Raw genomic sequence first — 72,089 nt, 5'->3', positions numbered from 1 at the left:
GGCTTCAGTCCTATCACTTGAAAAGCACTTGAATGATAAGTGAATATTCACTGGCGGAGGGCAATCAGCGTGGCTGTTGAGACTTGGAACCTTTTAATTGCCGAGACATTTGCGAAAACTGCCAGCAGCCTCTCCACTCCAGTAACAAACTCTAGGATTCCACTGAGAAGAACCATGCACGCAAAAAAAAATCATGATAGCTCCATGATACCACCAATAGGTATAGCCAGTGTTGAGGACGAATTAACGACACTATTAGTGGGGGCAGATAATTGTGCCTTGAAAGAAGAACCTTCGGAGACTTATACTGCATGAAAACGCCTGGAGGGGCTTTCTGAACATACACTTCGTCATGCATGCGGCAGGCTTTCTAAATTTGAAAATGGGCTTTGTTGGTCAGGTCATCTAGGCCGACGGCATCAAGTCTGGTTTTGAAGTACTTCAAGTCGTTCGTCTCTTTCATGTCAGCTGGTAGACGATTCCATTCCGGTATGTTGTATGGGTAGAGTGAGAACCTGTAGCAATCTTTGTTAACTGTTATTCTTTTAAAGTTGTTTGGATGATTATTTCTGGATTTTCTGTTTTGGGTTGTTTCCTCCTTTGTGAACTTGAGGTGGTCAATGTTAGATGGAGCTAGATGGTTCAGTTCTTTTGATGATACAAATCTTTGACGACACGGTTCTTTGATGATACAAGCACGGTATTTGGCACACAGACTGACACAGTCAGATGGTGTCTTGATAAAGATACTATTTGGCTATAGGCCCATCGCAGATTTGTCCTTTGAAAAAATATACGTAGAATAACAAGCAATTTTCAAAATTTTCAAAACGGCTCTGCCTTTGCTTGTTATTCTACCTATACTTTTTCAAAGGACAAATCTGCGATGGACCTATAGCCAAATATCTTTCTCGTGACATACTCTGACTGTGTGCTAAATGCCATGCTTGTATCGTCAAAGGCACAATCCCATCACCTATCTGCCGTATTATGACATAAGCATGTTGCACTTGCTTTATTTTTATTTCCTGGAAGAATGCTTGCCATTAGATTAGGTCCAGACGTGATCTAGATCAGTACATATGCAGATGTTTTGTTGCGCTGTATGTATTGTAAATGTAAATATATGTACATGTACACTTTCGGAGTTGTGTCAAAACCTGTCTAAATACCTCTCAATTTGCCCAGCGAGGCGCCAACGGATGCATCTACACGGTTCAGACTACGCTTGGTTAGGCAGACCGTGCGCGCCGTTGTGAGATGAGTAAAGGAGACATCTTGTGGGGGAGTAACCCACAGCGGTGGCAGTGGACATGAAGGGTCCAGCCCACTCATTCCCAGGGGGCGTTGACATCAGATATGTGTTTCATCAGCTGCACCGTTTCTATCGTCTGAGGCGAAAATGTGTTTAGTTAAAAAAAATCGGGCTGGTTAATATAGGTGTTCGAAGATTCAGGTAGCCCCAAGAATTAACCGCCGCCTATCGTAAATATGCAGAAAAGAGAACAAGATTGATATCTTTGACCTCCCACATGGCTGTAAGACTCCAAGCGAAGTTCCTGAATTCATTTCTTCTCTTGAAAAACATATTTCATTACTTCTCGTTGCTTTTATTATAGTTGGCCTTCAGAGCAATTTTGGAAACGTGCTCCTATAGCACCTATCATTTTTGTTTAGTTAGTCATTCATGAATAAAAAATGTGATCCTCTCATGCTTCTCTTCAGTCTATAGTCATAGGTTATGCGTGCAGTCTACTCCAGACATGTCTCGAAGGCAAATTCTGAATTCCAGCAAACATAATTTCCCTGTTCACTCAATAGAAATTCTCCCAGGACAAAAAAACTCCACACAATTCAATGGAAAACGCAACCAAATTAAATTATCAGCAATTAACCACGCATGGGCACTTAATATGACACGACAAGTATTTTTCTTGCTTCTATTTTGGTCGTCAATGTAATTGCAAAGGAATTTGACGGTACGTGCAATTTTGCATTAATACACACTGGACGCATTTTTACAGCTGTTTTATATACGCATGCGCAAGTGAGTCGCTGGCGCGCGAGGGAATCTTTGATGGTATCAAGCATCCAGCTTTATCTGATGTGCATTATGGACATTTCTGGATATTACGCAGTAGTAAATCCGAAAAAAATCTGTTTACTTATTAGCAAGCTCGCAACTTAATGGGCTAAGCAAAAGGGAAATGAGTCTCAGGTATGACCGGCCTGATTTTTTTTCTGTATCCTAAGCGAATTTCTGTGTTCATGGAATTGACCTCCAGGTCAGTTGAAGCTAGTCTCAAAGGAATTGGGATTTTATCGCCTAATCTTCATGCCTACTGGGTTGCTCACCCGATTACACACTGACTGGCGAAGGCTTTAATTTAGGGAGACAGGTTCTGTAATAAGTCCAGACCGTGGTCCAGATACGCGAACTCTGCAGTCTGCGAATCAAGGATGCGTTGGCACTTAGATTGATGACTAAATTTTGGGATGAGAGAGTGGGATGACGATGCCGCTATACCCGCATCTCACAAGATTGCAGTAACCCACACCACCCGCAGGCTGGCACTGATACATAATAGAAGATCCTTCCAATAGCTCTTATGTTCCAACCAACTTGCACGGGGAAAGAAAACTAGCCTCTGGCCACTAAGGTGTTTGTTACTATTCACGTGCATATTTTTTTGGGCGAGATCCACTGCTTATTGCGCTGCCGATCTTACATTGCCCCCGAGCTCGTCATTAAGTACCTTTATGCTGGACGGCGAGAGTTAAGGCAAAACATAACGCCCCCGCTGAGGTCGCGTGTTAATATGCTACCTGAATGAGCTATAGGTACGCGTGTACTGTTTGGTATGCCGCATTGAGTTGTTTCCGTATGCCGCACCAAGTGCTTGTGTTTCGGCAGAGTATTTCAATGGTCTACGACATTTTCAATGGGTTATGGGGGTCTGTTTGGTGCAGTTTGGTCGGTGTGCTCTAGGCATATTACTACCGTACAATTAGACATTCTTCAGCGATACTATAATGCAATACGTGTACTCTTTATGCTATTTATAGTACAGTCATGTGGTCATCCTCCGTGCTATCTGGCGCTAAATTGAACTTGTATCAGTTATCGGCTACACAAACTGAATTTCATGACCTATCGATTTTTCCCCGTTAATTTTGTCCATACGTCTCAGGCCTAATATTTAAGGGACCACATCAATGCAACGATGCGTTCTTGGAATGTCTATTACGAATGTATGTTAAGCCATCCTTCCTCCATGGTTAAGCAGGCCAGTCAATTCTTCAACCAGCGGAAACGCTGGATTAGATGTAAAACGGTAAGCTATAGCGGAAACGCTGGATTAGATGTAAAACCGTAAGCTAAGACGCTTGGCATATTAACCAGAGTGATTGGTCACCACCGTGCGATTTTAAATGATGCAGAAAGTGTGTTTACCTATTAAAAGAACACACGTCAAAAGACCAACAAGGGCATCAAGACGATCTTTGTCTGCGGCATTGAGCATATGATTGTGCCGCACTTTCTGCTTGTCTCTTTTTGTCATTACAAGTGATCGTGAGCCCGTTCCTACACTTTCTGGAACTGTCAACTGGAACAGAAAAGAAATACAGCGGCTCTATTTTGGAAGTAAGAGGACTAATTGTTTCTGACAGCGATGGCAAAACGTGCCTGTTGTCTCTAGTGGGAATTGCATTGAGCAGCTAACCAGTTCTCGCCTGGGATGGCTTCTATTTATACGGTATCTCATTAGGCGCGGCTTGTTATGGTAAAAAGGGGGCATGGAAGCTCTGAAGCCTTTCCTCGCGCAGATCTAGAGCAAAGATCTGTTTCTTCTGAGGGCCAGGGCGCCGGTGGGGAATGTTTTCATTGGAGCGGTGTTTTCTCTCTTTGGGCTCAGGTTGTAATTAGGGCTAGACACCTGGCTTTTAAAAACATGGCTTGGGTGTTCCACATCCGTCTGCAATATTTCTTTTCAAAATCAGATTCTTCAAGTTAAGCTTGACACCGTCTGATTTTTTAGTGATTTACACCGGTGATTTACACTGAACTTGAAGTGATTTACATGCACACTGATCCAGAAACTAATGGCTTTCAATAAATATATAGCTTTACATAGATTCGTGTCATTGTGATATCCAGCAGCTCATTTCTACCAAATCCTGATCAATGCCGAAGAGCATCGATATCCCAGATTTGATAATTTTCCCCTGACACCTAGAATTTGTCAAAAGTTCGCTGGCACTGCAGCTCCGAATCCGAAAAAAACCCTGGAGAGTGAAGACAAAGAATTCTAGTTTCAGAGGTGGGAAGAAAAACCCCTCGGGACTGGTAGTCACGGAAAGTGTGGAAACCTCACGGAATCAGCAAGGACCGAAATCCAAATCCACACAGCGGTCTGCATGCATGGGAGCCGAACCCGGGCCGCTGAGGCGAAGCGTGAGAGACAGTAACGGTGCACCAAGCAGACTCCCCTTTATAGTCGATGTTTTATTGATTTTAAGAAAACAATACTCCAAGCACCTCATCCTCATCACGGTGACCAGCATGGCCCTAAGGAAAAGAACTGATTTTATATAGGTTCATTACCATGCATTTCCTGACTGAGACCCAATGTCTACATTTTTTTTTGTCTGTGCGCCAGGGATCATTGACCAACGCAATGCCCGTTTTACAACGGAAGGCAGCAGGAGAGGATATCTGACAGACCCGTCGTATCATGTAACTGTTATCCGGACGTAACTGTAGAAATTTGCTTTCTGTGATATAATTAGCACGATCAAAACTCGGAATGTGTCTCGGACTGTTGTCTGAGAGTTTTGAGTCGTCTCCGCGCTTTCATCCGTTATACGCGTTCAGGGGAGGGGGCACGCTGGGGCGCCACGGCCGGAGGCGGGCTTTTAGCGAACAGGGAGACCGCGCCTAGGAAGTAATTCTGTCGCTACAAATTCAACCCATAGGGGCGCAGATGCATTAGGACATATCCGAGAGCCCAATTAGAAGTTACCCTCGGTTTCTGTCGCAATCTGATTGATCACAAAACTTTTGTTTGGCTCAACTGAAATGAATGACCGAAGCTACGTCTAGAATGTTAATACATGTAGATTGTTATTTTAACTTGAACGCGCGGCTGTACCGAACGACCAATCAGCAGAACAGACGACATGTTTTTAGCAGAAACATGTGTTGCATAAACCGTTGTAAATATAGAAGGGTGCTGTTTGGTTTTGTAAATTCTGTTTTATACTTCCGGAGTATTTGTACTATTTTCAGATCCTTTCAGTGACTACGCAGACTGCATTATGACAGGATGTCTAGGAACTTTTTGTAAAACTAAAAGACCTAAATTTAATGAGCAAGACGCCTTCCATTTGAAAATATCGTGACTTATAATCCCATTGTTATACAATTACAAGGATTACGAACTTCCAGCTTTAGGACTATCTCGAATTCATAAGTTGAACGAACTGATGCGAAGCTTTAAAGGGAAAATACAACATTTGCAAACATCAAAAAATAAAACTACCAAATCATTTTGAAATACCTTGCTGGACTGTTAGTGAATGACAGTGTAAAGCGTCCTGTAAAATCATGGCACCTGGTATACTGTCATTTTCAAGAAAAGTGGTATTTTTGTATCAATTTCCAACGCTGGTCGGCCGACCAGCGTTGGAAAAAAACTGGCTTTTTTCAAATACTGGTCCCAATTGACCATCGCACTTGTTTGCAATCGATTACACACCTATGAACGGGTACAAGCCAGCTAGACTGGTTCCCTGACCTTACAATTCCCCAATGTATGTAAACTGCTCTGTTTCTTCTTATATGGAGTCAGGGAACCAGACTACAGGAAAATGATTGTTTTTCTTGGTTTTTATAGCTTTTTTGAACCCAAAACCTCAAAAAAGTCAGTGTAACTATATTTGCTATATATTTCCAACCCCCCAATTCCATCCATTTCTGAAAATTACAGCAAAAGCAAATGATGTATATTCCCTTTAATCCCAGCGCGGCGGTGCGGTAAGGGATGGTTCATTAAATTAAAAACACTCCAGGAAAGATTCGTTTTTTTATTAGCGCTCAGAAAATCGTCCACCGTTAACGAAATTTTAAGGTATACTTCTCAAAGAAACGAGGGGACATATTGCTCAGCTGCCATCAAATTTTCATTACATACTGCGTAGAACATAAATCGTATACACACTCTCAAGTTACACGTATGCAGGGCCAAAATCAGTTCCTGAAATAACCACATCGGCTTGAAAATGCCTAAAAGCTCTGACGGTTTTTTTTGGGGGGGGGGGGGCGTAGTGTTACCTATTGCACAGCGTATTGTATCACCACACTATACTCTTTGGGTACTCGGGCTTTAAGTATCTGTACCATTAAGCTCCGATTGGAAATCAGCAGGGCTATATTGAATTATTTCCCCAGCCCTGTAAAATGGCTCGGAGCATAATAGCTTTACCGAGTGTCAAGGGTGAATCTGGATTCCTGTTCACAGGGGGAATGATATCGATCGAGGGGCTCAAATAAAAAAGATGCTATACCGCCAATTTCTTGCAGCAATATTGCAGAAACCGGGGCCCGAATCACTCTACGGTCGAGTGAGAGCAATTTTCTCAGCACGATCGACCCTTGTGACCGTTTTTTTCTCTGCAGTCTACTCAACCAGCTTGCTACATGTAGCGCAGTGCTGAAGTCAATACAACCTCTGTCGAGATTACAATATAGAGTACATCCTGATGATTGCTTGTATATTTACGTGGGGCTTTACGAAAAAAGTGAAAAAAAGTGTAAGTCATAACTTAAAGTTGGGGCTTACACGTTGAATACGTGAACTTGAAGAAAACCGTTTTCTCTAAACTAGGTATGCTAAATAGAATCCGCGACTGTTCCACAAAGCAGCCTGCACACTCTTTTTGTCAGCTTAGTTATGCCATCATTAGATTATTGAAGTGCTGTATGGGGAGGAAAGTATACAGGGTGAGTTAAAAAAAAAAAAAGCGAAAACCAAATGTCGGGACCATTGTTTTAGTGAAGTTCTGCATGTAGCACTTTCTAAATCTCGGATATGAAAGCCCATTTCATAAGCTTTCTTTTAGTACAAGAATCATTCAAATCACTAAAGTTTTGTCCACGGATCACAAGAAGTTAGTGTTCTTTCAGCAAAACGAAATAAATCACATCGGGATGTGTGTGAATTGTGTTCGTTTTGCTGAAAGAACGCACACCTTTTTTGTGTGATCCGTGGACAGAACTTTAAACGTACGTGAGTGATTTGAATGATTCTTGTACTAAAAGAAAGCTTATGATTTGGCTTTTATATCCTAGATGTAGAAAGTGCTGTATGCAGAAATTCACTTAAACAATAGTCCCGACATTTGGGTTTCCTTTTTTTGACTGACCCTGTATATTGCGTGTACCATAATGCTGAGCCAGTTTTCGCGCTGGTCGTCATTAGAAGCCATATAGCCTAGCCTACGCCAACACAAGTACGATCTGTGTCCTTATGGAGGACATGCCCGGGTTTTTTCCAGTCCGGTCTTGATGAGTTTCTTACAGCGAAGCGAAAATCTACCCATGCATGCTTCGAAAAATACTCCCTTGACAGCTAGCACGGCGGTGTAGGCCTATAAGTTCCCACTGCATGGCATCCTAATCATCTCCCGTCAACATCGCAACCTCCCCGCTAGCATCTAATAATAAGCCGGCCCGTCACTAGATTGCACCCGTGTGTATCCCTCGCTGCTCACTGCTCAGTTGGCCGTTCATTGATCATAAAGGAACATCACCATAGACTGCACCCGGGGTTATTTCTCAAATCAAGAAATTCGATATGAAATGAAATATACATTGTGATATTGCACATTGGTGGATTATGCCAAAAGCACCTGCGCCGTATATACAAAAGCATATGGTATCCGAGACGGACATTGTACACACCGTCATGTGCCGTTCTGTCAGTGAATGCATCTATTTGTTTTAATTATCTTTCACAATTAACATATGAAACTGCCAAATTGAATGAAGCTCTACTAAAAAAAATAACAGTGCTCAAGACTTAAAGCTGTGCACAGAGTGTTTAACATTTATTAATTCTCCCTCTTAGAATTGTTGCGTGCAAAAAATGCGAGGTTGAACTGAACCGATAATCGTTATTAAAATGATGTTCCTGAGATTTTGTGTGGACTTATTTTTTTAAATTGTGAAATAATGGGATTGTGAGGTGTCAATATAATGTATAAAATTATGGATCGGAGCGACATCGTACGATGATTTTTTTTTTACCACCGCGTGCAGGATCGAGTTCATTGCAAGAAATCAAGGCTTTGTTGAATTGCAAAAGGTTACTCTAAAATGTTGCGGAAAATTCTTTCCTTGCAATTTTGAAATGAGATATAGAGAGATTATGTACATTGGTGTTTTAGCGAGGTTTTTTTTTATCAAGGACGTGGTTCGTGGAGAATATATCCTGATTTTCTGTCAGTTATTTTCGGTTTGGTTTCAGAAGAGAAAAAAAAAGTTTTCAAATGTCAACTCCTCAATATAGGTCCACCTCCAGCGAGGATAACATCGAGGGGATAATAACTGTTTTATTTTCCATTATACGGTCGAATATTATTATGCCGTTATTTTTACCACCTCAAATGCAAAACGCTTCCAGTACCACTTGGTTTCTGCTTCATCTTTTGCGGATGGCTTGATCAGATATCAACGTCGGTTTATACCGGTATATACTGGGATTGAATTAAGCCGGCGGCAGGTTGCAATTTAGGGTGAAACCATTCGTTCATAACACAAGAAGCAACCTATAGACTAACATATTAATTTCATGTGTGTGTTTTCAATTTGCTTACATTTGAGCGGGATTTGTTTTTTACTGGATTGCCTGAGGAATTTCACAGAGGTGTGAAAACGACCGTCTGTCTAATCTTGACTAGAACAAAAGACTGATTACATACGCGAAGACCCTGGACATTGATTGGTCGACACCGGTTTAAAAGCGTGCATGGCCCGCACTGATCGGTCAGAAAAGGCGCAAGAATACAAGTTTTGTCCAATAAATGTTGCACACAGCACTCCTGTTTTGCAGGGGAGCTATTTTTGTCCCTTCCTGCCTACGGCCTGCTGTTTTGCTCAGCGCCATGTTATTATAAAACAATGACAAATAAATAGGAAGAGCCATGTTTAGTTCACTCAATGTTTACATCGCGTTAATAGAAAGGGTGTGTGTGGACAAAAAATGAAAAATGTAGGCTGGGTTAGTTAAAAAAATTATTGTTACTTGGCCAAAGGCTACGGATTGAGACCTTTTATTCATTGAAATGAGCGGTAGATGGAGGTTGCTGCCTGAAGCAGGTGGCAAGGACTTCCGGGATGCATTGTGTTAGGCACAGAACCTCACCTTCATTATTCCGTGTCTCGCAACAAATTGGAAATGTCGCCTTAGCAACGATAGCATTGTGCTCATTAGGCTGCAATTTATTAACAACAACAACAAAAACAGTGAGCACGATTTTCTAGTAGCCAGCGTGATAGAATCGAGTTTTTAGGCCGTCTTTAATTCCTGTACATTGCATCAGCTTGGTATATACACGGCAAATGGCAGTCGACAGCGTAATGCACAGTGCTCTTCCAATTAAATAGCAGCAGGGCCGACTGTGTATAATATCCTCAAGTTAGCAGTCGTTGCAGAAAAACGGTAAAGCTTTTATCTGCTATACGCCGTGTTTGATAACAACTGGTTTGTTACACCTTGCGAAAACGTCTTTTCAAAGACTTTTATTAACGTGGACCCATTTCCCAAGAACCCTGCTGTTTAGTGAGCATGTATTTCCAAGTGGGTAGGGAGTGGGACCAGACTACTGAGAGATCACTTCGCCCGTAATTCGAGACGCTATTCCATTTCGTGTGTCCGCCGCGATATACAAACGGACAATCCTCAGATTTCCCCGGGTTTCGATTTACTGTTTAATATAAAGAGGGTTATTTTTCACAGAGCGTGTTCGCTTGGTATACTTACACATGTGTATGCATGCTCCTTTTCATAAAAGTACGGTCCGTTTTGCAAAGCTAATGCTGTATATACAAGCTCTGAGCTGGTTAGGTTTTGTTCCAACTTGACACGTTCGGGAGAAATTGAAAGGTGGCATGAACAATTTATTCGTTCTACTATGGAATCAATTGTGCCTGCCCTGCCACTTTGAAGACGTCGGCATTGCGTTCGCTTTTGCCTAAGCACGAAGTGCAAACAACGTTGCACTTCACGCGAAGTGCATGCAAAGTTTCAGATAAAGGAACGGCATTTCAATAGTCATATCAACCTGCTGTCTACCATCGATTGCCTTGAAATTTGCCGCGTGAAGGGAAGGGGTGTACATGTATATGCTAATCCAGTATTCGAGGCCAGAAGGATATAGAATTATTCATGTGTGAAATACAAAAACATATATGGATATATAATTGATGGTAAGATGTATGAGTCCGTCTATCTCCGCCCCTCCCCAAGGGACTAGGCATAAAGACGGACTGGGTGCCGATGATGAGAAGCGTGCGTGGGGCAATTTTTTTTCTTTCTATAACCAAGTATACTATTAATCACTGATCATAATGCGCATGCGTCAGTTGTTATGGGAATGAGACTTAACGCCCCTTACAAAATTACGCCAGAGCCATCACTTAGAAGAAAGAGATGGAATTTATCTCCTTGATACGTAAGCTATGATTAAAAACGTTTAAAGAAAGAAGAATCACATTTTTTTCGTTTGAAAAAAAAAGAGAAGAGAAAAACATCTTTTGGTTTCAAACGTATGGCATCTAGTTTAGGCCTATTTAAACTTTAAAAAAAAAATCGTCACAAGCCGCTAGTCAAAAAAGGTATAAAGGAAGCTGGGTCTTTGGTAATGGACATACGTTTACAACCTAATATCGAAAAAAAACCCTGAGAAATCTTCCGGACGACGCTAGATGATATTATTCTAATGCGTTCATATTTTATTGTACCAATTTAACATGCCAATAAAATGATAATGGGAGGTAAGGGATGTTGTTTATGATGCTGCTATACACAATGGTTTAAATTAACGATATGCAGTTAATCTCATCTCAGCAGGCACGATGCAGCATCATCGGGGAGCTGCCTCCCATTGAATGAGGACAGAAAATGAATCATAACTGTCCAGTGGGCACTGAAGTAACCATTCGTGACCAAATATAGCTGGCAGTATGCATAAGGCCAAAAAAAAAAGTCTCCGGTTTCTGGTATGCGCGCGCGTCGCCGTAGCCATGCGCGTCGGCAAAATGAAAAAGGTTTTTTTTCAATGAAAGATGATGTCTCAAAACCGCCAAATTCACTGGTTTGACTGGAATCCTGCTGCTGCACAATTTTAACGTGTTTTTAGATGGGGTAATGATCGAGAATAAGCTTTACGTGGATTCCCTGGACTCCCATGTATTTGCACTAAGTCTAGTCGGGCACCATTTGCAGTCATCAGCCGACATTTGAGGCAAAAAAAATCCGGTAAAAAAATTTAAAAAAAGCCGCGTCGCCGCACCACTTTTTGGGCAAGCTCCATACCAGAAACCGGAGACTTATTTTTTTGGGCCTAATGTGTGCCCAGTGAAGTTGCATACAGAGTGTCAAGATGTTACACCGCCAAGACACATTTTTTGTTGCTTTTTGTTCAACCCTGGATGATATACACGCTCATATACTCGGGGTTGAACGACATCAATACATTGGGTATGTAGAAGGCTTGCGGCAGCTTGACATTTAAGAAGTGTGTATATAGGCACGACCTACATGTGCTTGTAATTTCGTTGTGCTGCATTAATGTGCTCCACTCTCGGGGGTTGCTCACCGTGATACCTTGGGCTCACCATGGGCGCTTGCATCGGTCTTCCGAAGCCAAGGCATGTTGCAGCATACTGCCAATCAATGCTAACTTGGTACAATAACATATAAACTCATTGGAATATTATCATCTGGCGTCCGGCGAAAATTGTATAATGGTGATGCATCGCCATTATACAATTTATATACATGTATATGCTGTGCTATAGCCACTTGCCGATGCATAAGTGCGGCCTCGGGAGGGCGCCCTACATGTTAAAAGATTTACGTCATCGTAGAACAAACAAAAAAACTTTGGGGAGAAAGTAGTAACAAGTGAATATTAAAACCACGTGCTTGGCCCGGATTTCAAGCAAAATTTTGAATACATCACTGATATAGAGGTTGGAATTTCACAAAAATGCTTCATACTCATCATCGTTCTGAAAGCCGGCTGCTTCTTTCCCTACGCTCAGCTGTTCGTGCCAAGTATAGAGAGCTGGGGAATTATCCTCTGCCCATTCCAGAGGACGAAATTGCAAAGAGTTGGGTAATTATGACCGATATGAAAGGGTAAAGGAAATCCGCTGATAGGTACATGACTTGCAATTGTGCTGGCGAAACGTGTTTGAAAACAATTTACAATGTATACATGTATGCCTTTACTTTCTACAGAAAAGCTTCTTGTTTAATGTAGTGAGCGTTTTCGCTTTGGGGGTAATGCATGTATTTTTTTGCTTTGTGAGTGCACTCACACTCGTGAAGTCCTTTTTTTGACGGGTGAAAATTCTTCATCTGCTACGCCATGCCACGGAGTAACGTTCAGCTGTACCAAACATGGCATTTCAATAGCAGAATTGCCGCAGGGTTTTCGCCTATATGAAACTCATGATCATTGAGGACCTGGCCCGAGACGATACAATGGCGATTCGTCTGCCTGGCTAAACGGCGTCGGAATTACACACAATTGAATTAGTCCGAGTATAAAGCACGCAGGCGCCCCTGGGGAATTGGCTTGAACAGACTGCACTTTTTGGGCTGCCTGATGAACCTGAAGTGAATTTACTTTTCATTCACCGACGAGTTAGCCTATAAGCATCCATTTTGTGCGCAGACACTTGCGGTGTCGAACCGATTATTGCGCCTTGTACTAGCTGAAACATTTACAAAATGGTATTTAGCAAATTGAATGCATAATGTATGCAATATAATTTAGATGGTGGTGGTGGTGGCGGTAGTGGTGGTCTGATGTGGAAAGTGATATGACTGTGATGTTATACGATTACTTTGAAGATGCTATAATGACTTTAATGATGGACATTAAATAATAAGTATTGATTAGAACATTGACGATCATCAAGTTGGCAGTCATCATCATCATCATGATATGTGGTCCTTAGACGGAATGGTAGAAGCAGCAATTACAAAGTTGGTAGTGGTGTTCTCTTAGTTATGAGGGCCCCAGTGCGTTGGTTTAGAAGGATCTTGATGATGATGACGGTTATTACGGGATACTACGGGAAATGGTATCTTAGGACAACATTCCCATAGGATTGTGCACAACTTGTTTCCAACTTTAATTACCCCTAACCCCGAATTATCCTTACCCTACCACACGAATTATGGTTATTTATGTCTTGCACCACGAGCAATCGATCTAGCCTTTTTGCGACATTAAAATATTGCCTCTGAAAATACAGAAGTTGTGACATTAGGGAGACACTAAAATGTCTCCTTAATGTCAGGTGTCTCCGTAAGGTATAACTTATGACGAAACAAATGCCTCCTTAATGTCAGGTGTCTCCCTAAGGCATAACTTATGACGAAACAAATGTCTCCCTAAAGGGTACATTAACAGGAATTTGGTATACCTTATAGGGAGACACTCTAGTATTTTTTTTTACATTGGGAGAAATTGCTAATTAGTCTTTCCCTTTTAATTACCATTTCTAGAATGTTATCGTCACAAGTTACTTAAAGTGATTCTTGAGGTTGAGCATAAAAAGTTTGGAGTGGGGGAGTGTTAAGGTAATTTCTGGGCCTTAAAAGCAAGAGACATTATTGATCAATAGAGACTGCTGATGGCTTGCCGCCCAGATAGCGAGATTCACTTCCCTACTGAAGCTGGCCAGTTTCCTGATGGTAGGTATATGGGCAGGAAGAGAGTTTGTGCACAAGTCCATTGGAATGTCTCCTTAAGGTACCAATTTTTGGTAGGGGTACCTCAGGGAGATATTCCCATAGACCTGTGCACAAATAAAAACCAACAAAATCCTTCCAAAAGCCCAATTTATATATACTTTTCCCAATTTTTTCAATTATATTACTCTTAACCTAATCTTTTAAAGCAACTTTCGACCGTGAAAATTCCTTCTGTGTATAGGGTAGTTCAAGCATTTGGGATGCATTCAAAATGTCCCCCTTAATGCCCGGCGTCTCTCTAATGTCAACTAATTTACTACACTAAGGTACACCCTAAGGTACTATTGCTGTTTTAGTTACAATAACAATAACAAGGAGGACGATGTTGATAAATGACCAGACAATTCGGGCGAGAATGACGATGATAATTGTTATGGTTTATATTTTAATAAATATCGGATTAGTCGGACAAGCAGAGCAATCTACTTTTTCCTGCTGACCTCAAAATCAAAACACGACATATTTACATTATTGATACAACCCAGACAACATTTCCCCGAAGCGTTTATATATATTGTCTCTAAATTAAAAACGACACAGTGGGTGGTTTTCCCCGGAAAAAATATATGATCAACATGGAGCTAAATATAAAACCAAAGTAAACCGACCGCGAAGCCGGCACGAGGAGCATTTCTGGCCGGCGTAGGCTTGACTGAGTGATGAGTTGCGTCATTTGCACGCGTCGTTGACGATCGCGTGCCTTAGCATCGACATCCCGCTAAGGCAGGGTTGGAATCATCCTCTCTTCGTATTCGTTTCCCCTGTCGGTTGTCATTGTGGGCATAATTGAGAGACGTGGATACTTTCAACTTGTGTTTCAAAGACGTATGTGAATACCAAGCGTTTCTCTCAGGGTGAACGCTATATAAACCTACAGCTATAGGGCGCATCTTATACGGGCAGTGGAAATGGACTTTTAGGTATAGCATATTTCTTCGTTCGGAAAAAGAACAACTTGAACGACAAAAATCCATGTATCGGTGTTTCCCCTACCAATAATTGGAGACAATCGTTTTTTAAAATGCTAACAAACACTTAATGTATTTTGCATTCAATATTTCATTTTAAAAGAATGTAATAGTTTGAAATAGACGTTCAATAATACTGTTGTAATTGGGGGTGGGCGCTGCTGATTCAACATTTCAAACGTTCTAAATTCTACAAATCCCGGCCGGATATTTGTATATTTGGTGGTTCTTGTGATCGTGATGGCACAATTACAACAACTTGGCAGTTCGATTTTAGAGTTTATTTTATAGCGGTGTCAAACCATTGTGAAAGTGTCCAATATACAAGAAAAACTGTGGACAAGCAAGCTAGAACGTGATGGATGAATGATTGATGGCGTGAATCACAAGAGTTGAATTGATTTACATAAGAGTGCAGTGCAATCTCACGGTAACACGAATCCTCTCCAACATCAGAATTTGGTACTGATATTTGAGCGGTGCCGTTTGCTCTTTTGAAATGGCGCGTACGACTAACGTCCATTTACGCCGGAGCTCGGTCTCGTTTGAACAGTAGGCAATTTATCAGACTGTAATCGGGAGCGCCTGACAAACAATATTGAGTAATGCAACGCCGAATTCGTGTCTGTGGCACTCGTTGTGCTCATATGTACATGTACTCGCCATCGTTCTTGGCGGCCCGCGCGCGTGAGCTCAAAGAAAGGCAGACACAAAAATTATGGTATCGGCGTCTCGGTGCCATCAACGGTGTAATCTGGCGTCGCATCGGACAGATTGGGCCCCCTGATATCCAGCTCCGATTTCCGGTTCTCCGTGGTGCGATTTTTCATTCATCTCCTGGTGATTTCTCTTCAAGTTTCATATCCGAATGCCTACGAGCACTAACGTTGATATCCAACCTATTTTCACCCCCCCCCCCCCACGCACTCGGTTCTCCAAGCCGCCCTCGGTATTGTGTAAGAAATATGGACTGCCGAGACTTCTCCTTATCGCCGCCTGATGCGTTTCCATAGCAACGGCTATAGTTGCCTCTTCCGTTTCCCTGTAAATCTCCTGTGCATGGGTTGACTTTAAGTGAGCCGTATAAGCCCGTAGGCCGTACTGCAATAATAATTCTTACATGCTAAGAAGTTTTTTAGGTAGGGAGAAGGAAGAGTTTATTTGAGACTGCTGTGGATCCGTGTTACCTCGTTGAATAGCCAAGCATTCCTTTGAGGTGTAAGGTGGATACTTTCAGCGACCTTTTCATTACCAGATTGATGGTTTTTATGTGACTTCAGCGGGCCCGTGTCTCGTTTGTCACCAGGGATGATTGCTTAGATAAAAATTTGCTGCGGCATCCGATACCGAATTTCACTGGATATGTTTATTATGGCGCAGAACATCTCAAAGAATGTGGTAAAGAACGGCGTTCGTTACGCGTCAAATCCCAAAGTCACGAAGAGGACGATATGAACACTTTGGAGGGGCTTTGTGAGAGTATTTAACCCAATCAATTCAAACAATATGTGAACAACAAAGATAAATGGAACCAGAGCAAAATTTAATATTTAATAGTGCTTGTGTCATTCACTGACATAATTTTGGAATGGCCATATTACTCGCTGCTGTCTTGAGAACGTCCGGGGAATAAAATGTTCGAAAGGGACTCGAACCCAGGATCTCCTGCTTGGTAGTATACAGGCTCCTCACCACTCGACCAACGAACGTGCCATCAAAAGTCAGCTCTGTACAATAAAATAGCAAGAAAGCAAAGCAACAAACAAACCAACAAAACAATTCTCACACACCGGGTAACTTGCAAATCAACCGACTTGAAGCAATCGATCAAGCATGTTGTTGACTCAAGAAGAACATGCTGCCTACTGAGGGGGAAAAAGCGATACAATCAGCAAGAACAACTCCACTAAAAACTCGGTGGAGATAGGTCTAGGTTAATTGGGCAAGCACTTAGGCGGAGGATGTTTGTGTGAAGGTGCTGCATCTTGAGACGAGATATCATCGTGCACATCCGATGCTTTGTCCTTGGCCGACTCTCGGCAGTACCCATTTCCACCGTATTCCGCGGGCAACGAGGCAATTTCACTGACACCTAGCTAGACCTATTTTTAGTGCCAACTGAATTTCTCGCCGGAAGGAGAAATACGACACGGTTTTTAAATGTTGCAGGAATGAGCCATCTGTCGAAATATATGCAGGCATTCCAACCTGGTTTGATTCGATGACTGCTGGCTGTCCTAAATAGTGACTGATATTTTTGTTGGAGACGAACCGGCCAGCAACGTGTACTCCCTCCGTCATCAAAGCGGGCTCATCTTGAACGGCAGTTGAAAGAAAAGTTTAAAGATACTATCTAGAAGATTTTCTTTTCGCTGCAACGCTCGCCTGTGCGCCATACTCAATTCACTGCCGACTCAATTCAAACTTGCAGGAGCCTAATGAGAGAATTCTCCAAAGCATTCACAAGGGTACCTCGTAAATCCGCGTTCGTCGTACTTTTATTAGGTCCTAGGCCTTAGTGGTTCCATTTGCCAGCTAAAAGTCTTGACGACAGATATTCTCTTTAAGGGGATAGGTCTCGTGGCCTGAGATTAACAGTGCGCCAGGCAGGGAACCGCTTCCTCTTGAAATTGCAATCCGTTGAGTAATGTTGCTCAAGAATAATATGATCTAGATAAAAGTGTCTACCGTGTCTAATAATAGAATGGAGCAAGACCCGTTGTGAAAATGAAAAAAAGCAGATACTTTTAAGGTTATTAACCACAAGTTAGTACTTAGTGTACTGCAGGATAAATACTAATAGATGTAACCAGTCTTCAAATATAGTAGATGCCACCGGACATATTCGACACCTTCGATTTCGTAGTAGTGATTTGAGATTAAATTAACCTTATACCAAAAGGGTAAACTAAGACCACATCCATCATGTCATAATCAGAAGAATGTGCAAGGAGCACCAGGACGCCCGAGAGCGAACCCAATGATGCTTGATAAATACAGTTGAAGGGACAACGTGCTTTCGATTTGTTGTTCTGCTTATTATTCTTTCCCAGTTCCAACTGAAGTGTGCTTGAGGTATCTTTAGCCTCAGACTTTAAAATTGCTCTGTCACCGGGCGAATAGCGTTCGTGCAGATGGCCGTCGACTGTTTGCACTGTGAGCATGACATGAGAAGAGAGAAAGTGCTGCAGGGATGGTTCATCCCTTGGGGTTATCCTAACATTCAAGACATTTTTTGCACGAGATGACCTTAATAATCCGCCACACATCTGATCTGATGACATGTGGAAGAGGGGACTCATGCTGAAGCATGTAGGCCACGACCTTACACTGCTCGTTTTACCTGGAACATATCAATTCTCTTTCTTTTTTTGATAGAGTCGGTCTGGAATCCGGCTTCGAATGGTTGTGACGGGTGTTTGGATCAAGGTCGTTGGGAAGACATTCCTATTGGTGATAACATTGCAACCGCAATGGGCAATTTCATACATGGGCCTATAGCATTGGTAATGTTCTCCATATACTTTCAGCTGATGCTGATGCTAGATACTAAATCATAGGTGCCCATCTGGTCATGCATGACGTGAAAGGAGCCTTTTCGTCTGGAATGGAATGCATCTTTCTAAGCCTGTTTCCCGCGAAATGGAAATTGTCGAAGAGATCGCTGAAAAGTAGATTTTTTTATTAGCTAGATATATTTCCTTTCTTTTAAATTCAGAGTTAAAGACTAAACGTTTGAGATTCGCCTTTAAAGATGTCAAAGGGAAAACTGCGGGGAATTGACAAGCTAATAATCATGTTGGGCACAGGAGGTTGGTCGGCTGCCATAAAATGGAGTAGATTCACCTGGGGGAGAGCATGTACGCAGATAACACAGGGACAGACAACAAGGATGTTGATACAAACCGTGCACGAGTTTGCGATCAAGTCTGTCTGTGTCTATTGTTTGATCATGTGCCAATGTGGTATTTTGTTAAATATGCTCCGTATGCTTGAATTACTCAGGTAAATGCATACATGTATGTGTGTTGACTCTATATACACAAAACGAGCGAGACCGGAGCTCGTGTCGCCAATCCGTCTGTTTCAATCAACGAGTTTCTTGCGCTGTCACTAATAACTGACTGTCGGCCGAATGTGATTGATGGCCGTCAATTACTGGCCTGCAGCATTATTATGATTGCAGAGCGGATGATATCGATACTTAGCAAACTTGATCTCTTACGTAAATCGATGTTTCGTGGTTTACCACTAATCACAGCGGTCAGAGACCTCGTGTTCTTCGCTCTAAAAGTTGAGGTTTTCTGAAACATCGGCTTTACTTCGCTAGGCTTCGACTCAGCTCCATAATCATCAATCAAAAATGAATCCATGTAATATAAACTTGTCCAAATGTATAATTTGATGTTTCTCAGGTAGAACGTGAATTCAACCTGAGCCGTACAAATCGCTTGCAATCCATTCAGATTCGGGTTGTGGTGTAGCGTTTTCTGTTGAAAACACAAGCAAGATGAGAAAGACAAGTACATTGAGTGACAAACGATCGGACGGATGTTCCGATGACTGCTTCAATTACTTAGACCTATCACAGTCACTGTCTCCGAGCGATTTCACGGGGCATCTTCTGAAAATGTCCATCCAATCTGTATTCCCTCAGCTGCCCTCAAGAGCAGGATTCACATGCCAATCAACCTGAGATTGTAGCTTGGATTTGTTATGTTGTGTGTTGTAGCATTTTTTTGGCAGAGATAGCGCTTCTCATAATCCACCCGGAATGTGGCTAAATCGGCGTCGTGACAGGCATTTAGGGGATGATAATGGTAATCCGCACGTGCCAATCAAAGCGAGAACTAATTATCAGCTAAGGACATTGCAACCGCAATCTAGTATTACCCGGGTGCACATATATTTCTGTCACATCAGCATTCGTTGCCATTCGGCCTGCATGAAATTGCCTTTTGCAAGTTGCAAATATTTTTCTTCAATATTTCACTATTTGTATCTAGGCGTAACAGGATGTGACTCTGAAAGCTACAATTTGAATCTTAAGGAATAATTTTTTTTTAAATTGATGAATAAACTAGATAAATAAAGTAAGAAGACCGTGTTGCAAATTTGTAAAACAAAAAAAATGAAAGAAAAGAATAGGTTCATGATGAGAATCACGCGACAGTTGGATGCAACTAAAGACAGGAATTTGTGCACGGAAGGAATTTGGAATAAGTCTGCATACTTGCAAACACTTTTACTTTTTACACTTCCGTGCAGGAAAAAACTCTTTAATATAAAAAGCAAGCCGATGGGACAGTTTCAATAAGCAGTTTGGCTGAAATGTATCTTTAATTCCATAGCCGATAGAAACGCTATAATGCACAAAGCAAGTTTTGTTGTGAAAGGGGTTGCGTGAATGCTCAGGGCTATAGCGTTGGAAGGACGCGTATCGAGGAGATCTCGCCAATGAAAATATTTTAGAATCGTCCTCAGGGTTTAAAAGCAAAATTACTGTCTTTGTATGCAATGACGCGAGCTTCGTAACGTCAACTAGCGTAAATATAAAATATAAAATCTTCGTTGAAAGAAGTATACTCGGAAAACACTTCACAACTTGTTTCTCTCTAAACTCGCTGAAAGCTTTACGCCCGGAAATGAAAAACACTTACATTATTTGGGGCCTGTGGATCGCTTCCTTGAAAGCAAAAATCAAATCTTGATTAAGGAAAAAAATCTCGCAGCCTCGTAATGGCCTCGCTTCCGGGCAACAGCACGATTTTGGCGCGAAGAAAAATCACTCTCTATACCGGTCGTTATACGCCGTTGCTGTGGGAGATCATAACGATCTTCGTTCGCTGGAAATTAAGGTCGATGGTACAATTATGGCCTTCCTTGCGCTCACACTGATCAAAAGTTAATAAGATAAATCAAGGCTTCGATAGAAGGTTCTTAATTTCACCATTGATTTTATGACTCGATGACAGTAAAGCGGTGATGAAAATGCTGTATAGGTAATAATCGATGTATTCAGCGGTAGTCGTTGGTACATATATGATTTTCTCTTTTATCGCTTCATAATGTGGGAAATAGCCTCAATGCTGTTTAGCCAATAACCTGAAGCAAAGTAGAAACTTAAAATAGATTAGAATACCGGTGTGAATATAAAAATAATAACATCACGATACTGGCCCTTTAAAGGGAGGACTAAGCACGGTGCGTTTTGATGTCATTGTCCTTGATAATTGCATGGCGTATACATTTTGGATGCGTTTATTGCAAATTAAAGAATGCACTGCGCGCCATGCATTGCTGCAGTCGGGAGAAAGTTGGTCTGCTGATTTATATAGTCCGATCAATCTTGTGTCATTTTTTTTTTTTAATATTCAAGTATTTATTAAACTACCGGGTGACGTTTACGTAGCCGCGTCCGAAGGAGCCTCCGGTTTTCTGCGCGAGAGGATACAGACATCACACCTATCACGTATGTACGGCAAATTGGTATGACAAAAATAGTACACGTGCTGCAAAGTATGCTTAGCATTGTAAACCATTTATTTTGTACTTGAAATATGACATGTATGCCGTCGTGCAAGGTCACCATAAGACCCTCTAAGGTGGTGGGAAAATATTAGCGACAAAAAAATTCACCACATCAATTGCATGTCGTGAATTTGATGTCGCGAAATATTTTGCGATGTCGTGAAAAAAATTGTGATATGGCGAAACATTTTGCGATGTCGTTAAATAATTTATTTACGTCTTTGATGTCCCTTTAGGGCCACCATAGTACAGTGCACTGCACTTCCTAACATAAATACTGTGTAGTTATACAACTTCAGGAAGAGAAACGATTCCTTGATGGAGACAAACAATTTAACAGGTTGAAATATGCTAACCCAGATAATGCCAAACCAGGAATCTGTCAGATTAATCTTCCTGGTCAAAATTCAGGTCATTCGAAGCTGAACTAGGAAAACAATTATATACATACGAAGGAAATGATTAAACTGACTCACTTCACTTCAATAGTATAGGGTGACCAATCATTTTTCAAACTTCTTTACTTAAGCCTTTTATGCAGACGTATACTTCGGGGGTTTGTTTGGGGGGAAAATAAGAAACTGTAGAATATATCGGGGCTGCATGGTGATGGATGGCTATTATACTAGGCTACACCCCGCTAACTGAAGTATTCAATCCAAATTGCGAACAGGTGATCCTGCGGTTCGTCCCGTCGTGGTTCGGACCCAACGTGTGGACAAATAATAGTCCATCAATTTCGCCTGAAATTGATTGGACTGGAATATAAAATATTTGTCAGTCTAGTAGAACCTGTTGTGAAGTTTGTCTGATGCGCATGCTGTGAAAATCACTCTAGCCTCGAAATCACAGGCCAACGACCGGTAGATACAATAGTGATTGTAAACAACATTTCAGTTCAGTATACAGACTGTAATATGAAGATATTTTTTAGTTAGTTCTCGTTGGCCAGCAAATGCCACGAAGACATTAAAATCAGAAAATTTTGCTTTAAAAACGATTTTAACGGAAACCAACTCTATCAGTAACCTCGAACTCTGTCCATTATTGCGTTTGTACGGATCTGAGTGCTGGATCATGTAGAACAAGCACTACCACTTAGTTTGATTTGTTCGAGGTCAGGGGCGGATCCAGGAATTTTTGCAAGGGGGGGGGGCGTTCCATCAGCAAAAAAAATCTGAAATGTAGACAGGTTTTTTCTCCGGACACTTGGCCTCCGTAAAATCAAGCAATTTAAATCTTGTTGCCAATAATTGTGAAAGGACTACGTTGTCTTCTTGAAATAAATGCCGACTTGTCCCCATTATACTCTGCGGCTTAAATCATGGGTTTTTTTTGTCTTAACCGGTATAGGCCTACATGTGACGCGTGTAAATCGCTCGATGTGTAGTCCCTAGAATCAAATGACTATGACTGTAGGTCATTGCTCTAAAAAGGAATACTTTTCACCCTGTTCCAGTTTGTTTTGTACTTTTTTCTGGTATGCATTGAACGATAGGGCGCCTTGCTTGTTCAAAACTAGGTCGACTGTGCAGTTAGACTGTTTCCCGCCCCCACCCCCTATTAAACGTTCAAGCATTTCAACTGCATATATCGCCTATCTGCCCGAAACGGGTTTCAACATAGATTCTTTCTTCATGTGCCCTCTGGCTCTTTTCTTCTTGTTTTGCTGAAGTCTTTTGTCATTTATACTTTGACATGTATTGAACAGCAATATTTCTCTCTTAATTGATATTTGCCAAAATCAAAGCTCATTACCTCAAAAATTACAAATTCGTGGCCGGGCTATTGCCATTTTGCAATAGGCTGGTTGCAGGCAAACATTACCGTTGTGATTTTGAATTAAAGAGGCCGGATTCAGACCTATGGACGTCATGCATATAATTTGCATACATTACACGGATTTCCGTGTACTATGGAAGATCACCGCTAGTTACTGGACCCCATATTTTGAGTTCGAAGGACAATGGGGGCATGGAACCAGGCTACTGTACAGTTTCGAGATTACTTTGACTAGCGTTACGGTAAGGAAAATAATATAGCATAGGCATACAAGGAGCCAAAAATGTCCTTCAATCCTAAACACGGAAATATAGGCCCTGTCAGATTGTAAAGACTTGTGCACACAGAACTCCACTGTTTTTATAACCTGAAACCTTTTATAAAATATTTTGAATTTATGGAACACTAAAGCCTCCCCCCCCCCCAAAAAAAACCCCCACAGTTCTTGACAATAGTACTACAAGGCCGGTGCAGTCATTACGGGTAGAGATTTGTTGTTAGCGGAATGTAAATCGGGTCTAATATCAATATACATCAATCACTTGGAATTATTGGGACTTGCGGGCATTTGTGTTGTTCAATCTCATATACAGGTGTCCCTATTGAATGTCGGGAAAATGGCATTGTCGACGGGCAGCTCAAACAAGTTATGTTTGTCCTCGATGATTTATGGCGTTTGGCGATTTGTGAAAAGATAACCAGATTTTTGTTTCCCCTCCGGTGCGGTATGCACAAGGCCACGTGTTATGAACGGAGAAAAATTGCCGAAGTCAGTGGGGTTCTTGCGTCGCTTTGTTCGAGGCGGTTGTTGACTGCAATAAGGATGATAGCTGGCAATGGATATTATTTGGTGCAAGTGCTTCAGCTCAAGAAATGGTGTCAAAATATAATCGGGGCGCCACGGGGGCGGGAAGAAGAAAATAAACACCCTGGAGGTATATAGTTGCATATTTTCAAATCGAATAAGAATGACACACTGTTTTTTTCTTTAGTAAATTTTAATAGATTTGGTCGGTTTGTTCTTCTCGTTCACAAAGGTCAAAGCATACCAGGGGCGGATCCTGGTTTGGCTCATTCAAGAAAGGGGAGGGGTTAATAGCTTTCAAGAAGGTTAAGCAGGCATGTGATGTTATTTTCCAATTGTTATTTCCCTGTTTTGCGGCCTGGGATAGGTTAAACCACCAGGCCTCTCCGGTCGTAGCTGCGCCGCCAGTCCCGAAATAGTCTGTTTCTTATTCTTAGTTAGGGATACATTATTCTCAGGGATGCATTGTTGTAAATGCATATGAATAAAGCTGGAATTTGATTTTTGAATCCGTGTTTAATGTGTTTGTGTCAACATTTGTTTTTTTAGCTTGGAATTAGAACGGTGAACAAATAATTAAAACAAGAGAGGGATTCGTTTATGTGGTTCTGACCTAGAATTGTAAGTGAATATGTATGTGTGCCCACTCTTATGATAACCCTCGGGCATTTTACAAGGTTTAGAAGGTACTTCAAAGGCGTGCTAAGATTTTATACCTGTCTGAAAACTTAAGGCAACTTGGAAACCTTTTAGCGATCACATGCTTTGGCTGCGAGTGTTGTTTCTGAAAACTTAGCGAAAGAGTTAGCTGATTGATTTGCCTCAAAGGTATCGCTCCATTAAAGTACCGAACACGATATGTTGTTTTCCACGCTAAACCGTCTTTTAATGGCTAAACAGTTTCAGAAAGTCAGTCTGGTCAACAATTCCCGTGGTCAAAATCGGCAGATTAATATAAAGGTTAACCATGCAACTAGAAATATTTAACGGGACGGAGTTCGGTTAGAAAAACATGAACTGTTTCTGTCGGGAGATAATGTCGACTTTGTTGGATGGGCTTTACAGTATGACCGCCTTATTAATCATTGTTGTAACGTATGAGCACCACAGTTTCAGAGGCTATCCTTTTTCTTTTCCAGTCTGTTGTCTCTCTCTTTGACTGGGCAGACTTCAGCGGCTGTTTTCTGCAATAATTATCACAGACAGTTACAATCCAATGGCATTTGGATGTTGACTTTGTGAACGTTGGATGCTGTCCTAGGCAGATGGGTTAAGTCGTGGAGCATGCACGCGTACCTGGCCGCTGTTGATAGATGGAGTCCAACTGGTAAAAAAGTAAAAACACACAAACTCGTTTGTGAATCACTACGATTTCGGCCTTCCTGTGCGAAGGCGTAAAGGTTAACGGGGGTAGCAGGCGGATCGGATAAAGACTCGTGATTTTGGCCCGCGGGGACTTGATTTGGCCTTCTGTGAACATAAAAATCTTCCCAAATTGAGAAGGACTGTATGTAATATCTAAAATTTTGGGGACATGCATAGTAGTCGGCGATGACATTATTACTGCTGTCAAAACAAGCCCACGTGTTGGACGTGGGAGGTAGGTGGGTGGCGGCACGGTCAGAACATGGTGGGAGCATGGAGCCATAGCTCCACCAGGGTATATTATGGTATAAACATGGGCAGATCATTGGAGGATGCATCGTTGGCCCACTTGCTTGCTCTAGCATCAGGCAGCTCGGTATAAAAACGGAGGAAGGAATAGACCCAATTTTGAAATTACGGCGACGGTTCTGGTAGCCATTACTGGGACGCTTCCATGCTTGAGGGCCCATCACACGCGTTCTGCATATAGCTCTGAAGTCTGAACACGTCACTACGGGGGGGGGGTGCCATTGTGAGAAATACCAAAAAGCGAGCTGTGGAGCGTCCCAGTACTGGTGGAAAACAAGCCCAAAGTTATCACAAAAAGTGGGGTCTCGCAATGGTCTGTAGAAGTTAAATCCCTCTGGAAACTGTCCTGATTTCCTACATCATATTTGTTCTTCCTCCGACTTCCCGGCGGCGGCAGGTTCGTAAACCTAGCATCGCCGGAAACCCTCTGCCGTGCCCAGCTCCCTGCGGCCCCCGCTGGCCGAGTTCTTGCAGACCGTGAAAATGCAATTGTAGGTCTGCCTGCCACGGGGGAGACTTTGCTTGTTTTTGTTCACCGGAGGAGCGATGACATGAAATCATTAATCTCCAAATCGGTACAAGAAACCCCATCCATTTAAATAGCCTCAGACTTTCGTGTAGCCTTGATTCGAGGTTTTGATCTGAGCCCGAAGCCATCGCAAACGTCCAATTTGGCACATAAACATGGACCATTGAATTTATCCTTGAATACGCGATTTTTTTTGCAAGTACCTGTTATAGCTTTATACTTTCTCTCTTCAATTCCAAATCCAGCAAGGTTTTTTAGCACAGGCAATTTGCTTTCCTCCTGTTTTGCTCTCGATGAACCAAATTCTAGGTATAGTACTAGTCACTACGTTTCCTACCACTACTGCGGCGCGAATGGTCTGCGTGTCCGACTGATACAATGACCACAGGGTCAGACTCGATCCGAGTCTAATTTGCTTTCAAGTCCCTTTACATACCCTCGATCGTCGCACAGCCCGAAGGGGCAATAAATCTCGGCTTGCCAGGATATTATCCGTCACTACCTCAAAACCCATGTCTGGAGGACAGCCAGTGGCCCCGTTAGGTATAAATCAAAATGCACCTGGGTTGGAGAGTCGACACCAAGGCGGCCTAGTTACAATCTAATCAAGGGCAGCGTGGATATCATTGAGCTTCGAATTCACGTTTATTGTGGGAAAACAGGCCCATTTTAATGCAGGGAAAGGAACGTGACGGGGATTTATATAATTATTCCTACATTTGGATTTTGTTCACAGAGAAGTTAACGGGGTCAAAAATAAGTGTATGTATCTTTCCTTACTTTATAGAACTGTCCTTGATAATACGGATTACTACTATGGACTTCGAGATAATGGCTGATGGCTTTAGGCAGCTCCTAGTTTCCTGGACTTTATTAAAACCAAGAGCAGTATTCTTGCATTGTTAAGAGTATTTGCTGGCAGTAGACACCTGGTAACATGTAATACCATGCGTGATTTCGAGAAGGCCTCGGAACTCTTCTCTTATAAATACAAACAGTCCAAGCACCCTTCCTCCATGGTCCAAGGCAGTGCATATACCACCGTACCAACGTGCGACGTGTGTACCAAACAAGACACTTCACATGAAGTAAACACTATCTCCCAAATCATGTCAGAGAAAATACAAAGGCGCTAGCTGCTCTTCTCCCAACTAATCGTCTTTAATGCCACTTTGTTGGTAACAACATGGATCTATAGCTTTATGGTTCCATGGTAACAATCATGGATCAACGCAGCTCATTATACGCCGTGAATTCACGGAAATACACAGGCGGGTTTATTTATGGAGAACGAAGTCTTTGATCTTTCCGGCAACAAGGTTTGGAATGTTGATCCGTCAAAAGAAGAGATTATAACATAATTGATCCGACAATTGATGACAATTGTGCCTGTTGGTGCGACTGTGTTTCTCTTCAACTTTTACCAATTGTGGAAGATTTTAAAAGTCGTTCCAGGACAACAATAAGAATGATGAAGATTTGCGGTAGCACCGTGTGACAAATCTCTTTTGTGAGTTTTTGAGGTTCTGAATAGAACCGGGGAAACCATGGAGGTGTGGGAAACTCAGCGTTTCGGACGGTATACATGTACTACCCGTCGTCAGGAGACAATCCAGTGGCATATGAATGGATAAGATACAAATGCTGAGGCAGGTCGGGCATATTAGTTTTAGCTGAAATTGGAGATTTAAGGGGAACGAATGACAAGTATCATCGCAGCTGTTCATATTTCGAATGCAAACTTAAAGCTAATGTTTGTAGAAAGGAATGGTTACAGTTTAATTGAAGATAATGTATGGCGAAGCCTCGCAGTATGGAACGCCAAAACTGCCCTCCGTAGTTCATGTCATTCAAAACAATCATTTCATTCAGTAGATTCATCGTTTCGTTAGACAGATTCATCATTCCGTTCGACAAATTCATGATTCCGTTCGGCAAATTCATCATTCCGTTAGGCAAGGCATTCCATATCGCAAAATCACCATTCGGAAAATTCATCATTCCATTTATTTGGCAAATTCTAATAGGATTGGAATGGTGTTTTCGCCGAAGGTAGCAATAAATTTGCCGAATGGAAGACTTAGCCGAATGGAATGATGTGTCTGACGAAGAAAGTGATATGAATTATTGAATGCATGAGCTTTGGCGTTCCACATTTCGCAGACACCGGAATTGTTTTGAGTCGCTAACAAGCTTGACATCGTTGGGCTGGGCTCTCTGGTTAGGTTTAATTGGTCAATGGAGCTTTTACACTTGTTTGTATTAAGAATATTGTTTATTTATCTGAACCTTTGCCCAAGCAGATCCGACCTCTCTTGTGGCGAAAGCGTAGAAACGTGTTGTAAAAAAGTGAAATTAAATCGCACCAAGCATGCAGCTGGAATAAGTCAGCGATAGGCAACGTATATACGAGTATAGTTATCATCTTCTCCCAAGCGATTTTCATAATAAAAAAATATGTACCATCTGTTTTCTCGCGGACTCTTGGGGAGCTTCGTTTAATTAATTTCGTTGAGACTGTCGTATATACGTTTCAGCCTTGCAGCACAAAAGTGCGCCTTCGCACCGATGCATCAAAATGATTTGACAGACGGTTTATCCGCACTCACACATTATATTGAATATAATTTCAGTATTGTCGACAAAAATTAATACGCATGCAATTAAGCGGGTGCTTCCTTTGGATCTGGTGTGTCGCCGGACTGTCTCAGTTTGGTAAGAATGCATGTCATACAAGACCAAGAAGCTAAAGCAGAGGGTCTTGTGTAATGTCTTGAAAAAAAATAGAATGCATATCCATGTGCACCTTACGGCGAACCTCACAGGAACAGCAGTCAACATGAAAAATACCCGAGGGTGGATGTGGCGCCATTGTTTTTATGCTCCGCGCGTGCCATCAGGTCGACATCGCACATGATGGCTGTACATTTTGCTTCGTGTTCAGCCGCTTCGCTTTTACCAATCAGACAATTTGTTTTTATTGAATTTCAGAGGGGTTTGAACCAAACGGAATCCGTCTGTTGGGACTGTTGGCGGAGTTTTGAAGTCAAACATTCCGCGGGGACCTTTTCAGAGGATGGGATGTGTTTATTATTCCACTCCACGTATAGGTCGTGCTGTAGTTATGACTGTTCTGGTTTGTGTTTGCCGGATGTAAAATGTGATTTTTGAAGGTGTGGGAAGGTTATGGCCTTGATTTGCCCTCGGGCAATTATTATAGTGTCCTCGATAACAAAATCTCAGATCTGAACTTCAAAACAACTGGATGGAAATATTATTGTGTCCATTCAGGTTAATAAGACATTTTTGAGTGACGATGAGCCACTCTTTGACAATTTTAAAAGCTGAATAAAACACAGGTAAATTGATCTGATGTATCGAATTCCGGCAACATTTTGCGGCGACTTGTCAGCAGTTTTGTTTGTCACAGTCAGTATTCCGACCCTAAATCCTAAGGACAACAGGAAAGAAGCCTTGGGCTCTTCTGTGAACACGAGTAGAGGGGAGAAAAATGCTGAATATGATGCAACCTCCGAACGAAAGCCCGAAGTGAGGGGGGGGGGGGGAAGTGTTTATGGAATATGTCACTGTAACCGAAGACGCGCATTCGTGTTCCGCGTAAGCGTTAAAAGCCGTCGCCCACTGACCAAAAAAAAAAAAGTGAGAAAAAGTCTCATGATTATTTCAGACAGACAATGCGAACAATATGAAGCGTAAATATTAACCGACGCTTGGGTTACATGCCACGGTTGCACTGGACACTGTGTGACGTCAATGTGAAGAAAAAACTGTAAACCTTTCTCTTTTGGTAAGACCCAAAAGTTTAAAATCTAACCGATGGGACTGCTTCATTTTATTTAAAGAACAACCCATGAGTTATAAAAAGTCGTTGCTATAACAGTGACGTCAATGAAAAAAAAAACCTGAAAATAAACCTTCCCCCTCCTTGGTTGAATCTTCATAAATAATGTCCTGCTTAAAATTTGGTCTACCTTTTGTGTAAAAGAGCATCTCTTTCGTGGGAATTCCCCTTGAGAACTTCTGAGAAGAGTTTTACCGGGTATTGATGAGCAACAAAGAGAGGATGTGAGTGGGGGAAGGAGGCTATATAGTTGCTCGCAGCGACTTGAGAGTCAAAGGATGTCGCGCCACTTAAAGAAATCTCAGAGGACGCTGCTTGTGAGACCCTTTGAACGCTTTCTTCATACTGGAAAAGTAACTGTATTGAGACAGGCAAACAATGCATACGAGCATGGACGTAGATTTGGGTCCTGAATTTATGAAAGTTCAGATTTATGATTAATGTTAAGAGGACAGCAACATACCTTTAGTCTGAGGTTCTCAAAAGAGTACGCTTGATACCTTTTTTTTTGTTTTTACAATTAAATTATGTATTTTTTGTGCATTTAAAATACCTGATCATCTTCAAAGAAAATCTGAACTTTAGGGCAATTAAGAGGTGCGCATCTTTGAAGCCGCAGCTAGCTCGTGGTCGTTAACCTATTCCCAGCGCGGATTCGACCTTTCTTAGTGTTTGATCTCGAGAGCGCGACGCGAGCACGTTACGGAAATGTTGTTCACAGCCTTAAAAAGGCGGGAGAAACCCGACGCGGGAAATTTCAACGGAAACGCCGCCACCGTGGTCGCACTCGCCGCGCGCTCGGAGTCTAATATTCTATTGCAAATAAAAAGCCACCTGACGAGGGGGGGGGGGAAAGCTTCGATCGATTTTATTTGCAGAGGGTTAGAGGAGGAAGCCAGAAGAAATCCCCTGTTTCTCGCTGCTCCTTGAGGTGATAAGAGAACACGAGAGGGGTTTGGATTGCCTTACATCCTAGTCACGATTGGATGTGATTCCCCGTTCCGACTTGGTACATACAGACTGCTTATACAAAGTAAATCCCCACATCCGTTGCTCTTTTCTTCTCATTGGGAAGGAGCAGAAATTTCAATATCAACATCAAGTTGTGACTTGAATACGGAATAAACATTGAATGACCTACTTTTTTTACTATAGGCCTATTTTTTAATTTTTCGATTTTGCCTGATCGTCCATGGTTATTTGTTTTTCATGGGAGGGTTTTTGTATTGTCGATTTTTCAGCTGCCTAAAAGTCAAACCACCTGGATTTCGAAAATACCTCCCAACATTATAGTCTATAGAGTCACTGCTGATTTTTTATTATTAAACAGGCATTTGCTTGTCGTAAAAGTAGGGTTGTTAATGTGATACTGCAAAATTTATTCTACCAAACCACTCCATACACCTACGTCGTGCTTGTAAAGATTATTCTGGGCACGTACATTACATAAACGTAATTCTTTTAGCCGCATGCACATACTGTGCGATGTCACACCCAAAGTATAAAGTCTATTCATATAAAAATTCCACACTCGTTCAGAAGTGCTTTGGGTACATTTATATAGCCCTAGTTTCCCGATGGAAATAAATACACAACTTCCACATGCGGTTAGTAATGGCACCTGGTTCTGGATTTCAGTCAGGCATTCTTATATTGACTCGTTCAATTTAAACGCATTTATTTCAACACGGACCGCCTGGTCGCACCATTTCTGTCAGAATCCTTTCTGGTGTCACGTTTCTGCTATAGGCCTGGAGCGCATTTTTGATATCAAGTGACCGATCAAACTGAGTTGTACAATTCACTCTTAATGTTTTTCATTTCCACATCTTGATCACGGGAGCAAATGAAACATACTTAATTCAGAGACCCATGTATACACGAACTTTGGTTATTCGTCAGTATTTACGGTTTTTGGCAAATATTGCCGAGCATTACATTCAAGGGCCGCACTGTTATGCATTCCGGACGAAAGTAGTGTCCCTTAAATAAAGCATTACATTAAAGGTGTCACACTTTTATTCTGGACGAAAGTAGTGCCTCCCTTAAAGGGGTATTACGGCCTGAATTCCTGGAAAATGTCATGTTTTGGATTGTTTACTTATAATATGTTAAAGATCTGGTTGAAAGGAAACCAACCTAATACTCTCACAGTTCCCGAGAATAGACGAAAAACCCGGTTGTTTACATCGGACGCGATGGAGTACACATACGTATTTCCTGTCGTTTTCATTCACTGTACGATACACGTTGTGTGTGTCACACAACTTACACACAGCACTAGTACACAAATGTTGTTTCTTACATGTCCGCAGAATGCGACCACTGTGCGGCTGGTATCACAATAATTATAGCACAGACTGAACAGCTCGATTTTTCGAAGACAAAATTATGACCCCTGAAATTCATTCTCGCAAGTTTCTCGCAAGAATAACACAAAAACGCCCAATTTTAAAGGATGGTTGTGTGAACGTTTATATTCTACTTTTAAATGCTCTTTCCATTTAATATCATTTCGTTTAAAACGTGTTTTGTAGTTGGGTGCATTCCAGGCCGTATTTTCCCTTTAGATAAAGCGGATTAGAACGACGACCGGATCGGGCTACCGGACCATGTAGGAATGAAAAGCAATTTCCCGCCCAAATGTCGCCGGTTCCAACACGCGATTTTTCCCCGACGACCCACAGGCTGTGATTGACCCCACAAAAAAATCTCCGCTTAAATTAATTTACCGATTTGCACATTTTGGATGAACACTAAAGAGATTTATTTGAGGTTAACAAGATCCGGTTTAACCTCATAAAACGTGACCCCAATCTCGTAAAAAAAGAAAAGACAATGAACCACAATTTGCATCCGCGAAACATCCTGGTAAATCCAGTGGGTGACAATCGTGCAGGGGGTTGTAAAAAATGCCCTTATGCAGATAACACGAGTGTGCGACCACGCAAATATCACGTATGCCACAATATTATGCAAACAGATCCAATTTAGACGAGCGGCTGCAACGTGAAGGTTTTACTTTAATTGAAGCAATGGTTATTTTTGTCAAAATGATGATAGTGTTACTACGATTCTCAAGAATTCAGGGAACAATATACACACAAGCAACAACACACAAGTGCCTCTACTCGGAAAGAAAGAGTTTAGGACATGCGGCGTGGGTTTATTTATTTCGGTCGAAAACATAAAAAAATACACCAGGAACAATATTATTTTGTGGCTGGGTTGATTATTATGGTGGTTCAGAGATCCCACAAAATGGAAAAAAACGCACAAAATTATGGTCTATTGTCCCCAAATTACTAATTTTCGTCAATCTTGTTCAAGTTGCAAAAAAAATAGTGGGATTTAACAATGACCTTTTTTTTAAGTCAGATGTTAAAGAGAATATACAACATTTGCTTTTTCTGTAATTTTTAGAAATGTTTGGATTTGGGGATGAGTATTTTATAGCAAATATTGTTACACTGACAAGTTGGAAGTTTTGTGTTTGGAGTTTCTGGAAAAACCAGGAAAAACAATCATGTTTTTGCAGTCTGGTTCTCTGACCCCACTTAAATTGCGATGGAGCAATTTATAGACGTCGGGGAATTGTAAGGTTAGGGACCCAGTCTAGAAGGCTTGTACCCCTTCATGGATGTGTAATTGATTGCAAAAAAATATTAAGTCTAACTGAATGTGATTTGGGAGCAGTATTTGAAAAAAGCCGGCTTCTTTCCAACGCTGGTCGGCCGACCAGCGTTGGAAATTGATACAAAAATACCACTTTTCTTGAAAATGACAGCACACCAGGTGCCATGATTTTACAGGATGCTTTAGACTGTCATTCACTAACAGTAGTTTTGTTTTTTGATGTTTGCAAATGTTGTAAATTCCCTGTGATCTGACGATTCAATACATGTAGTTAACAATAAAAATGATTATGTTTTTATTTTTGCCCTTCTTCTCAAAACAGCCGTCACTGTGCGATTCCTTACAAAGAGGTACATCGGAGAATACGAATCGAATATTGGTAAGTAAATAATGGGCATACGTGACAAAATCCCGATATTTTCCCTCTCCTAACTTATTTTCGTCGGCAGTGTCTTCACCAACCGTACCGATAAACGTGTGTGGGTGTTTTTTGTTGTTGTAAAATCCGTTTTTACAGCCGGAACACTGGCGTGTCACGAGTTTCATTGAAATACACCCTCACGGATATTTGCATAGAGTTAATAGTGGGTTGTTGATATAGCAGTTATTTAAGTGTCGGTCTTTTGATAGTAGGCGCGCGGAGTGGGCCCGCTGCTAGCAAGTTGAAGTAAGTTCTGGAAATCAACAGAAGGAAGCCGCTAACTGTTCAGGAATTGCGATTCAATAGCCTTAATCCCCGCACTGAAGGATTAATAGCTATGATACCCGAGGCGTGTAATGGTACACTAGTCTCTATACCTAAACTTTGTTCTCGCTTGGTGCGATATTATTGTGGGGATTAAATTGTCCCAGCTGGGCTGGCGGCAATGGTTTTCTGCCTGACTTGCTTCTCATTTTTTTTTTCCTTTTAGAATACCTACCAACAATATCTTATAACAAAACGCTATTAGGCTTTCAGATCGATGAACCTTGAACTTTGATTGTATAGAAACACAGTTTTTATACACGGCATATTTTCACGAGGAAAAGGTGTTGTAGGAAATACGTATGTAGTGTTGTGCCACCGGCTTTTTCTACTTTAACACATGTTTCAGTGGGAACACAAACAATGGATGGGAGAAGTGAGAGATTTAACCACTTCTTCCAATCAATAAACAAAAAACTGTCTCGACGAATTCCGCTGAAAGGCTTTCTTAAAAATCCCAATTTTGAATTTCCGCCTTAAATTATAGGACTAGTGCACTGCAACTTGAACTGCAGTGTAAATCCTACACGGTGTTGATTTTGTTATGTATGTTCCAGTATACTTGAAGTATACTTAGTATACATAACACAATAATTCCCAGTTCCCAATTATCCGAAGCAGAATTTGTGAAAAACAACAATACTTTTCAACCCGGGAAATATTCCGAGCTATAGCTTTCGGTGAAGGCTAAGCCCCAGGGTCGCCACATCCGGGCTCGTGTTGCCGGGAAAGTTTTTTAGTTTTCCTGGAGCGACGCGAAGGCAAGACGGTAAACCTTCTGGTGAAACTTTCATGACATTATGCACCACACGTGTTGGGTGTGTATACATTTTGTGTTTTGAAATACCGCAGACATTACCGTACCCTTGACAATTGAGGCATGAATTTGTGACCATGCATGGTTTCCTATTGTGAACTTCATAGTAGACACAGAAATATAGTCGCGGCTTGAACCGAACAGTATCCATCGGCTGGTATATGATTCACGCACATGCTGATTCCAGGCCGTTGGATTATGCAATATAGGTCACTGATTCTGCAACTGTAATCAGACTCTTTTTTTATTATCGTGACCGAGCCGCCATTGGAATATCAATGTCACAAATTCATTTCCCGTTCCCGAAACTTGAACCGTGTGTGACGGAAAGTGAAAGAGAAAAAAAAGGCGCATTGCAATTTGCCGATGAAGTCACCGTGCTTATTTTGACTCTGCGCGATTACGCACGCGCGTTTATTTTGTTTTCCCAATACTACCGGTTGCTCTATCAATTAGCGAATTCATACACGAACCATGCCATCTAATTAGAGTTTTTCCCCCGTAGTTTTGAAGACCTTGCCCAAAACGGAAAGGCTGTTGACTGTGTCGACCTCATAGGATGTTTGTAACTAAATTATAATATCAAAGAATAACCTCTGAGACACATGCAACACATACGGTCTATTGAACGCGGTACGGTGAGACGAAATAAAGAAAAATATGTCTAATTATCCGTCCTGTGTATTATTTAGATGCCGTTAATTTTACCGTTAATAACTTAATAAGCTTCAGAGTTTGTGACACAAAAGAACTGAACAAACTAATAAAATATGATCGATAGGTAGCTGGGAGGACCTTAACGAAAGATAATTAAAAACAAAATACTGCTGGGGCGTTATATGTTCACATTATTTTGCAAGTTATTTGTCAAATTTCGACTTCGAGCCTTTTATTTTAGCAAAATGATAGTGTTAACAAGCCAAAATGTATCTGTTTAAAACGTCGAATGGAGTGTTCATCTTCATCCACGAAACCATTGTATTTCTTAATACTCGTTTACTTTCTCGCGCATTCAATGCGGACGCGCTTCGCGACTGTACACCTTATGCATGCACTCGTCATTATGTTTGTGATATCTGGTTCTCTTTTCGCAAAATCCCATTAAAAAAGTCTCAGCAAACCGGGGATTCTCGGTAAACCAGTGAAGCGAAATAGTAAAGCGACCCCGGCGGGGATTTGAGCGTATTACCGGTGGGATCTAGCGGACCTAATTCGCTGCGATTACGGGTGGATCAGCGCGTTCGGGCCGGTCACTGTATACGCTCGGGGCCAGGATTTGGTCCTTTTCTTGCGATGATCTTGAAAGACAGACAAATGCTGAGGGTGAATTGACGTGGGCCTAAAGGAAGCATATGAAGCGTTTCTGTGAGGCCAACAAAATAAGATCAAGGCAAACGAATCACTTTTAAGACGTTAACGTTGCCTTGCTCGTGTGTCGCTCGAAGCGCTGTGACTGACTGGTGCGACTGTATGGCGCCCTCTTTTGTTGAGCTCGGAACTAATGAAAGGCTTCATGTTGGCCCTATTATCTGAAAGATAATTCAAGGGTTTAGGGAATTGGCAATAATTTGTTCTTCGGTGATCAGTCATCTCACATAATGAACGGTTGTTACCTTTCATTACCCGTAATAACGGGGTAGTTTAGACTGCCGCCACAGACGTCAAATATCGGCGCATTTATTTCGGATCAACATGCCCTTTGTGAATTCGGTATTCTGGCCGAGTGGCAAACGTAAATCGCACGCCGTGGGCTATTCAGGAGACAGCAACCTTAAAACAATAAAACATTGACTTCAAAGAGAGTCTGTCTCGGAAAATTGGTTCCAAAGATTGATCGGGTCCATTGAGGTAGAAGTTTTTACTCTCTGAAAAGCGCTATTTAATTCCGCGGTCACGCCGTTCGTTATGCTTCCCGCCATAGTTTTTTTTTCGGACAACACATTATCCGCCATTACCCGTGTCGTCGCTCCGTCGACAAGTTTGTTTTGGATTACCAACCTGTACTAGTAATTCCGATGCCAGAAAATTAATGACTATCCCAAAGGCATGTTGTTAAAATAAAAGGAGCACGAGGAACTAACGTTAGCGTTTTTAATGACCAGCTCTCTTTTCCTCTGTTTAACAGAACTTTACGAACCCCTGCCTGAAGGCGTAAAGTCTATAAGAGAATAAGCCCTCCCCAACGCCCCACCCCCCCCCGCCCCCAGATATCTGTGCTGATCATATCAAAAACAAATTCCGATAATGATGTACTCCCTCTCCCCGCTTTTCGAATTTTATTTATTTATTTATTTTTTATTTATTTATGGTAATGAAACCAAGGATTCCTCAAAAGTACCCTATAATAAGCACTGTAGCTCGAAAGCCCATGAAGAAACCTGTAGAGAGAAGACAATGAGAAAAAAATTACAGTTTTAGAGGTGGGAGGAAAAGCCCAGAAGAGTATTCTGAGGAAAACCCACGGAATCAGGTAGGAACTGAAAACCCCGGATGATGGCCCGGGCGGGATTCGAACCCGGGTCACAACGGTGGAAGGCAAGGAAAGTACCGCTACGCCAACCTGACTCCCCAAAAAATCCGGGAAATGGCAAGATATTTCCATTCTACATCATCCCTCACATGTCTACATGCAATAACGCCCTCTATACCCCTTCCCATATTCCCTAATTTAAAACCCTCTGTTGAATATACACATGTACAGTATCTTGACCAAACTTAAATTATATCAGTATCAAAAAATGATTTCGAGTCCATAAACTTGACCCTTGTGACGGAAAGACAAAAAGAAGTAGTCTAACCTTAATAAAGTCGGAGATTAATTTCACGGTGACTGTTTTACTTTGCGCAGTGACGTGACCCGGGGATATTTATATATTCACCCCTCTTTTTCTCAGATATATTTATTCACCCCTCTTTTCTCATATAATGACTTCAAACTCGCCACGTTAATACACAAGCGTTGCTCGACCACTTTGAATGTGGGGGGGGGGGGGACACATTAAATTTGCCGATGATCATCCGTGCTAAAAGGCGAACAAAATGTTTGTTTACGATCCCCCGGCCTCCGTAAAAATGGGGGGGGGGGGGCGGGCGGGCTGGACACCATCTTCCTTAATGGTGCGCTGTCCAAAGCACACGGTTATGGACACTTTCAGACAGTAGGTGGCGCTCTTCAACCCGGCACAAGTTGCCGACCGGGGCACAAGATTTTGTCGGCACCGGCAGCAAGCAGCTTTGGCGAAGAAAAAGATAATGGGGGTCAACCCCCCCCCCCCCCATCCCCTCTACCTTCGCCCGTGCGTAAAAAAAGGTCTCCACACTTAACGTTGTCGGAAATGCGCATCGACACATAACGTACGTGAGTCTTTCTATTTACGGAGCGGGTTCGTCAAACTGCGTGTAGGCCTAATCCAAGATCACTATTCTTTTCATCACCAGGGGCCGAATTCACCGGTTGGATGATTAGGACTGGTTGGGTAACTAGGACTGGTTGGATAACTAGACAACTATGTGTTAACGGACATAAAAGATCATAAGTTATGACACACCCGTGTTTGACTTTGTATTTTTTTTGTGTGATCTTATCTGCAGATCTCCTATATCGACAAACTGTGGTGCATAATGAGGTACCGGTGTACATGGAAGTATTGGACACCTGTCCTAAGGTTTGTGTTGGATAATAAAATTTAAGAATCATCAAAGAGCACATTATAACCAATAACACACTACAGAAATTAAAACCATGTCAAAATCTAACGGCAGAGTTGCTAGTTCGATAAAATGAAGGACCATACATTTCTTTTATTTTGATATTTTTTTTTATATTTCGATTATTTAGCCCCCCCCCCCTTCCAAGAAGGGGATCTAGAAATATGAAACAACTAGGGGCTGGAAATCATGGTAAACAACTCAGGTAACGCATGCAGGTCTTTTAAGTTCTCATGCAGGTCTTCGCGCTGTTGACTGATTTAATCGCCTAGGATCACTGCAGCGCTGAACAATGTTTTTCGCAACTTTCTAAGCTCTGGAAGGAGCTTCTGCATGTCACTTCGTGGTCGGTCGGTCGGTCGGTCTGTCGGTCGGTCTGTCCCCAGAAATTGACAAAAACGAGCCTACTAAGTTTCCTATACAATATAACTACCAAATTTGAACTACAAAAAAGCAAACAAAATAACTTAAATACTTAACAAAAATGTTGTTTATGAAAAGTGTGCAAATGGAAGCAAAAAATAATCATGTGCAGTCATGTTATAGTCACGTGGTATATATATATAGCCTACCCCGCTATATAGCATGCTATATTTTATGGGAGACTAAATGAGCTTATTTTGGTGAATTGCGTGATTTTCGCGTGGGGCGGCCACCTGGGCTTGTACGCACAATCTCCGGTCAACGTTACGCAAGACTTTCATGCAAGACGGCCAGATCTTATTGTGCACTCGCACTTGTTAAAAAGAAAATCCAGACTATTTCAAATCGAATGTTTTTTTTTATCCTGTCAGGGTGAGCAACTGTCTGAGCGTGATTCCCACCTGCGATGGGCCAACGCTTTCGTCATCGTCTACAGCGTGTGCAACCGGACTACTTTCAGGGATGTCGAGACGCAAGTCAAGCACATTCAGCTCGCCAAGTCACCGTGTTCTGTGCCCATCGTCATCATCGGCAACAAGGCCGATCTGGAACACCGTCGGGAAGTCATGCTGGACGAGGGCCGGGACCTGGCCGAGGAGTACGGCTGCTACTTCTTCGAGGTCTCGGCCGCGGACGGATACACCGAGGTGCGCGAGGCGTTCCTTGCCCTGCTGAAGGAGGTGTACGATGCCACCAAGAACAAGCTACAGGTCAAACGGCGGAGGAGTAGTGTCACGCGTAACGTGGCCAACAAGGTCATGCAAGCCATGTTCGGCTCGCCCAGGAGATCTCGTAAAATATCGCTGCCTTGACGACGGGAACTCGAACAGGATCTGAACTCAGTAATAACGTACTTGCCACTGTACTTCGCCCCAAAGAAATTGATATAATTTTGTAAACATTCAAATCAAAGTATTTCTGCAAATTGCTAATAAATAGGTTAGGCCTAAGTGCATAATTACGGTGAGAGTGAAAAATCACAGTTGACAGTTTTTGAAACAATATCACCTCTAAGCAACACTCGTGATGTAGCTATTGTGCGATGTGAAGTAGACCCAGACAAGTTCCCGCCAAAATTGTCTAGTTACAACTTTGCGACGAGAGCAGGTCTTAGGGTGATGTTGACTATCGTTTCCATGCAGGAATTGTGTCGATCACTCACCAGAGCCTGTGAAGGACTCATCTCGTGCGCACACTGGTTCGTTTTTAGTGCACAACCAATTCCCAAACTAATGTGATGTGCCCAACCCCGGATGATGATTGCACATTGAGACTAATGCACTCGAGGGCGGGCACTCGACGACAGTGGCGCTTAGATACAGGCGTTCTATGCCTAGGCTATGCCATTTCACCGTTGAGGTGTCCGTAGCCAAATCTGTACGATAAACTGGTTCAATGCACTACAATCACCATTTTGAAATTCAGTCAAAATCACACAATATTCATAATGTCTGAGAATGGAAAAGGCTGGACATTCATGCACGAAGGAATTTTACAAACGAGCATTTCTGATGAACTTCTGAACACATGATAATCTGAGAAAACTGTATCTCAGAATCAAGTCTTTGAGTCGGCCATTTGATCTTGTCCACCCTGAAAAGGGCCCTGGCGCCCTCATCGGCGCACTGTACTCCTATGAGCCATAGTAGTTCTTCGAGACACTCTCCATGAATTTTAATGAAGAATATGCTGCAGCTAACACACATCTCGCAGTAATGTCATAGTGACAACTCTTATTAGACAGTCGTGAGACTGGTTTGACGTCTAGAGTTCACACAGTCATTACACATAGTTTATAAATGATGACGTTGCACCGCACCAAACACACATTATTTTGGGCTGATGCCTGTCCACACTGAACAATGTGTAGTTTTATTACAAATATCAAAGACTGTATTACATATTAAACTATAAGGATTTGTATATATTATATGTATATGCATATACACTAAACCAAAAAAGAAAGTCCCCCCCCCTTCCAATATTTTTTTGTCTAACTCAAAAACTACTGAGCACCTCTCGGTCAAATAACGATTAATCAGTACAGAAATTCCTAAGCAATGCAGCCATACTCTTTGTTTGGCCCAAAACAGTGATAATTTGTACAAATGTATGTAATTGATGACAAATGTTACCGCAAACGTATACGTGCCTTGCACGTACATAAAAGTGCAACTTTTCCGCACCATTTGTCATAAATTGCATAATTTTGTACACATTATCACTGTTTTGGGCCAAGCAAAGAGCACGGCTGGATTGCTAAGGAATTTCTGTACTGATCAGTCGTAATTTGAGCAAGATGTGCACAGTAGTTTTTAAGTTAAGCAAAAAAGTATCAAGGGGGAACTCAAGTTCTTTTCTGGTTGAGTGAAGTTTATTGTATGCTTTTGTTTGTAGTTAAAATTTCATCACAAAATAATCAAATCCTCAGTATAAGGAAGTGATCATGCATCTTTTTTTAAATTACAAAATGAATGGGTGTTACCAGGGAAATTTGTAGGAGAAAATGAATAAGATAATACGGTATTCGTGCAGAGAAATCAAAAGGACACTCGATCCAACGCCAACAAAATATAAAGAATGCACTTTAGTACTCAGCACCCGATAACCAAGAGCGAATGATACAGGCTGATTGTAAAGTACCTTATGGCCCAATTTGAAGTAATGATTTCCAGGTATTGGTTAAAGCCACAAGTTCGTGATTGGTATATGTTGTTGACGTCAGTGCATGTTTTGACCAATCACAGCGGGGGGGGGGGGGCTGGTACCATATTTCAAAAGGGGGCGCTGTTCAAATTCGACGATTATTAGTGCTAGATTACAGAATGTTCTACCGTATTTAGAACAGACAGACATTATACCAGTATAAATTCTTTTGGGAGTCACAGCAGGGGGGGGGGGTGGTTTAGACTTATTTTTTAGGAATTTGTATGGAAAACTCTTTTTTGGGACAGAGCAAGGGGGTTGGACCCCCCCCCCCCTTCTGGATCCGCGCCTGTATGTTTATCTATATCGTACCGAAGGCAAACGCCAATTTTTTGTTATGTGCAATATATTGTAAATATTGAAATTTTAAAATATACAAAAGGACAAAAAGATACATCAGCAATTCATGCCCAGAAAAGATTCCTTTTTTACCATTAATGCAACTGGGACCGCTGGGGGCGCTATACCACATTGTCAGTATGAAAGTTTAAAAGGTATGTTCTTTCACTGTATTGAGTCGCGAAATTCGCTTTAATTTCATTTAGTCAAATTTTATAGTGAACGTTATAAACTTATTTGTTAACACAATAGTTGAAACCGGGTCTGTGAGCAATGCATAAATTTGATTTTGTCCAATTTTTTTTTAATAAAACAATGATAGAACTTCATGGATTGTTTGTGTTGGCTTGTTTGTTTAGATCATAATATTCAGTCACTGAGAATAATGGAGCTCCATGCTGACTTTGTCCACCATTTTTTGTCGTTTACAGAACACTTATAAATACCATAATATTTGAAACTTAACCAAGAAAGGACAAGCTTTTCGTCAGGTAATATTTAAGACAAAAGCAAACCGATTTAGTAAATCCTCAAGTGACAGTGACTTGAAAGATTTTTTTTCAGTATAAGTTGTCGACTAAAGTTACACGCTCATCTTAGTGTTGTTTTATAACACTCTACGTATAGCATAATCCACATCGGACATTCATCATAATAATACCAGATAACTTTCGTCACGGTGCTTGTTCAATGTATAAGATATTTACAGAAAAATCCAGAACACACTCTGAAACGTAAAGTAACACAAACAACAAACTTTATATCGGTGAAATTGGAACCACTCGCTGCATAATTATATAGAAGCAAGAGATCGATGTTTTTGGTAGACGTTTTGAAATCTTCATATTCTGCCAATGATTATTTCAATGATGCCATAATAATGTTGCTATTCAATTACGCAACCAATTACGCTGCAAAACAATGACCATGGTACTTCGATCTCACTTTGTAGTATCGATTCATTATGCCTTGTTACATTGCCTGAATTAAAATACCAGACAATGAACAATACCGGTTCCCATCCCCATAGATACCTTTACCACTACCAAACAATGCGAGCCAAACCCTGTCACCTGCACTCAGAACGAGGGGGACGGAATGGCTAGATTGGTGGTGGTTAGGCGAATGGCTATCGGCAATCGAAAACACGACCACCCCGTTCTGTTTCAAGCTCGCATATGATTGCGGGCCCGTGACCAAACTCAAGAGGTTGGCCGAGAAAAGATACAGACCTGGGACGGCACAGGTGAACACGCCCGATTGCGAATCGTACCCGTCTCCGAGGTTAGTCGCGACGTCCTCAAAGATGATGACGTCACCGTCATTTCCTTGAAAGTGTGCCGTCTTGAATGCGCTGAAGGCGACGACGGAGGGCGGTGTTGGCGTCACGCATTCGGTCATGCTTTCTCCCGGTTCCCCTTTTTGTCCCTTCTCACCGCCGGGCCCTGCTGGTCCCAACTTCCCCGGCGGTCCCTGGACTCCAGCCTCGCCCTGATCTCCTTTCTGTCCCTGGTCCCCGATGCTCCCCCTGGGTCCGGGAAGGCCAATGCCGGGGTCACCTCTGGGTCCCTGGACACCATGCTGGCCTGGTACTCCCGGCACGCCTGCTGCACCGATAACCACGCCCTGATTGCAAACACTGCAGCAGGAGCCTTTGTGCTCCGGTGCATCCGAACCCCCAGACTCGCTAGGCTGCGTTTGACAAAGACTGCTCGTGGTCCATGCTAGGAACACCGAGAGGAACAAGATGCGTCCCACGCCAACCTGCAGAAGGTAACGAACTCTACTAAAGATTGCTGATGCATAACAATGACCCCAGAAAGTACACACAACAGAAAAAGCAAATCCGCAAAATACGGAGGGGCAAGTTTACCATTTCTCCTCAGAAGACATCAAAAAATACCCCGATCATATATACTAACAAAATCAAGCGCTTTCTTTTGCCTATAAAGCTTAAAACACCTGCTCGGTTTTGAAAACTCGTGAGAAGTAAAAACAATCCAATTTTTGTTTAAAGAGCATAGGGCATACATCTTTAATAGGAGTGAAGCACACATATAGAGCACTGGGAAAAGAGAGGCAACCCCGGGACAGTAGGGAATTGGCTGTTTTGTTATGATCAACGTCCAATAGATGAGAAGATCAAGAGAACACAACCCGACTCCAAATCGAGCTTCACTACAATTTGGTACCGAAGTTTCTTTGCCGAGGTTCGACGTTTCTTACAAGAGAGATAGGGGCGGATCCAGGAATTTTAGCAGGGGGGGGGTGTATCATCAGCAAATCAATGCTGAAATGTAGACAGGTTTTTTCTCTGGACACTTGGCCTCCGTAAAATCAATAGGTGGGGGGGGGGGGGTAAAGGGGGTAAGGGAGAGGTAAGGGGGGGGGGTTAAGTACCATACTTTCAGTTGGGGTGCTGTTCAAATCCGACAATCATGAACACTATTAATATTACAGAATAATGTACAAGTACCCCCGTACCTCAGTTGGATCTGTCCGAATGTTGTGCATAGGCGGACATTATCACAATTGTGATAACAATGATTGCTTTCGGGAGTGGCACAGCAGGGGGGGGGGGTTCACATTATTTTGAATATATTTCTATGTTTTTTTGTTTTTTTTAGTCAGAGCTGGTGGCGGGGGGTTTGACCAACATAACCCCCCTCTGAATCTGCGTCTGAGAGGCTAAATCGACGATTTTTGATACTATGATACTATCTATAGTGAAGCGTTTGCAGACGTAGGCGTATAGTTCTTGTTTGCATATAGTTCTTGTCCCGCTTTACATATTCCATTTTTGGCACGCAACACAGCTTCACAGTTAAAAGTCAAAAGCATTACGGAAGTATTATACTTTAACAAATATTATACATTAACTACGTAACAAGAACTCTCTGGAGATTATGAAGTGTGTTTGACGAATTTTGGTACAAGGAAATGACACTAACGGATGAAGATAATGGTGCTCAATCTCTCCATTGTTTCAACGTTAAAGCGACCATGAACAGTAACAGACAGGTTCAAGTAGATGTAACTCTAGTTTCGGGTCATGTTTAGTGATTATCGCACCAGTTTGTGTTTGCCAAATATGCGGAACTTTTCCTCAAATGATGTTTTCGAGGCCAATATTTTAACCGAATTCAATTTCACTATAGCTCTGCAACTTTTGACGAAGAATGTTAGCAGTGTATGTAACCTGTAGACATAGACCCATGTTTTTGGTAGAAAACAGCGCAAATGTATAGGCATTTTCCACTAAGGATTTGATGCTCAGGATTTTAAACATGAACAAATGGGGGCGGCATTCAAACAACCAATAGACGGGATCTCGCACTCTACATTATTTATTATAAGGCAGATAATAATTGAGCACTTGAATTTTCAAAGACGGCCGTTATCTTCTGTCTTCTTCTTTACAATAACAACGAGTCCCACGCCAAACTATTAGGTCTACAGTGCATTTAGTATCATTAGGCCTACTATCTTTAATCCAAGTAAGTTTTTTAATTAGAATTTGGTAGCTCATTCTTTTCAAGGCATTGACCTTTAAAAAAGCAATATGATAATGGTTTCCGTACGTGGCGTCGCGAGGGGGGCAAGGGGGGCCCTTGCCGCCCCCCCCCCTGGAAAACGAAAAAAGGGGGGGGGGAGGGAGAAAAAAAAGGAAAGAGGTGCGAAGCCATATTGCTGTTAATTTGACGGGGTGGGGGGTGGGGGTAGGGCAAATGCTCCCCTGCTCACGCTCGGAAAAAATGATAAGTTGAGAATATGATGAAAAAGTTAAGGATTTTTGGGGGGAAATTTGCTTTGCCCCCCCCCCCCCTGGAAAAAATCCTGGCGACGCCCATGTTGAGTGCTCATTTGATGATAATGGTTTTGCGAAAACAAGCAACAATGGCCATCGATTATGGACAGTTTAATGGCCCAACAGATGATTAGATCGTATAAAGCATGGCCCGTTTCCTGACGGTCAGACGATGAAAAAGGCTGACAAATATTAAACACATCTTGTAGTTGTGTTTGAAAATATCCCCCGAGTCACTGTCAATTTTAGCAAAATGTACGGTTGTTTAGGCCTAATTTGTGGCTTTTGTTCAAATAAATTGAATCGATGGTGATAGCTTTTGCGTCTCTCATGCTGAGTGCCTGAGTAAGCCCATCTTTAGAGACTTCAGAAAAATATAAGTTGATTGAAAACAGGAGACAATACAAACGATTTCAGAGCGTGTCTGTATCAGCAGCAATTCGGAACAGATTATAGTACCACCAAAATATCACGGCGTGTCTTATTTAGATAATCACAAAATAGAAAATTGATAGAGCTCACTGTTCCAAGGTAAGTGCGCCCTCAAATGTTCTAATTATGTCTTCCGTGCGCAAAGGTTCATTTGTTGCGGGCACGGTACCTTACAGAAACGGAGTTTGGTGTTCATGCTTGCATTTTGGGTGACCGATGTTTGTTTGAGTTTGTTTGGACCGGGGGGGGGGGTAACCATAGGATGTTTAAAGGTTTTTCTTTGCGGAAAGAGTGCCGATCTTGACGTCCTCCTGTCAACCTGACCCACACAAAATAATGAACAGCGCCACCTCGCTTTCAAATGTTGTCATGATCCACCCTGTCCTATTTTCCCCGAATTTCCGACGTCCGGCAAATAAGCCGGATCGTTTATTTTTCACCAACTTCTCGTTGATACAAATATACGCCAGTGAAATAGTGCGTTTAAGGAGGGGGAATTTTGTTACTATTTAGTTTGTTCAAGGATTGTACACACTGTCGTAGAATGTGATGGACATACATATTAGAAAGTTTTATTTCTAATGTATAGTCCATATTTCGAACCATATTGTGTTCATTATTACAATTGAATTATCAGTCCCCGGAAGGTCAAAGTCAAGCAATAATAAAATGAGACGTTTTGCATTCACGGCGTCCGTATGAACACTCTATTGATTCATTTCATGAGCGCACATACATGACAAGAAATGCAGACAATGTCCAAAGGTGGTGATGTCATAGGACGTAGTGATGACGTCAAATGAGGGGAAATTAGTATTTTAAAACTTACATTATCTCCTGAAAGTGACGCACGGCCTTTATATTTGGCAGATCAGAGTTAACCTTATCCTGATATAAATTTAGTCCTGTTTTTATACAATTGACCTTTACTTCCGGGGTAGCTGGAAGTTCAAAATTAAATGCTTGTAACAAGCCTCATAATCGTTGCAAATCTGGATAGAACCTTGCTTTTGAGAGAGGTTTGTCTTTTGAACGTTAGATTTGGGGACAGCATCACTTAAAGCCCTCTAGCGACAAATTAAAAATAAGGCATTTATTGCCATCAGAGAGCCATTCCACGAAAAAATGTTATGAAAATGCTAATGATTAAATATTGTGATTTATGAAGATTCTACATGTGATAAAGTGGTGACACATTAACGAATTGAAGCCAGCAATCAGGTATGCAATTCATGTCAACACATACTTTTGAATGAACAGTGACAAAATGCATTTTTCAACTGAGTATACACTTTGGAACAACTTGCCCGAATACCTCGCGTTTGTAAATACAAACGCTTACGGCCGTCCAGTTTTCAATCGAGTTCATTTTTTCGAACAACATTGCGTTTATTATTATAATTGAAACAGTTGTCTTGCTTTTACAATTGTTGTTAATGGGGAGATTTTAACCACCGAGTGAGCGAAATATGTGATGAAATATATAAACAGCATCGCACAAAAAAAATGTGCAAGAGCAAGATTTTGCATTAAGATAAATAGAGTTGCTCACTGCCTATTGAACAACCCAGATACTAAACTCATTCAGACCGGGAATCGAATCGCGTTTGTCATTGGTCGACGGCCACAATTGGGTGATTGCATCGCACGCGACCGCTTCACAGCGTCTTCGCTTCAAAACAGTTCAGTAACCACAGTTCGGGAAGACGGGTCTTGTTATTAACGTGAAGCAACCCCGCTGATGAAACCAAGGGCGAAACGTGAATCTTGTGTGGGCTCATCTCAAAAAGAAAGAGAGAGAGAAAAAAAGGCCGGGACAACTGCTGGGATGATTTGAATAAGAAGCAGACGGTCCAATTCATTGTACACCCTTCAGATGATTGCTTCTTTCAAACGGATGTATTTTTCAGTGCGAGCTAGCACAGTTGACGGCACGGCGTACAAAGAAGACGGCGACACGGACTGAGACTGAGCAAATATCTTGGGGATGATTCCCGGATGAGCCACAACTCTGTGTGGAGAGGACTGATCTATTGCGAGGGACGCTTGGTTGACCACAGAGCAATGGACGAACCGACTCCAAACTGATTGCACGGAATTTGCTATATGGATTATTTTATCAGCAGTTTGTCTGCAGGATCAAGAATGCATCATCGGCATTTGGCGTTTTCCCGCCTTCGAGCCTGTTCCCGGTCGCGGCCGCTCTCTGTGTAAGACTTATCGGGAGCGAGTTAAGACACATGCGGCAAGATATTAGATGGGCCGGGCCTAATGGGTTTTGCATCCCACATTGCCGGAGCCTACGGGCAGTCATTTACACACTTTTATAGTATCGGCCATGTGCTCAACCCGATCACTTTAAAACGCGGTACATACAGTGCAGTTACACAAGAAGTTACCGTATTGCTAACTGCATGATCACTAGTATCGAGCGAAGTTCCTTGTTTCGCGTCGGTTAGAAGAAGTGTATACGTAGACCTATACGATGTGAAATGTGCTCAAGTCGAATATTATAAGCATCGAACAGTACTACCAACAGAGTAAAGTCAGCGACCTTTGTTCTGCGAACGCGCTACTTATATATATATTTACTTGGTCGCGGAGGAAGTAGACAGTTATTTCTCTAAGTACATTTCCACATGTCGCAAAGCTAGTATCAGCATGACAAATTGCACGATTGCCTTAGTGTGGACACGCTTGTGGAAACAAATACTGTGACATTTTCGCGTCATTTGGACAGCTTGACTGAGGGGAGTTTTGGCACTGCCGTTCATTGGTTGAGTGGGTGTGCATATCTGGACGAATTCAACCAATCGGGGACCGCCAGGAACTTAAGATGAGCACGTCCAGCCCCTTTGGCAGACGGAAGAAAAGTGGGTCACAGACGGAGGTCAAGATCGCTGTGACTGGAGTGAGTGGTGTCGGGAAGAGTGGTGAGTTCATTTAATAGGGGTCTATACCCGATGTTCCCCAATTAATACGTGTTCCCCAATACCTATGCTATATTCCCCAAAATCCTTAGGGTTAGGGAACAATGCTATAGAGAACATAAGTATGCACCCCATTTAATATGCAGCAGTAATGATAAAGCATAGAACATTACACCGTGCGTTGACCATTGAATCGCCCTTTTAATTACAATCAAGTTGTCGACTTAAAGTTTGTTGCTTCGAAATTGCGTACGCGGTCCGTATGACAAAAAAAACAGGACAAATATTTTGATTGATTGGATTCTAAATCACTTTAGAAGCTATGCAGAGATTCGGCCAGCTAATATGTTCAACTTCAAAGCAATAAAATCCCAAAATCTCAGCTTGTATAAGTGTTGGTATAATTAATTTATGTGGTTTCTCCAACCATTTGAGACAGAAGATCGACAGTTTAGATTTGCCCCCCCCCCACGCTAAAATAACATTGTTTGTACATGATATGAACAGCTACGTTGCATACACACCATACACTTCGCGAAATTCAGTGCCTGACTGTTTCTAAGCACACAAGGCGTCCGACATTCCGTCATTTTATGGAAAGTCTCATTGTGTTCGGGTCACGAAGAGTTCGAGTGACTCATGCGATCACCTGCTAAGATCGAACAGGCGAAGTTCTTGAAGAAGAGAAGACAACAAAGTGTGGCAAGTGAAGAGTCGATCCTTACGGGGAAAGTACGCTGTGTGTGCCGTTCTGTTCTGGCTTTTTTTGCGGATAAGGATAGCCAAAATTAGCCATGAATCGTGCGCGTCAATGATTTTGTTGAAGAGCGGAGACAGTATTATCTAACACGTTTTAAGGGCCTTTCACACCAGTGCTTCACTTTTAAGGAAGCTATCCTTATTTTAAGGACATTTCAAAGTCCTATGGACATTTCAAAGGAAATGAAAAATGTAAGGACATTTCAAGGAAAAGGCAAAATCTGAAGGGGGGGGTCTGCGGAACGCAGATATATGCTCATGATTGCTAACAATGCATTAGGTGTATCCTCCAGAAACTGAGGCCCCTCTAAAGTACACCCCCCCCCCCCGTAGAAATTGATAGACAGAGCACATAAGCAAGTACGATTTAGGCCTACACATTCGCCCGAAAATCTCCAACATTAGGGGCTTTTGATTGCTAATTTACCGTATGCTAAATGTCTTGGTCAAAATAAATCCTCGTATTCGTAACGTATTACACTCGATGAAAAAATCTCGAAAAGTCTTGTTTGCTTACCTCAGACACAGCAGCTTAAACGTACATACGTGCCTATAGTTATTCTTCTGTAGCTATTTAAGCGAAATAAAACAAAAACATGTTTAGCGTCCCCGCCCGCTTCTTTTTTTGGAGGCCGCCTCCTTTTTTTTAAATGATAATTTTTCAATAGTGACATCATTTAGGCATCTTTATCTGTTGCATCTAGCCCATATAAAGCTGTTATATCATTTCCTGAGTCCAGTGGCGGCCATAAAAAAAACTGGCGGCCATCTCGAAAAAAAGCCCGGTCGGGCGGCCATTTTGGAGGGGGAAGAAAAGGGCCTACCGCGATCCTTTTTTACAAAAAGGCAGGACGCTAAACATGTTTCTTTTTATTGCGCCATATTAAGGCGATCAAATTATGAGCCCACGCTGTCAAGGTTTACCAATTCACTGTTAGACATAAGTTCTCAGTCAATATAGAGAAATTTAGCACGTTTTTGAAGAAACTGTTTCAAAAAGCAGTTCAACTTTTAGTGACCAAAAAAGTTTAAACCCCGCAAATCGTTACATTTTAAAGGTTTAGTTAGGCCAAAAAAAAAGTCTCCGGTTTCTGTTATGCGCGCGCGTCGCCGTAGCCATGCGCGTCGGCAAAATGAAAAAGTTTTTTTTTCAATACAAGATGATGTCTCAAAACCGCCAAACTCACTGGTTTGACTGGAATCCTGCTGCTGCACACTTTTAACGTGTTTTTAGATGGGGTTATGAACGAGAATAAGCTTTATGTGGCCTCTCTGGACTCCCATATATTTGCACTAAGTTTAGTCGGGCACCATTTGCAGTCATTTGAAGCCAAAAAAAAAAAAAAAAACAGGTAAAAAAAAAAAAAAGCCGCGTCGCCGCACCACTTTTGGGGCAAGCTCCATACCAGAAACCGGAGACTTTTTTTTTTGGCCTTATGTGGACGTTTATATTCCGCTTGATAAAGATCTTTTCAACTATCAGGAATCGCGTTTTAAATCCAAAAAGGGCGCACTCCGGTCGATAGTGCTCGTTTAATAGGTTCAATCTTAAAACTGATTGGAAAAAGAATCAGAACGATTTGCATCCATCTCACACTTTTTTTTAACATTAACCCTAACTTCAGCTAAAAGTACAAACAAACTACCGAGTAGTTACCTGTAGTATTCATTTCTTTAGTGTGCACAACGCATGTAAGGCCAAATAGAAAAAAAAACATGTTCAGCGTCCTGCCTTTTTTGAAAACAAAAGGAAGGAGGAGGCCCTTCTTTCCCCTCCAAAATGGCCGCCCGACCGGGCTATTTTTCAAGATGGCCGCCAGCTTTTCGTTTTAAATGGCCGCCACTTGGACTCAGGAAATGACATACCAGCTTTATATGGGCTAGATGCAACAGACAAAGAGGTCAAAATGATGTTACTGTTTAAAATTAATCTCTTTTTTTTCGTTTAAAAAAAAGGAGGCGGTCTCCAAAAAAGAAGCGGGCAGGGACGCTAAACATGTGTTTTTTTATTTGGCCTAATATTCTGTGGTATTTCGTACGTTGTCTACAGTGATCACTGGCAGTGTACCATTTGCCCACAGTTTTAAATATACTTTCCAGACTTGTTTCCCATCAAACAATAAAATCTTGTCAAAAATTCAGAGCGATCCGACACCACACTCCGTGAGGAATACATGTACATATACACGTGCACGTAATTACCGTATAAAGAAAATTCCTGCCAAGGCCAGGTGGCACCATATTCAGCAAGAATGCAATCCGATGAAATAATTCGCGCTAGGTAGTTTTGTTTCCCCAAGGGAGGGTGGTAAATGGCGAAGGGTTGACGTACGCGATACCACCCGGCTGCAGCACCGGGACAAACCCGGTGCGCCCGTACCGTAGAACTCATCTCCTTCCCCCGTCCGTGCAGCTGTCCAAAGTTGAAGACCTTCCTGGGGTCAGCAAGAGTGCGCGGTGGAGGCTAACATCAAGATTGTAAATCTTTCTCCTTTTTTGATCAGGCAATTTCATTCGTCGTAAAGGTTGCTTTAAAATTAATTGTATTCAATCGTGATGGTTATAAAACTCTGTTGGTAGACACACGAACATAAAACTTGTGTTTTTTTTGTAGTAATGGTATAGCCTTTTAGGCCTAAGGTATTTTTTTTCGCATTACAATTTATGAATTCCTTCAACAGTAGCATAATTGGTTTCATCTACGCTTTACTTTTCTCTCCGATTCGACATTTGATTCATTTGATGACATCCATGAAGTTGGGGCACAGATAGGGGAAATATTTGGGAGAACTGAGCCTTTGATGATATAGGAATGGCATTTGCACACCTAGTATTGCTCACAAGTTGTCACAAACTCTTGCATAATTATATGTGTCCCCAAAATCCAGCCAGGCACGTCTGTGGTCACGTCAGACCATGGAGGAATAATTCCTCCATGGTCAGACGCATCATCACTTAGCAGACGCACTTGTGTGAACTTCGACTGTCTGCACCAAATATCACTGATTAATCATTGATATCTGCTGTGACAAATTAATGTCATGCATTGTAGTCAAGCCTTTGGGTTTTTTTTAAGGGGATTCTCACCAAACGAAGTGCTGATGACGTAAAGAGATATCCCCTTTATATAGAGAGCATCTGAAAAGGACATCACAGCAATAGGGTCAATGTTGTAACCTTCAGGTGCTGATGGGGAAAAGTGAACGTGGCACTGAAAGCACTCTTTTACAAATTAAATTCGAAAATTGTTTCTAATTCGTTACATTAAAGTGACGTTCTTTTGTTGTTTCTCACACTTAAAGATAGGAATTGAGCTTGGAAAAAAGTGCTTAAGCGCCGGTTATAGGCTTCTCTGAAAAAAAATAACGAATTAGAATGAGACATAACATAACACAACACTAGGACTTTCATTAAATTTTCAAAATCTCCGTAAAGATTAATTTATCTGATCATAAGTTCGGAAAAGGTTTCATTAAGATGTAATGAAGTAAATTTATCAACTGTTTTTTTCTCTTAATCTTGAGAAATGACTAGAAATCTAGTCGCTACGAAACACACGCATCAATCATGTTTAGCTTTTAGCTTTTCGATCGCTCCTGATTTTCTAATCAATAATTCCGACTAGAAAATAACCAGGGTATTTGAATTGGTTTTCAGTTGCACCCGGCTGACCCTAAATGTCTGAGGTAAATTTACTATTTCCTGCGGCTTCAATATTAAAAAACTTGTGTGCGAATGGAATAGTGGACGAGGATTGAGAAATTGGAAGAAATGAGAGAGGGTACTGATGTGAGGTAAATATTTTCATTCTGAAAAGTAAAGAGGCTGTATGAAACCTTCGGCACGCTGTACTAGGGGAATCAAGGGCACCCCCACCCCCTCCCCAAGGAAAATTTTAAAATCTACGATGCTTTTTCCTGCATTCTAAGGTAGGGCCTAATTGTGAATAGATTTGAGGAACTTTACCATTTCATTTACTACCTCTGGCCCCATTTTACTGGAATCATAACAGTTAGTCACACGGCGGGGGGGGGGGGGATGCAACCCCCGTAACCCCGCCCCTCCCTAGATCCGCTACTGGAATCATGCACACCTTCAATAAATTTCTCTGAAAACAGAACACCAAAAGGCTGCAATAAAACAAAGGAACACGCAAGAACAGCAAACTGCAGAGAGAAACAGTGACCAAAATGGATAATAATTACTCAGGAGAAGATTGTTTCTTAAGCGACAAGAATATTATGGCCATAAAAACTGGTGAGATGTGACAAGATGATGAGCTGTCCCTGTAGTAACTTCTCCTAGCGCGGTGGATGTAATATAGCAGAGCGACATTAATAACGTGTAGTGAGAAGGGTGTGAAAATTAATTCGGTTGTAATTCGCCTTGGAGGAGGAATTAATACGACCGACGTCTACGCACGTATTACATACTGCACGGTCAATGAACTGCAACTGCGGACGTGTCCGTGTTGACTTCCACATAAAATGCAGCAGAAATAATTCTGCGAAATTATGTGTCTAATATCTGTTTGGCACAGTGGTTTTAATTGATGGCTGCATATTTAAACATAAAGACGATATAGCTATGACCTTAAAAGTAAACATGGCTCTTTGGGATATTTTCAACCACTGTGGTTTATTGTTACTCAAATCGTCGTCTCGGAAATTTGTGGGGTTGGAATCCCAAACCCCGGCTCTTCGTGGTTGAAAAGCATGCGTATTGCCCAATTGCAGACAGGCAGTTCTCATGGGAGCGAGGTTGATCAATCTGTGGTTCCGTTAATGACTATACGTTGAGTGAGTTCGCGTGGCCCACACATTCAGCGGGGAGTTCTGTACTTTCTGTGAAACTGGTCGCCCCCCGGCTAATAGGATTTTGATGTTCATGTCATTTCTATCACACACTTTTCACACTTCATATCTCTCTCTACTCTCGCTTTGTCAATCCAATCGACGATTTCCCTAGGGTCGGCTAGTGGGCGGCATACCCAGCATATCCCATGCATTTAAATAAGGGCGAATCGCTTTCACGCTGATCCCCGTGCATTATTTATGACGGGGGAGGCGTTTGTTTGCTTGCGATGGGTACCAGCGAATGTCGTGACAGTCCGCCCTTAATTGGATGGGTTCTGCGTGGGATATCGTGATTTTTTAGGAGCAGTTGGGAAGAACGATACATCAAAATGAGCGAGGAATGATGACCCCACAGCGACGTGTGGGTGGGAGATGACGGATGTGAGGCTTTGGTGACATCACCCAGGGGAGGTTTGCCTCTTGACCGATAGTTGACCTCGCGGAATTAATTTTGGCCGCAGATTTCGAACTCTGCATCATTTTGCACTTGCTCCAAGGATTGTGCTGTTAATTACAATAACCATATCTGGCTCGCTATCCAGACAAGTGAATATGACGGTCCTTGGAATTTTTTCCCCCTAACCATAAAGTACAGAGCAGGAGTGTTAACTTGTTTTTTTTTACATCATCTCACAGCTCAGATCTAAGCTGTGCAAAGATATAGGTTCCATTGAAATATAGGCCTATATATGCGTGTGAAGACATCCTGGCATAGCAAACAGGCCAATTTAGCCCATTTGGATTAAGCTTGTGGTGATTATCATCTTTATTTTTGGACATAATAGGTTTGATGGTAGCGTTTATGAAACTGTCAAACTGACAAATATAGGTAGACTGACTGACAGACAGACAGACAGACCAACATGCATCACGGTGGTATTCATTACTCAGAAATGCTATACAAGGACCCTAACTTCGCCTGCAGCTGCACGCACGATTTTCCTTATGTTCCTTTTTGAAATACCGCATGTAATAGCCCCGCATATATACGTCACAGTTTCATCTCAAGGAATGCTTTGGATTCGCCCGAAATGAAACCGTAATTGAGACCCGTGACAAGCCATCGAATCAATCATGACTTCACCTTCTGGTCAAATTAAACCAGAGATGCATGTACTTTCTGGTATGTTTTTTACCGCCCATCATTCCCACACCATCATTGTGTTGTCCCTGCTGAAAATGAGCTGGAGGGGAATTATGATCCGCCGTATATAATCTGATCGAGCACAAGAATCCCAAGTCCTTATCAAAACGTTCTTCATGGCAAGGTCCGCCGGATCATTAATTCGAGGCCCCATGCCACGCACTGCAGACATCGCATGGATGTCATTTTCATGACTAAAGTGCAGTTGTCAAAATAATTCACTCACTCTCAACACAATCGAGTCAGCCCCACTGCGTACAGTCGTGTGATAACATGATATGACATCCCAATGCAATAATGTTCATTGACTGTCAGTTTGGACGGATGAGACATCGGGAAAGACAGCTGCAAAGATTAAGAAGCTGGTTGAGAACATCCGAAGAACTTGTGGTCTGGGACCACACTGCTCGGTCTAGATAAATCCGAATCGGTTGGGGCCGGCGAGCGAGCAGAGCTCGAGTCAAGTTGAGTAAATTGCATGCTAGCTGAGCCGAGTCGAGCCGAACTTAGCCGAGCTGGCCACGCACCGAGCCGGGATGAGCCGATCGCGAAATCAGAATCCGAGATGGAGTCTGACGGTAATTGGAACTGACATACGATGGTTATTGGTACATACTGCAGTTTAATCAGCACGGGGTTATCATATACGCAAACCTGATCAGCCATGTGGTTTCAATAGTGATTTTTTTTTTTACAAGAGAGAAAAAAAACCTGTTTAGTGGGGGGGGGGGGGGGGGGGAACGGGTCTCCACATTTTTTGTCTGTCCGTAAAATTACTATTTTAATGGTGGGTAGGGGTGCTAAGTTATGGGTGCGAAGTGGGGTTTCATTTAAAAACAAATACAGTTGGTTAACTGTTGCCGGGAGGGGGCAGGTTGCCACCCACAACACTGCTCTACTAGACCCCTCCCCGTAACAATGGATCCCTGCAGTATAATTATGCCACAAAACGCATGTTCGCTGCATCAAGAAAGACACACTCTGTAATGAGAATAAGAGAAATAAAGAGCATTTTTTTCCAGGCCCAAGACCAGATTTTCGCTTCTAATGTCTATTACCTTTCACCATCATAGATTCATACAAATAACAGACTCACGCCTTAACGTTTAAAACAAATTTATTGTAAAGCTATAATCGAGTTGTTGAGGTCATGCTTTCAGTCTAGGCGCCGTAGTTTAAGGACACGCACTGTGTCTTAATGTAATTACTGCCAACAATTAGAGTCAAGTTATCCGGAGTACAAGTCGTGAAAGGCTTTTCTATGCCCCAGGACGTACGACCCTCAAACGGCGAACACGTTATTGAATAAAAATGAATTGATCACAACAGACACTGAGGCCATTACCATGAATTAGATAAGCACAGATAATTTTCTATACAACCTGTGTGTACGTCTGCTGAGCCAAAATTGATTAACAGCCCAAAAATCATGAAATATTTATTGCTTTTTAGTTCCAAGCTGATTTTTGGCTAAGCAGAAATTATGTTTTTTAGAAGCGCGGGGCGAAAACAAACTTGCCGACAGACCACTTCTTGAAATGTCATCCAGCCGCCGCAAAATCGAACATTATTAAACCAAGTTTGCATAATCACATGAAAAAAACAACACACCGCGGAAGACAAAGCAGTGCTGGAGATTATAAATATATAGATGACGTTATAAATTAGGAATTTTCGTTTACTGGCCTCGCGGCGTGGGATGTAGGTCGTGAATAGTCGGCTTGAGGTAATCGTTAATCGAGACATAGTTTGTAACATTTTGCTTTCATTTTAAGCGGCGAGAATTTGGAAAGTGTTGTGAAGTGGCCCAAAATATTTAAAAGAAAGAAAGGCACATATACATAAGCTCAAGTGGGTATTCCTTAACACACAACTCATTTTTTTGTTTTCCTTTTCTTTCTGTTCAGTTTTTTTCGGTAACTGTTGTTTTGGGAGTTTTGTACACCTTTCAAGTTGGTTCTGTATCATTGCGCTCGTAAGGTCACTAGGAAATGCCTTAACCTCGCACTCTTCTGTAAAGAGTGAAAATCACTCGAAGTTGCCCCCTGTAGACCGTTATCGTGTAGCGGCCATCTTGATTTTACTCATTCAAGTCAACGTAACCAAAGCAAGGCGGGAAGGAAAAAAAATAGTCTGTTTCTCTTTGCGCAAAGAAATTATCATTCCGTAAAGTTATTGGATACAGGGAAAATTACTGAAATGGTGGCAACAAGATAAAGGTATGGCTCTTTAAAAAGAGTGGAAGTTAATTCGATTCCTGAATGTTGTCAGAGGAATTTATAAGACGTCAACGAATAGTTAAGGAGGTCCATCAAAGTTTGAAATGAAATATTAATTTAAGACGAAATTGATTTTATCAAATATTGAAATTGCTCAATTTTAACCCCAAACGCTTTAAAATATATAGCCAGGGAAACATGTAGTTCATTAAAGCAGGTGATGACAGATTTTCGTTAATTGTCTTTTTTTCTGTGTTTTCTTTCCTGTCAGCTGTTACGGTGCGCTTTCTGACCAAGCGCTTCATCGGTGAATATGGACACGAACCAGGTACGGCATGCCCACCAAACTAGTAATGAGTTCAGAAAAGGGGAATTAAGAACATAGACCTTCATGGTTTATAATAAGTGTTATTAGGAGTTACTTTTTTTATAGCAAAATCACGTAGGGCATTGTGCACAGTGGCGTAAATTCGTGTCGGCGAGTCGGGGATGGAGGAATGACCATACGACCAAATCCTAAAATTTCCCGGACATGTTAATTCGAAAGGGGCCGGGATGGGGGGGGGGGGGCAGGATACCGCATAACAATAGGGGGCGCCTTCATGTTATTTATACTATTTGTTATACTATTTGGTCTCCGTTACAAGCTATTTAAAAAAGAAACACATGAAGAAACATTATATCGAAACAAAGTTTCATCAGTATTTTTCAGTTGTAAACATTTTGTTTCCGTTTTAGATTTTTCTTCTAGTGTCATCTAACCAATCAATATATTTTAAAGAACATATTTCCGGCTATTTCTTTTTTGTGTTTAAATCAGGTGCATATTTATTTGCTCATCTCTATGACTTCGGGCTCCGTGCTAGGAACGAGCAACGCTTCTGGGGTTTGTAATGTACTAAGTACCCAATGCACTGGACCTATTGCTCAGGTCTTAAAAGCAACACCTGATGATTGGTTTTTTTGTGTATCTCTCCAGAAACCAAATACCACCACCAATGTAAGATAGATGGAGACATAGTACTGATGGAGATTCTAGATACTGGACACGAGGTAGGACCTGCTTAATCACAGCTGTAAAGTTCATGTATGTACATAGGTCTTACATCCATCATAAGTCTTACAACAAAATTAGAGCTCATGTGCCGTATTACTGGGTTTTTTCTCCTTTGGGTGGAAAAATTCACTGAGAGCATACAGCGGGGAAACGATATTTTAGCTCCCTTTCAACTCACCTCAAAAGTGAGATAAAATGCTTTGTATTGTTTAACACTACGACCAAGTTCATTGAGTGGCCCCTTCAGAAAAAGATACCCTACAGATTTCCCCCTAAATTGAAATAAGTTGGACCCTAGGTTTTTTTCACTTGCTTTCCGCATTATCCTGTACAACCTTTTCATCCCCACCCCACCCACCATCCCCATTTCTTCAGAATGTCCTTACGGACGATGTCTTACAGTGGGCGGATGGTCTACTTCTCATCTACTCCATCACGGACATGAGGAGCATCGATGCCCTGCGTCGAGCCAGGAACATCTTGGAAGAGAGCCGAAATTCCAAGACGGTACCGGTAGCGTTTACGGTGGTTGCAAACAAGGCGGATCTGCTGCATCTACGCAAAGTTGACACCATGGAAGGCTAGAAATACTTTTCATCTAATTTTCCCTTTACCCTAACTCCCTAGGGGTGTGCAAAATCATATTAAAATTGGAGGATTCAGGACTGTTAGGGGTTTAAAGAGTTGGAAGTCGTACATTTTCTGCATGATGCTGGAATACAGTTCAATTATCATGCTGCATTTCAATATTTCGTTTTGCCTTTCACGTAATTTTATGAGAGCTATAATAATCAGTAATGTCCCCGAGGGCTAAAAAGTGTGATAAGTGTACATTTTATTTACTTAAAATGTATGTTGAGTCTAAGATACTCCGTTTAAGTATTTTGTGTTGACATGTTGCGCAACATACATGTACCTTTTGTGTAGCGCCCTCGGCGGTTCTGCCTTGTTAAATTATTTTCGTGGGCTTCGTCATTACCCTTGTCATGCGAGGACCTGACAACAAGTAGTTTGTCTTCGTCTTGCAGGATCGGAATAAATCGCCGAGAGAAGCCAATGGGCCTTATTCACGAGTCGGCCATATTGGATTGAAAGTTAGGTAAAATCTTCATTTTTGGAACTTGCGAAGAGAAATGAAAGCAAGTTCATTGATAATAAATTCCAGTCTGCTTCAATGAATAATTCAAAATTTGTAATTAAACATTCCCTAATGTTTAAAGACATATTTTAAAAAAAAAATGACAGTAAAATAAGGCTGCATTGTGCCTGCATAAATAGGCTGGCGCCATCCCATTACACAGTTAACAAATAATGAAATACACTCAGGGAACTCGACAAAAATGGCCAACTCGTGAATAAGGCCCATTTGCCGCTTTCTCAAATATTGTCTGTTTAAAACGACCCTTTACATACAAAAAAAATCACAAGCGTATTTGGTTGGGACGGGAGCCAGTGCATGCCTCTTTAACCGTTCGAATCAGGAACCGCAATCGAAACCAGCAATATTAAAATCTACATCTCCTCGACACACAAAAATTGTAAAAAGTAGGTTATGCCTCTTGGGCACGCACCACCCATCGCGGAATAAATCAAACAACTTTTCATCTCTGAAAAAAATCGATGAAGTACGTCAGTCTCAAAAAGTTTGCACGCCATAGATATCTCGTCCTGTTGTTTATGCAGCTTGGTGTGCTGAATAATTAAGTACTGTGGAGAAAGGAAAAGGTCAAGAGTGATCCGTGGATCTCAACAATTTTATCGAGGCAATATTGTCACGAAGCGGATGACATAAATCAGTCCTACAAAGTAAATACTGCTTCCAGAAAGTAAACATTGATTCTATTTCATTTACATATAAACAAAATCATGGGATTTATTTTGGACAGATGCATAATTTATTGGGCACCAGTTTAATGGAAAAATGCATTTATATGCACTTTCATTTTCCTTACAATTTAAGGCAAGTTTTAGCCGGTGCTTTGAAACAAAGAGAGGAGGATTTCTTCATGCGTGTGCTGCGAAAGACTCTCTTGGGGCATTACAAGTTACAAACACAGACATCACCACTGTTGGATGATCTCAAATAAGGCTAATGGGACGCGTGATGTGGACTGCTTCCTTTCCGGTCAAGTAAATAAGACGGCTTATGTGTTATGTAGACTATAAAGCCTACACTAATTTCATCCTTGCGAAGAATCGAGTTGGAGCTTTACTCAGGAAGAAAGAGTAGCAAATGTATTGACGAATCCAGCATGATTTCGTTCACTGAGGCCCCCTTCAATGGCGCAAGCACTGTGCCAGATTTTGCACAAAGCTAATGCCTCCGTGGGGGATTATCTGAACAACAGCTAGCGCGAAGATTTCGCCATTGAAGGGGGTGGGCATCCGTGAAAGAAATGTTAACATGGCGGATTATTCTGTAGGACTGCGTCTATCCTGGCGACGCCAGTGCCCCAAATTTAAGACCATGACTACCCAAAGAATGAGTCAAAGGATGCATGCATTCCCGTTCTCTCATGGAATACATCATACAGTGGATGTTGTTTTCGTGCATGCACCGCGCACGTGCACCACACAGCGAAGCAAGGGGCATCTTAGTTCTTTGAAATCCTCGTCACTTCTTGAGCAGGACACTGATAAACGAACTGCTATTTGATACACCATATCCGCTGCCCTATTGAACCATGACGGCGATATCACAGGTACAATATAATCTGCATGGAAACCAAATTGAAAGTCTGTTCTTGAATTGGGCTTCAGGAAAAGGCCTCTATCGTTTCCCTCCCGAACAGTAACCAGACGTTTTGAACAGATGGGAGGGATAAAAAAAAATTGGCAAAATATCAGTGTGTCTAAATTTAGCCCTTCGTCAAATCGCCAAGCTATTTTTGGCCCGTTCTTGACAAATAACTTCGCTTTGACGGGGTCGCTCTAATTGTGATATCTAAGTACGTGCGCCGGACACGGCTTTCAAAGAAATCTTAGGCGTTGCAACAAGCCTCCGCGGATGTTTCGTGACCGAGTTGTTCTCAAACGGGGTTTGGGATTTAATAGTGATCTGTGTTTTTTTGTTTTTAATCAGACTTGTCCTGGATGCACTTCTTCATTAACAGCAAAGAATGAAAGAAGAGGGATATGATATATTGTTGTATCATGTCAGCGTTCGCCGATAGCTTGACTTGGAATCACGACCCACAAAATAGCCGTTCATCTGCACATATAATAACACAACAATTTATTGACGTGACGAGGATACATAATATTTATCGCCCGAGGCAAGGTATTCTTACAATCTGTCAGCCGTGGACGGATGTTCTTCGATTCAAGTGCCAACTTGACACATTACAACTGGCGCAAGTTCACAGTGCCACGCGTTATTTACTTCACTCGCTCCCTTGAGCTCTCAACATGGGTGTTGATTGCTGCATTTTTTTAAACTCTCTCTCAGTTTACTTATTACTAGGTCAATTTGGTTTTTAAATGGTCCATGAAGTAAATTTCTTTGGAACATATTGTTTTGTGCAACTTTCTTCTCCTCCTAAACGTATGAAAACTGTTTGACATCCCTTTTTGGTTGATTTATTGAAAAGTGCACTTTTTAAAATTTGTTTTTAATTGGCCATGCTTTTCCGGACAACTCAGGGCGCTGTTGCTGTGTGGTCATTTCAGGAAGACACTGTTCAGTTTAGGGGTTTTCTGTTCAAAGTGTGAACCCAAAATTTGCTCATTGAAATTATTTTTGAGAACAGTTTGCTCATTGGCTTACTGCCAAGTACTGACGCAACAACGAATCACCAAAGAAAAGAAAATTTATGACAGCGAAATATCCCAAATTCTGGAAACTTTTGGTGCTGAATAATCTGTAATATTTAGGTTCCTCTCTGAAATGACATCACACTTCTCCATGAATATGGAAATTCGCATTAGCATAAAAACCAAAAAGCACCAAAAATACCCTTGAAAATGGCAAAACAAAAATAGAAAATAGGGTTAATGGGACGCAAACGTGTATTTCAAGGATTGCATTAAAAAAATTGCATGGCCCTTTAAGAAAAGTAGGATGGATTTTAATACCAAAGAAAGTAAAATGTGTCGACCATACATGTATACGGACAATCTACACAATATTCCAGATAAATACTTCTCTATAGTATGAAGAATAAATCTATAATATGAAATCCTTGGTTCCTTTGACAGATGGTTAAGGGGGTCAAAGTCTCTCTGGATTAAGAAAGGAATCGTATTACATGAAAAAAATTAATATTTTAAAGGCCATGAACTTTTCAATAACATATAAAGAGTGTATATCCACGGCCACACAGGTTGCAATTCCTGAAGAGGGATTGATTGATTAAACGGATTTAAAAATTTCTCCACTTTCTTTCTTCTTTTTTTTCACAGGTGAACGATTATCCAAAGACATGGGATGCTCGTTCGTCGAGCTCTCGGCATCGGAGAATTACGACAAGATAGCCGACGTCTTCCACGAACTTTACCGAGAGATCCGAATGTACAAATTCGGCACGCGGTCGACGCTCTTCGGCAGAATGTTCGGCCATACTCGGGACAAAAAGACGATGACATTATAAGAGAGTTTAGCACCATCTAGATCAATTCATCTGTACGTTTGAGATGCCTTAAAATACAAGGGATATGTTTGTTCCCTACTGTCAGAGGAACAAACTGCATTTTCTTCCAAAACATGAGCCCACAAGAAGACTAACGGGCGTACAAGTACATGTACCGAAATGATGCCACCGCAGTATTTCATACGAATTTCCATAAGCAGCCAGTCTCACCATGGTGTTCGGCAATCAACGGAAATCTGATGGCTCAAACCGGATATAGAATCAACGATAATAGCATCTCCGGCTAAAGACAAACTCCCAGCAAGGTTTACTCGTCAAAGTTTGGAAATGATGATGCTTCATTTGTAGAAACTGTTCGAGTATGAAATAGGTCTTCAAATCGTTTTGCGAGAAGAAAGCAAAACAAGGTTTAGTGCTCACTGATACATGTATATCTTTTTCTTTTTTATTGGTTCGCGCCAGTATGTGCCGACTTTTGCCTGCATTCACCATCGACCACCATAGCAAAATACCTTTTTTCAGCCGCCATATTTGAGGTGTGTTTGTCATGTTAATTCATTAACAATGAATGCACAAGATGTTTAATCATGCGTATCGCTGTTGAACAAAAGCACACACCTCTAAGATGGCTGCAGTGCAAAAGATCGGTACAGTCAGAGTATCCTTGAAATCCGGAATTGTAAGAAACTGTCACGTATTTCATACTGAACTTTAAATCGTAGCAACATTTCGTTTCGGAAATGAATTTTAAAAAAAGGATTCAAACACGGAGGTAGGGGCTCCAGAAAAAGCCGACGTTGGTTTGTTGAGACCCTTGAGGGATGTAATTACTGTTTAATTAACAAATTACGGTCGCAGAATAATTTCTGCTTTCACGAAAATCGGTGCTATATAGTACTGAACTCCTCCCTTTTCAGTAGCACCAGTAATTTAAGAAATAAACAAGAGTTCAAACAAGGTTTTTTTCCGCGTGTCTTCTTCAAAGATCGACCAATGATGACGTGAGAATAGGGTGATGGTTCAGATTGTGTGCACAGCCTAATATATCGCATATCACAACCGATTTTCACTTGAAGGTGCATGCATTCCCTTTAAAAATGGTCAGTTTCTTGGATCACAGAATTGGCGTAAAGGTTGTACAAATCACCCTCCAGATGGAAAATGTTGCAAACGAGAGATTGAGTCATTACAAAAAAGCCTGTCACTGACCTGCTGAAGCCTACGTTTTGTTTTTGTATAAAACGTGGGAGTATAAGTAGTTCAATACCGGCAAACTCATCTTTAATTGAATGATGTCAGCAACCTGCACTGTTGGGCAAAAGGAGTTGATTATTCGACCAACGATGGGCGAATAGTTAACACGTTCAAATTTTGGGCAAAATTGCCTATACATATTTATTGCGTTGTTTATACTTTGCCCAACGAATTTTTTGCCCAATATTTTTACAGTGTGATAGGGCGCCATCTTGTGGTAATATCGCACGACTTATGTATGTGCAGTACCTGTGTATCATGATTTTCTTCTACTGATAACACCTAATGTGATGGGAAGAAAGGAAGAGTGAAGGGGCCTTACAATAGGCAGCAAGTGTGATTTTTTTGTCAGTGTTGGGACTGGATGGGGAACAACGGCTTGGAATATTCACAAAGTGTGAGGGTTTAGAGCTGGGGAGGGTTGTGGCTAGACGCCACAATACTCTGGGGAAACTGTTCAATTATGTCGCGCAAAACGCAGCTGGACTGGTGTAGTGTGAATTTAGGACCATGAAATACTGATTTGCTGGTTGTATTGCGCATGCCTACGTTTGGAATGAGAACGTTCAACCAATGAAACGTTCAAAGGCATCGGATTTCATGGGAGTCCAAATGTCATGTGACACTGAAAAAAAATGTTTAAGACCAGCCAGCCATGTCTTTATTATCCGTTTAAGACCGGCCACGTGACGGGTTCTCGACCAATAGGAATGGGAAAACTGTATCATGTATTTATGAATAATGATTTATGAATGATAATAAATATGTGCTTGGTCGGTATTAACGCTCTGTTTAAGACCGGTTGGAGTCTGGAGTGCTAATAGTTACCTTCGGCTTCGTCTCGGGTAATTATCACCCATCCAGACTCCGACCGGTCTTAATTAGAGTTTTTAATACCTCCCAACCACACATTTTATTCCGTTATTCAAACAAGACTGTGCGCTGTAGTCCCAAACCAGGTCGGTAGTCTCCCAGCCAATTTTTTTTTATTTCACGAGTGACAGTATACGTCAGTCGGGGAGTCAATCAAGTCAGTCAGTCAGTGAGATAGGTATAAAAAATACAAGAATGGCTCTCTGTGAACAGCAAAACAGGGGAAAATATTGTGATTCATGTCGTGGGAAAAGTGGCATAGAGGGAAACTTATAGACGCATTTGAAAAAATCAACAACTTTCACCATCAGCTTGGTCAACATCCATAAAATGTTTAATATATAACTGTGTGTCGACCAGTGCTTATGTAGCGCGCCCTCTATTGGAAGAAATGGATGAGAAAGTACTGAGTGTCCTTACACTGCATTATATTAAATTCATTCTTTCACGGTTGCTGTCAATTTTCAAGATTCTTGTATCTTATTATTTAAAATTGTTTCTTGCGCACCAATTGTGTATTCTGGCAAGAGCTGTAATGTTCAAGTTCCTTTCTATTTGGTTAACAGTGGAGGAGCTATACACGTTAAAGTGGAGTCATCTGCATACATAAACAGATTGCAATTTTGAGGGATGCAAGTTCGCAGATCACTGGAGTAAATGATGAATAAGCGTGAACCTAAGATTGACCCCTTCGGAACATCAACGTTTAGTGGTAGGACCTTTGATATGTTGCCTACGATATATTAACAGACTGACTACGACCACTTAGGTACGACGTAAACCAATTGATTAAATAAGTTGACATAAACAGCTTTTTATATTAAAAGAGCAGGATTTCGGAGGGATTTTAAAATGGGATGGCGTCTTATATAGATCAGCGAATTAGTAAAATGTGACTTTTTTTAAGAGAAACTATGGAGCTTTCAGGAGCTAGCAATTGTAAAACTCAGCGAGTGTTGCTAAAATTCGTGTTCTATGCTCAAGTGAACAACTGCACTCCATAATGTTTTTTATTGTCATCGTCTCTGCTGCTTTACAAGCGGAATCTGTAGAGATAAAAGAAATATATTTAATACATGTATATTACATTTTTGTTCACATTTGAAGCGCTACCCAACTATCGGATTGAGAAGATATGTCACCAAAAATTGAAAATTAATAAACGAAAAATACATCTAAATGCCTTTTGCTACATTACCTCAAGAATTAGTAAAGACTTGCTCTACAAGCAGGGTCTTCAGTCCTTCCGACGGTCTTCCTCCCTGCTTCCAGTTCCTTGGGATTCAGAAGTGATCGTATCTTCGTCCAGAATGACATCTCATCTTGCAGACCGTCATCTCTGCCAGAAGATTAGAAGGAACACATGTAAAAAAAAAAATGTGTGCGGGACTATTACGTGCCTGTTGCTCTTCTTTTTTATTTGTGGGTTTGTGAAGTTGTTAAGTGATTATTATATCACATTAAATTTATTTTCCTCTTTAGTTATCGTATTTTGAGAAAAAAAAACGATATCATTAATCGCAGACACAACGAGCAGAACAACTTGAAACGTCCTTAGCCATTTTTCGACAGGAACATTACATAAATATTTTTACCTGGGAAATCAGTAATGGGATGCCCGGCAAGCAGGTCATCAGTCTTCCGGCGTTCCTCCTCCCTGCTTCCGGTTCCTCCGTGTCATCAGCTCCTGACATGAGCACTGGTCCTCCTAATCTAATTGCAAGTTGCTGAAATTAAAAAAGTCTTCCTAGCGAGGCTAGGTTATGTTACTACAAAGTACAATGGTTTTCAGATCAAATGTGACCGGTGCTGTGGTGTAGAGAGAAGTAAAAAAGTATAATAATGGTCCTTACCTGACCACTATAAAAGATAATCATAGGAAAAGGGAAACTTAGTTGAGGTCCACGCTATGATCTCTAGGCCTAACTGATGCAAAGTATCTTACATACAGACGGTGAACATAATTCAATTGGTGGCCCTTACCTGACCACTGTAATGGATTCAACTGTTGAGAAAGAAAGTTTATTTGTTTATTCTAAAAAGATAATTTGGCCTGCTGGTCGCGAAGATGATATCCCAGTATGGACAAAGCAACGCGCATCGGTTCACAGGGAAACAACATTCACATTGCCGACCAGCTGTGATCGGACTCATCAGAATTGAAAAGTAACATCGATAAAAACCTCCAATGGTTGTTAAAAAAAAAAACAATTGATGAACATTGTTTCACCCTATAAATTCAGGCTATACACTTTAACAGCGCGAAGGTGTTTCCGGCGTATTAGGTTTCATTACGCCTATTTGACACAATGGCCCTAACATAAAAGGCAATTATCGATCTTTGCGAATCGGATATTATGGAAGAACAAATCACAAACAATAATGTATATCCATAAGACACATTTTGCGAGGATCAGAGACTATTTCATGTGGCAAAATAATCGTAGAATCGTTGAAACCATGATTCTGATTACGTTTCACGACTGTTACATGTTTCAAGGAATGTAAGATCTGCACATGGCCCTTTACATGTAGAGCATTTTTAATAATAGATCTCCGAGAAAAATCTTGTCACACAGACAAATAAAGTAGATTTTTAAACATGGCCCCATAGAGTATTTCACTCCATGAACCACGGTGAAGTTTAACAGGGTAAGGAATTCACAGATTAAACTAGAAAACTTAGATTCAACATTAGAGCTTTTTTAAGCTTTAAAATAGCTATTGACACTTAACACATGTCCCTACGTATTTTACACAATGATTCGCATTCAAGACGGAATGATGTGAGTGCACAGGCAGTTTTCAAGAAAATTCTCGTCCTGCTATTGGATAAATTTATACAGAACGGAGGAATATAAGATCTCTACTTTGCACCACATGGCCCTAAATTAATTGTGCGTAATAAATTAGAAAGATTGTTTTACCAAAAAAAAAGTAAGACACTATCACATGGCCCTGGAATCCTGTAAATAATCTGTCATAGTACAGACGATAACGCAAGGGAAATTGGGTTTGGCAGAATTCTCTACAAAACGGCGATGAGATTTTTGTACATGGCCCTAGGATTTGTTCACAATAAGAATCAATGTAGAACGGAGAGAAAATGCATGATAGACGCGACTGGAATTTCGAAAAGTTTCATTCGTACACATGGCCCTAAATATCTAACAGGAATTGTTACAGACCGAAAAAAGATTATTATTTACAAACATGGCCCTATACATCTCACAATCATTGTCTTTAAATGTCAAGCAGGAGATATTATTGTGCAAGATTAAACAAAAAAATGTAAAGACGTTGCAAATGGAAGAGAAGCAGAACGATTTACTACACATGGCCCCACCATGATTTCCACAAATCCTTCCTAGATAGTGCTACGTGGTTTAGCAGTTTTAAGTATTTATACTCGTGTACATAATCGTCCTCCAATCTGTACTCGTGTAATTTATTTCGCACTCGAACTCAAAACGACCTCATAATCGTACTCGCACCCCGAAATCGAACTCGCGTATTAATTTGTTCCCACTTCAGCCCGAACACGAACTTTGTTCGCACTCGAACTCAAACACGAACTCGTAATTGTTAACGAACGATACATTTGTTATTTTAATGCATACCTAGCAGGCTGATATCCATCGTATATATTTTCTTAATTCCTATATACATATCGGGCAAATTAATGATTGACAATCAGTTTTTTGTTCAGATTCCACGTTCCCGCTCCTAGGATTTTTCCTCATTTATGCCTATTTACTTCCCTTGAGTATTATCAACTTTTAATTTGAGTAGTCATCTTTTTGAAAGTCCTTTTCAATCGAACGGAGATCAATTTAAAAGATAACTAAACATGGCCCAATCATAATTTCGCATAAAAGTTCTTCCGCAGTTAAGGTACTCGTACTCGTGTACGTATTTCGTCTGCTAACGTTACTTGTACCCGTTTGACTATGTTCGCACTCGAGCTCGAACACGAACTTTGTTCGCACTCGAACTCAAACACAAACTCGTAATAATTAACGAACGATACATTGTATATTTCAATCCATACCCACAGGTCGATATCCATCGTCTCATTTTCTTCCCGTACACAAACAGACACAAAACGATTGACAATCAGGTTTTTTATTCTTTCGAACTCGAACACGAACTGATACTTGTGTTTTGTACTCGACCCCAAACCCGAACACGCACTCGTCATTTTCTTCGGCTCGAAGTCGAACTCGTGTCCCTTTGTTCGCACTTGAGCTCAAACACGAACTTTGTTCGCACTCGAACTCAACACGAACTCGTACTCGTTAACGAACGATACATTTGTTGTTTTTAATCCATATCTGCATGCAGGTCGAAATACGCCGTCTCTTTTTCTTCCTATAGGGCCTACACAAATCGGATAAATGATTGACAAAATTTAACTTTGTTCACACTCGAACACAACACGAACTCGTAATCGTGAACGAACGATGCATTATTTTGTTGTTTTAATCCATACCCGCAGGTCCATTGTCATTTTTTCTTCCTATATATTCACAAACCGGACAAATGATTGACAACATTTAACGATTGACACTGACTTTGTTCGCACTCGAACTCAACACGAACTCGTAATCATTAACGAACGATATATTTACTGTTTTAATATACCCGCAGGGCGATATCCATCGTCTTATCGAACAAAATGATTGACAATCAGGGGTTTTTATTTTTCAATTTCACGGCTCGGCTCCAAGAATTTCTCCTCATTGATTTATTTTACCCTCGAGGAATTTTGCCTTTTATTTATACGTTATCTTTTTGAAAGTCATTTTCAATCGAACCGAGAGCGCGCTAGTGCTCATTTCGAATACATAATTATTTTCGGAATCGTACATTACTGACACCCCAAAACGGTGGCATTTAGAATCAAATTATTTCCCATTTATTTTGCACAGCCAAGCGGAGGGATTTTCATTCCTTTCCCATCTGGTGCTTGGTAAGATTGTGTCTTAATTAAGAATCGTGCGGAGAGGTTCCTTGGAAACATTTATTTATTATCTTTAACTCTTTTCGTCTTCTTTACAAAACAATCTCTATCATATTTAATTAATTTGTTGGCGATGGAGCACCCATCAAGGGTGTCGTTTTTCTCAATAGTAGCACCCATCAAGGGTGTCATAGTTCTCAATAGTAGTATCCATTAAGAGTATCGTCTTTCTCAATAGTAGCACCCATCAAGGGTGTCGTATTTCTATAATAAAAAAACAAAAACAAAAAAACAAAACACCCAACAAGGGTGAGGTCCTTCTCGATAGTATCACCCATCAAGGGTGTCGTGTTAATCAATAGTAGCACCCATCAAGGGTGTCTTGTTTTTTAATACAGTTGTAGTACCCATCAAGGGTGTCGTTCTTCTCAATAGTAGCACCCATCAAGAGTGTATGTCGTCCCTGTCAACAGTAGCATTAAGGGCGTCGTATTTCTCAATAGTAGCACCCATCAAGGGTGAGAGTTATTCTCAATAGTAGCACCCATCAAGGGTGTAGTAGCACCCATCAAGGGTGTAGTAGCACCCATCAAGGATGACGTTCTTCTCAATAGTAGCACCCCTCA

At 41.4% G+C, this 72,089-nt stretch overlaps 3 protein-coding genes across 3 annotated transcripts; 2 read left to right on the top strand and 1 right to left on the bottom strand.

Moving 5' to 3' along the window:
- Positions 1-34,161: 34,161 nt before the first annotated feature.
- LOC119721217 (ras-related and estrogen-regulated growth inhibitor-like) lies at positions 34,162-41,129 on the top strand. The gene is made up of 3 exons (XM_038191172.1): positions 34,162-34,220; positions 38,995-39,068; positions 39,906-41,129. The coding sequence occupies exons 2-3, from the start codon at positions 39,042-39,044 to the stop codon at positions 40,344-40,346; spliced, it is 468 nt and encodes a 155-aa protein (XP_038047100.1). The 5' UTR covers positions 34,162-34,220; positions 38,995-39,041; the 3' UTR covers positions 40,347-41,129.
- A 1,316-nt stretch (positions 41,130-42,445) lies between these two features.
- LOC119721563 (C1q-related factor-like) lies at positions 42,446-45,561 on the bottom strand. Its single transcript, XM_038191643.1, has 2 exons — positions 45,531-45,561; positions 42,446-44,375 (listed from the first exon to the last, which is right to left on the bottom strand). Exons 1-2 carry the CDS (start codon positions 45,559-45,561, stop codon positions 43,552-43,554), a joined length of 855 nt encoding a protein of 284 aa, XP_038047571.1. The 3' UTR covers positions 42,446-43,551.
- A 2,931-nt stretch (positions 45,562-48,492) lies between these two features.
- LOC119721216 (ras-related and estrogen-regulated growth inhibitor-like) lies at positions 48,493-65,330 on the top strand. Its single transcript, XM_038191171.1, has 5 exons — positions 48,493-49,752; positions 58,999-59,055; positions 59,707-59,780; positions 60,160-60,364; positions 64,186-65,330. Exons 1-5 carry the CDS (start codon positions 49,656-49,658, stop codon positions 64,371-64,373), a joined length of 621 nt encoding a protein of 206 aa, XP_038047099.1. The 5' UTR covers positions 48,493-49,655; the 3' UTR covers positions 64,374-65,330.
- Positions 65,331-72,089: the final 6,759 nt, after the last annotated feature.

Source organism: Patiria miniata, unplaced genomic scaffold, assembly GCF_015706575.1.
Source record: "Patiria miniata isolate m_02_andy unplaced genomic scaffold, ASM1570657v1 HiC_scaffold_13, whole genome shotgun sequence".
NCBI classification, from domain to species: Eukaryota; Metazoa; Echinodermata; class Asteroidea; order Valvatida; family Asterinidae; genus Patiria; species Patiria miniata.
This window is presented reverse-complemented; position numbering and strand designations above follow the sequence as displayed.

Bases quoted from the DNA above. Each gene is read 5' to 3' on its own strand.
- LOC119721217 (XM_038191172.1), top strand. From the start codon at position 39,042: ATGGAAGTATTGGACACCTGTCCTAAG. The intron at 39,069-39,905 runs GTTTGTGTTGGA...TTATCCTGTCAG, and splicing joins TATTGGACACCTGTCCTAAG to GGTGAGCAACTGTCTGAGCG.
- LOC119721563 (XM_038191643.1), bottom strand. From the start codon at position 45,561: ATGGAGAGATTGAGCACCATTATCTTCATCC. The intron at 44,376-45,530 runs GTTAGTGTCATT...GTTATGCATCAG, and splicing joins GAGCACCATTATCTTCATCC to CAATCTTTAGTAGAGTTCGT.
- LOC119721216 (XM_038191171.1), top strand. From the start codon at position 49,656: ATGAGCACGTCCAGCCCCTTTGGCAGACGGAAGAAAAGTGGGTCACAG. The intron at 49,753-58,998 runs GTGAGTTCATTT...CTTTCCTGTCAG, and splicing joins GAGTGGTGTCGGGAAGAGTG to CTGTTACGGTGCGCTTTCTG. The intron at 60,365-64,185 runs GCTAGAAATACT...TTTTTTTCACAG, and splicing joins CAAAGTTGACACCATGGAAG to GTGAACGATTATCCAAAGAC.